The sequence below is a fragment of the Arachis hypogaea genome, chromosome 10 (assembly GCF_003086295.3).
Source record: "Arachis hypogaea cultivar Tifrunner chromosome 10, arahy.Tifrunner.gnm2.J5K5, whole genome shotgun sequence".
In the NCBI taxonomy this organism is placed as follows: Eukaryota; Viridiplantae; Streptophyta; class Magnoliopsida; order Fabales; family Fabaceae; genus Arachis; species Arachis hypogaea.
Genome location: NC_092045.1, coordinates 75,581,340 through 75,653,428, shown reverse-complemented (window position 1 = coordinate 75,653,428; position 72,089 = coordinate 75,581,340). Strand labels below are relative to the sequence as shown.

The 72,089-nt window shown below is 35.1% G+C and overlaps 4 protein-coding genes and 1 non-coding gene across 5 annotated transcripts; 1 reads left to right on the top strand and 4 right to left on the bottom strand.

Moving 5' to 3' along the window:
• Positions 1-3,006: 3,006 nt before the first annotated feature.
• On the bottom strand, positions 3,007-3,114 carry LOC112718799 (small nucleolar RNA R71). The gene has a single exon (XR_003161126.1). It is a non-coding gene; the product is annotated as a small nucleolar RNA R71 (small nucleolar RNA).
• Positions 3,115-27,378: 24,264 nt separating this feature from the next.
• Positions 27,379-29,090, bottom strand: LOC112715698 (uncharacterized). Its single transcript, XM_025767498.3, has 2 exons — positions 28,224-29,090; positions 27,379-28,135 (listed from the first exon to the last, which is right to left on the bottom strand). The coding sequence occupies exons 1-2, from the start codon at positions 28,987-28,989 to the stop codon at positions 27,564-27,566; spliced, it is 1,338 nt and encodes a 445-aa protein (XP_025623283.1). The 5' UTR covers positions 28,990-29,090; the 3' UTR covers positions 27,379-27,563.
• A 4,603-nt stretch (positions 29,091-33,693) lies between these two features.
• LOC112717644 (uncharacterized) lies at positions 33,694-36,020 on the bottom strand. Its single transcript, XM_025769619.1, has 4 exons — positions 35,666-36,020; positions 34,818-35,592; positions 34,601-34,668; positions 33,694-34,514 (listed from the first exon to the last, which is right to left on the bottom strand). The coding sequence occupies exons 1-4, from the start codon at positions 36,018-36,020 to the stop codon at positions 33,694-33,696; spliced, it is 2,019 nt and encodes a 672-aa protein (XP_025625404.1).
• Positions 36,021-49,935: 13,915 nt separating this feature from the next.
• Positions 49,936-52,047, bottom strand: LOC112715696 (uncharacterized). The gene is made up of 2 exons (XM_025767497.3): positions 51,076-52,047; positions 49,936-50,943 (listed from the first exon to the last, which is right to left on the bottom strand). Exons 1-2 carry the CDS (start codon positions 51,767-51,769, stop codon positions 50,096-50,098), a joined length of 1,542 nt encoding a protein of 513 aa, XP_025623282.1. The 5' UTR covers positions 51,770-52,047; the 3' UTR covers positions 49,936-50,095.
• Positions 52,048-55,636: 3,589 nt separating this feature from the next.
• Positions 55,637-57,558, top strand: LOC112717642 (uncharacterized). Its single transcript, XM_025769618.1, has 4 exons — positions 55,637-55,818; positions 56,053-56,389; positions 56,443-56,925; positions 56,989-57,558. Exons 1-4 carry the CDS (start codon positions 55,637-55,639, stop codon positions 57,556-57,558), a joined length of 1,572 nt encoding a protein of 523 aa, XP_025625403.1.
• Positions 57,559-72,089: the final 14,531 nt, after the last annotated feature.

Below are 72,089 nucleotides of genomic sequence, written 5' to 3'. Positions count from 1 at the left end.
TGTGATGATCCGTGACACTCATCATCATTCTCACCTATGAACGTGTGCCTGACAACCACCTCCGTTCTACCTTAGATTGGGTGAATATCTCTTGGATTCCTGATACACGATGCATGGTTGATCGCCTGACAACCGAGTGCTCGCCTGACAACCGAGCCAACCATTCTGTGAGATCAGAGTCTTCGTGGTATAGGCTAGAACTGATGGCGGCATTCAAGAGAATCCGGAAGGTCTAACCTTGTCTGTGGTATTCTGAGTAGGATTCAATGATTGAATGACTGTGATGAGCTTCAAACTCCTGAAGGCAGGGCGTTAGTGACAGACGTAAAAGAATCACTGGATTCTATTCCGGCCTGATTGAGAACCGACAGATGGATAGCCGTGCCGTGACAGGGTGCGTTGAACATTTCCACTGAGAGGATGGGAGGTAGCCACTGACAACGGTGAAACCCTTGCATAAGCTTGCCATGGAAAGGAGTAAGAAGGATTGGATGAAGACAGTAGGAAAGCAGAGAGACGGAAGGGACAAGCATCTTCATACGCTTATCTGAAATTCCTACCAATGAATTACATAAGTATCTCTATCTTTACCTTTATGTTTTATTCATCATTCATAATCATTTGAGTTTGCCTGACTAAGATTTACAAGGTGACCATAGCTTGCTTCATACCAACAATCTCTGTGGGATCGACCCTTACTCGCGTAAGGTTTATTACTTGGACGACCCAGTACACTTGCTGGTTAGTTGTGCGAAGTTGTGTTTATGCCATGGTATTGAACACCAAGTTTTTGGATTCATTACCGGGGATTATTTGATTTGTGAAAAGTATTGATCACAATTTCGCATACCAAGTTTTTGGCGCCGTTGCCGGGGATTGTTCGAGTATGGACAACTGACGGTTCATCTTGTTGCTTAGATTAGGTATTTTTTTTCAGAGTTCTTAAGAATGAATTCTAGTGTTTCATGATGATCTGTTGAAGTCTGGCTGGCTGTGAAGCCATGTCTAATTCTATTGGACCGAGGTTTCAACTTATCATCACAAGAGCTTGTTGATTTCTATCAATCTTGCTGTTGGAGCAGTGATCTGCTAAGGCTTGGCTGGCCATTGGCCATGTCTAGTGTTTTGGACCGAAGCTTTCTTTGAAAGCTTGGCTGGCTGTGAAGCCATGTCTAATTCCTGGACCGGAGTCTTAGACTAGCATTGCGCTGATTCCTGGAATTCTCATTAAGAATTTTGATATCTTTTTCCACTTAATTTTCGAAAAAGCACAAAAAAATTTACAAAATCATAAAAACCAAAAATATTTTTCCTGTTGAGACTCTATTCTCATTTTAAGTTTGGTGTCAATTGCATGTTTTGTTCTTTTTGCACTCATGCATATATCTTCGTTAATCTTCAAGTTGTTCTTGATGATTTCTTACTCTGATCTTTGAATTCTCTTGACTTGAGTGTTTATGTGTCTCATATGCATTCTCATTAGTGTCAGTAGTATACAAACTGCTAAGTTTGGTGTCTTGCATGCATTGTTATTTGATTTTAGTTGCATTTTGATTATTCCTCTCTATTAAAAATCCAAAAATATTTTTAATTTGTGTCTTTTCAAGTCAATAATACAGAGAATTGAAGATTCAGAATATACAGCAGAGGAATTATACAGAAAAAGCTGGGCGTTCAAAATGCCCAGTGAAGAAGGACAGACTGGTGTTTAAACGCCAGCCAGGGTGCCTGGTTGGGCGTTTAACGCCCAAAAGGGTAGAGTTTTGGGCGTTAAACGCCAGAATGTGCACCATTCTGGGCGTTTAACGTCAGGATGGCACAAGAGGGAAGATTTTGTTTTCAATGCAAATTTTTCAAGTTTTCAAAATCTTTTCAAAATCAAATCTTTTTCAAATTCAATTTCTTTCTATTTTCAAAGATACTTGCTATCAATTAATGATTTGATTCAACATTTCAAGTATGTTGCCTTTTCTGTTGAGAAAGGTTTAATGTTTGAATCATATCTTTTCTTGATAGCCAAGTCATTAATTTTCAAAATCAAATTTTTTTTAAATGTTTTTCAAATCATATCTTCTCAATCACATCTTTTTAAAACCAATCATATCTTCTTAACCACATCTTTTTCAAAATAACTTTCAATCAAATCTTTTTTATTTCTAATTTCAAATTCTTTTTCAAAAATCACTTGATTTCTTTCCCACTTTTATTTTCGAAAATCAATTAGTGTTTTTCAAAATGTTTTCAAAATCTTTTACTTGATTTTCGAAAATTACTTCCCCTCTTCTCACATCCTTCTATTTATGGACTAACACTATTCCTTAATGCAAAATTCGAACTCCATCTTCTTTGATAAGTTCGAATTTTCTACTTCTGCCTTCTATTTTTCTTTTCCTCTGACACCTCAAGGAATCTCTATGCTGTGACATAGAGGATTCCACATTTTCTTGTTCTCTTCTCTTTTTTATGAGCAGGAGCAAGGACAAAAGCATTCTTGTTGAGGCTGATCCTGAACCTGAAAGGACCTTGAAGCGAAAGCTAAGAGAAGCCAAGGCACAACTCTCTGTAGAGGACCTAACAGAAATCTTCAAAGAAGAAGAACCCATGGCAGCCGAAAACAACAACAATGCCAACGATGCAAGGAAGGTGCTGGGTGACTTTACTGCACCTACTCCCGACTTCTATGGGAGAAGCATCTCTATCCCTGCCATTGGAGCAAACAACTTTGAGCTTAAGCCTCAATTAGTTTCTCTAATGCAACAGAATTGCAAGTTCCATGGACTTCCATTGGAAGATCCTCATCAGTTTTTAGCTGAGTTCTTGTAAATCTGTGACACTGTCAAGACTAATGGGGTTAACCCTGAGGTCTACAGACTTATGCTAGTCCCTTTTGCTGTAAGAGACAGAGCTAGAATATGGTTGGACTCACAACCTAAAGAAAGCCTGAACTCTTGGGAAAAGCTAGTCAATGCCTTCTTGGCAAAGTTCTTTCCACCTCAAAAATTGAGTAAGCTTAGAGTGGAAGTCCAAACCTTCAGACAGAAGGAAGGAGAATCCCTCTATGAAGCTTGGGAAAGATACAAACAATTAATCAGAAAGTGTCCCACTGATATGCTTTCTGAATGGAGCATCATTGGAATTTTCTATGATGGTCTCTCTAAACTATCCAAGATGTCTTTGGATAGCTCTGCTGGAGGATCTCTTCATCTGAAGAAGACGCCTACAGAAGCTCAAGAGCTGATTGAAATGGTTGCAAATAACCAATTTATGTACACTTCTGAAAGGAATTCTGTGAACAATGGGACCAATCAGAAGAAAGGAGTTCTTGAGATTGACACTCTGAATGCCATACTGGCTCAGAATAAAATATTGACTCAACAAGTCAATATGATTTCTCAAAGTCTGTCTGGAATGCAAAATGCACCAAGCAGTACTAAGGAAGCTTCATCTGAAGAAGAAGCTTATGATCCTGAGAACCCTTCAATAGAAGAGGTGAATTACATGGGAGAACCCTATGGAAACACCTATAATCCTTCATGGAGAAATCATCCAAATATCTCATGGAAGGATCAACAGAGACCTCAACAAGGTTTCAACAATAATAATGGTGGAAGAAACAGGTTTAGCAATGGCAAGCCTTTTCCATCATCTTCTCAGCAACAGACAGAGAGTTCTAAGCAGAACACCTCTGACTTAGCAACCATGGTCTCTGATCTAATCAAGACCACTCAAAGTTTCATGACTGAAACAAGGTCCTCCATTAGAAATTTGGAGGCACAAGTGGGACAGCTGAGCAAGAAAATTACTGAACTCCCTCCTAGTACTCTTCCAAGCAATACAGAAGAAAATCCAAAAGGAGAGTGCAAAGCCATCAACATGGCCGAATTTGGAGAGGAGGAAGAGGCAGTGAACGCCACTGAGAAAGACCTCAATGGACGTCCATTGGCCTCCAATGAGTCCCCCGATGAGGAACCATGGGAATCTGAGGCTCAAAATGAGACCATAGAGGTTCCATTGGACTTACTTCTGCCATTCATGAGCTCTGATGAGTATTCTTCCTCTGAAGAGGATGAGTATGTCACTGAAGAGCAAGTTGCTAAATACCTTGGAGCAATCATGAAGCTAAATGACAAGTTATTTGGAAATGAGACTTGGGAAGATGAACCCCCTTTGCTCACCAAGGAACTGGATGACTTGTCTAGGCAGAAACTACCTCAAAAGAGACAGGATCCTGGGAAGTTTTCAATACCTTGTACCATAGGCACCATGACCTTCAAGAAGGCCTTGTGTGACTTAGGGTCAAGTGTAAACCTCATGCCTCTCTCTGTAATGGAGAAGTTAAGGATCTTTGAGGTGCAAGCTGCAAAAATCTCACTAGAGATGGCAGACAATTCAAGAAAACAAGCCTATGGACTTGTAGAGGATGTTCTGGTAAAAGTTGAAGACCATTACATCCCTGCTGATTTCATAGTCCTAGAGACTAGGAAGTGCATGGATGAATCCATCATCCTTGGCAGACCCTTCCTAGCCACAGCAAGGGCTGTGATTGATGTTGATAGAGGAGAATTGATCATTCAAGTGAATGTAGAATCCTTTGTGTTTAAGGCTCAAGGATATCCCTCTGTCATCATGGAGAGGAAGCATGAAGAGCTTCTCTCAAAACAGAGCCACACAGAGCCCCCACAGTCAAACTCTAAGTTTGGTGCTGGGAGGCCACAACCAACTTCTAAGTTTGGTCTTGAACCCCCACATTCAAACTCTAAGTTTGGTGTTGGGAGGTTCCAACATTGCTTTGAGTATTTCTGAGGCTCCATGAGAGCCCTCTGTCAAGCTACTGACATTAAAGAAGCGCTTGTTGGGAGGCAACCCAATGTTATATTTTATTTATTTTCCTTTGTTATTTTATGTTCTTTTGTAGGTTGATGATCATGAGAAGTCACAAAATCAATTGAAAAAGCAAAAACAGAATGAAAAACAGAAAGAAAAACAACACACCCTGGAGGAGAGCGTGGTGGCGTTTAAACGCCAGTAAGGCTAGCTGTTGGGCGTTTAACGCCCAGTCTGGCACCATTCTGGGCGTTTAACGCCAGAAAGGGGCACCAGACTGGCGTTAAACGCCAGAAAAGGGCAAGCATTCGGCGTTAAACGCCAGAAATGGGCACCAGCCCGGCGTTTAACGCCAGAATTGGCTCAAAACGCATTTTTGCTTGCCACTCGGTGCAGGGATGACTTTTCCTTGACACCTCAGGATCTGTGGACCCCACAGGATCCCCACCTACCCCACCACTCTCTCTTCTTTACCCATTCACCAATCACCTCAACACCTCTTCCCCAAAAACCCTTCACCTATCAAATCCCATCTTTCTCTTCACCACTCACATCCATCCTTCATAAAACCCCACCTACCTCACCCTTCAAATTAAAACCACTTTCCCTCCCAAACCCACCCATACATGACCGAACCATGAGCCCCCCCACTCCTATATAAACCCATCTTCACTCCTTAATTTTCACACAACCAAACCACCACTTCTCCCCTTTTTGGCCGAACACAAAGCCATTCCCTTCTTCCTCATTTCTTCTTCTTCTACTCTCTTCTTTCTTCTTTTGCTCGAGGACGAGCAAACCTTTTAAGTTTGGTGTGGTAAAAGCATTGCTTTTTGTTTTTCCATAACCATTTATGGCATCCAAGGCCGGAGAAACTTCTAGAAAGAGGAAAGGGAAGGCAAAAGCTTCCACCTCCGAGTCATGGGAGATGGAAAGATTCATCTCAAGGGTGCATCAAGACCACTTCTATGAAGTTGTGGCCTTGAAGAAGGTGATCCCCGAGGTCCCTTTTTCACTCAAAAAGAGTGAATATCCGGAGATCTGACATGAGATCCGAAGAAGAGGTTGGGAAGTTCTTACCAACCCCATTCAACAAGTCGGAATCTTAATGGTTCAAGAGTTCTATGCCAATGCATGGATCACCAAGAACCATGACCAAAGTGTGAACCCGGACCCAAAGAATTGGCTTACTATGGTTCGGGAGAAATACTTGGATTTTAGTCCGGAAAATGTAAGGGTGGCATTCAACTTGCCCATGATGCAAGGAGATGAACATCCTTACACTAGAAGGGTCAACTTTGATCAAAGGTTGGACCAAGTCCTCACAGTCATATGCGAAGAGGGCACCCAATGGAAGAGAGATTCAAGAGGGAAGCCGGTTCAACTGAGAAGGCATGACCTCAAACCCGTGGCTAGAGGATGGTTGGAGTTTATCCAACGCTCAATCATTCCCACTAGCAACCGGTCCGAAGTTACTATAGACCGGGCTATCATGATTCATAGCATCATGATTGGAGAAGAAATAGAAGTTCATGAGGTGATATCCCAAGAACTTTATAAGGTGGCGGACAAGTCCTCTACCTTGGCAAGGTTAGCCTTTCCTCATCTCATTTGTCACCTCTGTTATTCAGTTGGAGTTGACATAGAGGGAGACATCCCTATTGATGAGGACAAGCCCATCACTAAGAAGAGGATGGAGCAAACAAGAGACCCCTCTCATCATCAAATCCCTGAGATGCCTCAAGGGATGCACTTTCCTCCACAAAACTATTGGGAGCAACTAAACACCTCCCTAGGAGAATTGAGTTCCAACATGGGACAACTAAGGGTGGAGCACCAAGAACACTCTGTTCTCCTCCATGAAATTAGAGAAGATCAAAGAATCATAAGAGAGGAGCAACAAAGACAAGGAAGAGACATTGAGGAGCTCAAGCACTCCATAAGATCTTCAAGAGGAAGAACAAGCCGCCATCACTAAGGTGGACCCGTTCTTTAATTTCTTTGTTCTTTATTTTCCTGTTTTTCGAATTTTAGTGCTTATGTTTATCTATGTTTGTGTCTTGTGATCATTAGTGTCTTAGTGTCTATGCCTTAAAGTTATGAATGTCCTATGAATCCATCACCTCTCTTAAATAAAAAATGTTCTTAATTGAAAAAGAGTAGAATTGCATGAATTCTGAATTTTATAACAGTTTAATTATCTTGATGTGGTGGCAATACTTTTGTTTTCTGAATGTATGCTTAAACAAATATGTCTTTTGAATTTGTGGTTCATGAATATTGGCTCTTGAAAGAATGATGAAAAAGGAGACATGTTACTGAGAATCTGAAAAATCATAAAAATGATTCTTGAAGCAAGAAAAAAGCAGTGAATACAAAAATTTTCGAAAAAAAAGAGAGAAAAAGAAAAAGAAAGAGAAAAGAAAGAGAAAAAGAAAGAAAAAGAAAGAAATAAAGTTGTGATCCAAGGCAAAAAGAGTGTGCTTAAGAACCCTGGACACCTCTAGTTGGGGACTCTAGCAAAGCTGAGTCACAATCTGAAAGGGTTCACCCAATTATGTGTCTGTGGCATGTATGTATCCGGTGGTAATACTGGAAGACAGAGTGCTTTGGGCCACGGCCAAGACTCAATAAGTAGCTGTGTTCAAGAATCATCATACTTAACTAGGAGAATCAATGACACTATCTAGATTCTGAGTCCCTAAAGAAGCCAATCATTCTGAATTTCAAAGGATAGAGTGAGATGCCAAAACTGTTCAGAGGCAAAAAGCTAAAAGCCCCGCTCATCTAATTAATACTGATCTTCATAGATGTTTTTTGGAATTCATTGCATATTCTCTTCTTTTTATCTTGTTTGATTTTCAGTTGCTTGAGGACAAGCAACAATTTAAGTTTGGTGTTGTGATGAGCGGATAATTTGTACGCTTTTTGGCATTGTTTTTAGTATGTTTTTAGTATGATCTAGTTAGTTTTTAGTATATTTTTATTAGTTTTTAGTTAAAATTCACTTTTCTGGACTTTACTATGAGTTTGTGTGTTTTTCTGTGATTTCAGGTATTTTCTGGCTGAAATTGAGGGACCTGAGCAAAAATCTTATTCAGAGACTAAAAAGGACTGCAGATGCTGTTGGATTCTGACCTCCCTGCACTCGAAGCGGATTTTCGGGAGCTACAGAAGCCCAATTGGCGCGCTCTAAACGGCGTTGGAAAGTAGACATCCTGGGCTTTCCAGCAATATATGATAGTCCATACTTTGCCCAAGATTTGATGGCCCAAACCGGCGTTCAAATTCACCATCAGAATTCCCAGTGTTAAACGCCGGAACTGGCACAAGAATGGGAGTTAAACGCCCAAACTGGCATAAAAGCTGGCATTTAACTCCAAGAAGAGTCTCTACACGAAAATGCTTCAATGCTCAGCCCAAGCACACACCAAGTGGGCCCGGAAGTGGATTTTTATGTCATTTACTCATCTCTGTACACCCTAGGCTACTAGTTCTCTATATATAGGACCTTTTACTATTGTATTTGGAGTCTTTTGATCTTTGAGAGCTTTTGATCATGTTTTTATGATTGAACCCTCTTTGGGAGGCTGGCCATTCGGCCATGCCTAGACCTTGTTCTTATGTATTTTCAACGGTGGAGTTTCTACACACCATAGATTAAGGTGTGGAGCTCTGCTGTACCTCGAGTATTAATGCAATTACTATTGTTCTTCTATTCAATTCCGCTTGTTCTTGTTCCAAGATATCACTTGTTCTTCAACTTGATGAATGTGATGATCCGTGACACTCATCATCATTCTCACCTATGAACGTGTGCCTGACAACCACCTCCGTTCTACCTTAGATTGGGTGAATATCTCTTGGATTCCTGATACACGATGCATGGTTGATCGCCTGACAACCGAGTGCTCGCCTGACAACCGAGCCAGCCATTCCGTGAGATCAGAGTCTTCGTGGTATAGGCTAGAACTGATGGCAGCATTCAAGAGAATCCGGAAGGTCTAACCTTGTCTATGGTATTCTGAGTAGGATTCAATGACTGTGACGAGCTTCAAACTCCTGAAGGCAGGGCGTTAGTGACAGACGCAAAAGAATCACTGGATTCTATTCCGGCCTGATTGAGAACCGACAGATGGATAGCCGTGCCGTGACAGGGTGCGTTGAACATTTCCACTGAGAGGATGGGAGGTAGCCACTGACAACGGTGAAACCCTTGCATAAGCTTGCCATGGAAAGGAGTAAGAAGGATTGGATGAAGACAGTAGGAAAGCAGAGAGACGGAAGGGACAAGCATCTTCATACGCTTATCTAAAATTCCTACCAATGAATTACATAAGTATCTCTATCTTTACCTTTATGTTTTATTCATCATTCATAATCATTTGAGTTTGCCTGACTAAGATTTACAAGGTGACCATAGCTTGCTTCATACCAACAATCTCTGTGGGATCGACCCTTACTCGCGTAAGGTTTATTACTTGGACGACCCAGTACACTTGCTGGTTAGTTGTGCGAAGTTATGTTTATGCCATGGTATTGAACACCAAGTTTTTGGATTCATTACCGGGGATTATTTGATTTGTGAAAAGTATTGATCACAATTTCGCATACCAAGCTTCCACAAGGCCCAGCGTTCGACCTTGGTCGTGATCATTGCAAGAGGTTGACAGGAGCACAGAACCATGACTGGGGAGAGATTTACAGTCAATGGGTTAACAAGTGGAGATCTGACCGCTATAAGACATTGTAGTTAGGCGAGAAGATTATTAACTTTCATCCTCTCCCAGTGTACTACGTGTGGTACACACAGCAGTACGGGGTTCACCTATGACTGTCAGATAGAGTTGCAGGTGAAGAGGTTGGTGCGAATGAACCACAGAAAGAACCAGCTGGACCTCAACCGCAAGTCCCCCCTCATGAGCAGCAGTTTCATGTATTATTATTAATTATTATTATTATTTAGGATTATCAATTATCATTAATTACTATTAATTGTAATTAATTGTTAACTAGGTTCCGGCATATGAGCACCACTATCAGATGCCGGCATATGAGCAGCAGTTTCAGGATCCGGCATATGCCCAGCAGTTTTAGGCACCGGCCTACAACCAACAGCAACAGCAATGGCCGGCATATGAGTAGTAGGCACCATACATACCGGAACCACAGCCACATCAAGAACCTGTGCCTTACATACCACAGTTGGTAATTCCAGCCAATGGTCAGTTTAGTCCATTGGGTGGACGTGTGTTTGCCGTTGTATCTTCTGATCTCCCAACAATCCTTCTTTCAAATCAAACTCGCTCGGATAAGCCAATCACAGCCTGCACCATAAATGTCTACGGCTCAGACTCATACACGGTGTAATCAACTCCTCTAGAGATAGTGTAGCTCTTGATTGCAGATAACACCGACTCTTTAGAACTAAATTCCATTCCGACACTAAACTCACCATCTTTCGCTAGAACATTGCCTCCATCTGCGATGAACGAACCGTTGTTAGTACAATGCAAATAAAATTAATGGTAGTGGTAACTTTAATTAATAACTATAAAATAACATACCGATATTCACATACTCAGAAAATTCTGAGGCATGCATGTCTTTGAGATCCAGAGTCCGCATAAAAGACGGAACGCCAAAGGGGTGCTGACTTACAATCGCATCCGCCTCATTTTGTACCACTGGATTGCTTGCTAAGTCTTCGTCATCATTTTTGTCATCGACTTCATAGTTGGCTTCAAACTCCTCTTCACTGTCGTTGTTATCTTCTTCCCAATCTATATCCCCAAGCTCATCAACATTGACCTCCTCGCCAACCGTGCCCAACCCCGAATGCTGTTTGAACTCCAAATACAGCTCTATCATCGGTACGTGAAACCGGATTTATTGATAAATACATAACATCTGCTGCAAACTAGCATCTTCAGTGATGGACATTATTTGAAACTGTATTAGCCCACCAAATACTTGCATAGGATTCCTGTATAAAATGTTGCTCACCTTTTTTGAAATGTGGCTTTGTATATTAATACAAAGCCCATTTTACAACTCTACAAAACTCATGGTACATGAAATAGTAAATGATAACGGATATTCACAAACAAAAGTCACTCCTTCATGTGTGTTTGGTATAATCTCACCATTATAATACACTCGCAAATTTGCAATACTTCCCATAACTTCAACCTCACCTATTCCAACTTTTTTGACACACCAAAAAATATTTAGAACTATCACATATGTGCAAGAAAGAAGAATAGGAGGAGTAGAAGTGGAGTGAGCCATCCTGAAGAGTATTGCTTCGTATTTATAGGCAAGACTCTCGAATAAAATATTTTTTTTAACAAAACGCAACCTGCGTTTTATGTTTATCAAAAAAAATCTGACATTTCAAAAGCGAAACCTGCGTTTTGGGTCTTTCCAAAAAAAAAAAGTTGACACAACAACAAAAATGCACCCTGCGTTTTGTTACTTCAAAAAAATAAAAATATTGTCTATCACTAAACGCAGGTTACGTTTGGGCTTATACGAAATAAAAAAAATAAAACCTTCCAAAGGGACAAACACAGGCTGCGTTTGTCTAGTATGCTGAAAAAAAAAAGAAAAAAAGTAAAACGCAGGTTGCGTTTTGGACTGACACCATAATAGTGAAAATTTTTTTCATGTGTCCATTTCATTGCACTACACCAATATCTTTCCCATAACGAAAAAATGAGCCGACACTCCTCTTTACTTTATTTCTGAGATTGATTTTTTTAGATACGAATGTAATGCGCGTGTTATGCATTGTTATAGATAGGATGGGTATTTTTCTCTGTGATGGAGATTATTTTTTTTCTTAATTTGGCACTAACAAACATGTCCTCAAGGATATGAAAATTTAGATGTAAATTTGAGAGTCTGAAATTTTAATGTGCAGTTTTAAATTTTAGAATATATAAATTAAATGGTCAAATTTGCGACATAATTTTCTATTTTACTGTAAAATAAATTAGAGGGTTCAATTAATACAGTTAAAAAAATTTAAAAAACCAAAATGACAAATTTAAAGTTTAGATTTATATAAAAAATAATAAATTTAAGGATTAAATTTTATATATTTAAAATAAAAAAACAAATTTAATCCTCAAATTTGTGGATTTCATATCATAATAAAACACACTAAATTTTAACAATGTTGAAAAAGACTAATGGAAAGCAAATATCAAAATTAAAAAGTGTTTTTTTAAAACAAAAATATTATGTATATATTAAAGAGGTAAATATTAAATCAGTATTCGAAAGATCTTGATGCTGATAAAATGGTATTTGACTTTTATTATTGACAAAATAGCTCTCTTAAAAGATTTTTTAAATTTGACAAAATCACCCAACTATAAAAAAAATGACGTTACAGTGAATGAAAAACACTAATGTGGCCGTTGAAAAAAGAGGGCTCAAATGTTGGCAGAGACCCCCGACAATGTTTTCGGCTACCTTCTTCTACTTCGTGTTGGTTGCTTCTTCTTCTTCTTCTTCAATTATGGTTGGGTGATTTTGTCAAATTTTAAAATCTTTCAACGGCTATTTTGTCAATAACAAAAGTTAGGTACCATTTTATCAGCGCCAGAATTTTTTGAGTACTGATTTGGTATTTACATCTATATTAAAACAAGGATAAAGTATATTTTTTATTCTTAAAATTTGTTAAACATTTTAAAAATATGCACAAGTTTTATTTTATTTCAATTTTATCCTAAAAATTTTTTATTTATATCAAATATATTTTTGATGACTAATTTTTCAAAAATTTAAGATTAATTTAGTAAAAAAATTATAAAAATAACTATCAATATAAACAAACAGGAGATAGTTATCATAAATTATTTGAACTCAATATCACATTTTTTTTCTTTTTTTTATCTAAGTTAATATTTTATTCATTTCAAACAATTAAAATAAATACATGGTCCAAATAGGACAAAAAGAAAGAGAAAGGGGATCCCCCGATACTCAGGCAACGAGCTAATAAAGTGTGTGTTTGGATTGCAGTTTATAAATAAGAATTTGTATAAAATTGATTTTGCAAATTTAATTTTGATGAAAAGTAAGTTTGTGTTAAGGTGATTTATGTTTGTCAATTTTTATATCAAAATAGATTATAGTAAAATAAATACTATTTGGATTACACTACTCAAAATCACTTTTAGATAAAAAAATTACTAAAATAAACATCAACTTAAATAATTTTTGTATATTATCTTATTATTTTAATTTAGATATTTGAATAGATCTTATTAATTAATTTTATAATAAAATTAATATTTACTTACTAAAATAAAAATAACATAAAAATTGGTAAAATATATTTTTAATTAAAACTAAAAAAATATAAATTTTAGAGAGTACAAATAATAAAAAAATTATATATTTACTTTGATAGTGATTGAAATAAATCATAAAGTTTTTTATGATATTTTTTATATAGTATATTTTTAATATTTTTAGTATTTTTTTAGTATGTTATAATTTTTTACTATTATTATTATTATTATTTACGATTAATTTTTTTGTTTATTTTACTTTACATAATGGGATCAATAAATTATATTATAAAAAGATAATAAAAAATAATATACAAAAATTACAATTATAAAAGTGTATAATGTCAAACAAATAATTAATAAAAAATATAAATAATAAATAATAAAAAAAGAGAGTTTATATAATCAAAAATAAAAAATTCCATAAATAATACAATAACATATATAAAGGATAAAGTTGGTAGTAAAAGGTAAATAAAAGACTTTATAAATAAACAAAAAATCATATGAATAAAACCAAATAAAAAAAGACTTTATAAAAAATATACATATAAAAAATAGTGTAGTAAATGATAAAAAAAATTCATATAAAGAAGTAATATAAACTTTAAAAATATAACATCAGAACAATAAAAAATTAATATAAAAATATTTATTATATAAATAAAAAGTACAATAAAAACATAAAAATCAAAATATAAAAGAGAATACTAAAAGTAATAAAAAAATTAAAATATTTACCTTGACAATAATTGAAACAAATCTGAAAGATGTTGATGAAAAAAATTGGAACCAAGAACACAAAGAACTACTGTGAAAATTATACGGTTACTTGTATCCTTTCTATAGAAGAAAATGAAGGATAGGGTTGATAGAAAAGGAATAAATTTCTCACCTAATTTCTCAACGGTAATCAACCTTCTCCAACGTGAACGCAGAAGCTACTATTTTTAGCTTCACGCAAACGTACATTCAGAAGTAAAAGCACTTCTGTGTTCAAAGTTCTAAAAAGTTGCCAAACATAAAAAATGAACATTCAAGACATTTAAACGAGCTTCTTTCTTCCCCAATGTGAACCCCAAACACACCCAAAGAAGCTTTATTAAAAGAAAGGAAAACTTTACTAAAACAAAAGAGAACACCAAATCCCTAGCAATGATGCACGGAAACTATCCATCCGAAGCTGCCACACCCATATCTCGTAACCATTTCCTTGCAAATTCATCAACCTCCATTGATAACATGCTTACATGTTCAAAGATAAACACTATACACTACCCACTTTAAATCCACTTTTCTCACAAATCGGAGTTCTAATCGACAATTCGTTTGCGGTTATGTGTCTCTCTCATCTCCTTTTACATTTTTATGTAATTTTTGCAGTGAGTAATTGTTAAAAATTTCCTTTATTTCTTTATTTCTCACTGATTTCACATTTTGGGTAATGTGAGTATTGAAAATTGTGGTTATAATGCTTTAGGGAAAGGTTAAACTCAAATTCTAGTGGAGTTTTAACCCATGTTCATGTGGAATAAGGTAAGAGAACTCATTTCCTTTACTATCTTCTAATTTGTGTTAAACCCTAGTATGAACTTTGTGTAATTTGAATGAAATTAGATTGAATAGAACTGATTGAAGCTTGGATTAGTGAGGAATTGATTGGCCGAGGAGAAAGACTCAAGAGGTTGAGACCGTCGTCAACTAAGGTACAGATTTTGATTTTAGATAATGATTATGTAATGCTATATGAAACGCTAGGTTAGTTGACATTAAGATATTGTGAAATTGATGTTGTTGTTGATGATGGTTTAGTATGAATACGTGATTTTGGATGCTATTAAATGTTGATGAAAATGACTGGAGGCCTTAATTGATTGAGTTTATATTGCTTGGTAGATATTGATGAGTTGTGGTCTAATTGTTGAAATTGAAATTCTTATGAAAAATATGCGAAATTGAATTTGGGGTGGTTAATTGTTGATTGTTCGAAAAATTTTATGAAGATGAGTTTAAGAATGAGTGAGATTGTGATTTGGATAAGCTATGTAGTGAGGAGTTAGGTGAAGACAAGAGTGAAATAGATGAGTAGATATCTAAGCTTGGATTTGACTTGGTTGGTATATAATGGATGCCAATTTGGTATAAAATTGGGGATTTCTCAAGTGGTGCAAAAAATTTTGCACTATGGTAGATTTTTAGTCTAACTTTGGAGAGCCATAACTTGGCGCTTGAAACTTGAAAATTTATGAAACTTGTGTTGAAATAAAATTGGGATTGTCTAATTTATTTTCTTCAAAGAATGGAAGAAAAACGAATTGTGTACTAAAAGTTATGATCTTTTGAATTTTAGTGGTCGAAATTAAATTCTGCAGATTATGTAGCAGTGCCTAGTTCTGTGCGTACATACGATGCCTGTATATGCATGATGAAAGATTCGCACATACGTAGGACGCTTGTACATGCATTATTCATGGATCCTCAAAAACCCGTATTGGATTCTGCACGTACGCACGATGCCTGTATACGCACCATTCCCCTGAATTTTATGAAATGCTGATTTTGAACTGTTAAGCCTTTTCAGCAAGTATGTTTCCCTCTGTAACCTCCATATGGAGTCAAATGACCATTTTAAAGGCTATGAATATGTTGGGATGGGAATAATGAATTTTATTGAATCATTCTCCGATAAAGACTTGTTAAGTGATATATAAATATTGTAGGGGCGGTGGTTCGTCCTGCCCACGTTGAGGACAGTGATTTTGTCCTGTTTACGGATTGATGATGTTAATTGCATTAATAATAGATGGGGTTATGATGGATGATAATTATGATTATGGTTATGTTTGATTTTGATTATGATTATATAATTGCGATATACCAACTGAATTGGCAAGGACAGAGGTTTTGTCACACTTGCATCGTTGATGAGGCACTTGCACCTAGTAAGGATGGTGGTTTTGTCCCGCTTGCTCAATGTTGCGGTGTAGATGTGAAAAAAGTGGTAGGACACTCTCCCTTGATTTTATTCTCTCAAATTCTCTCTGGTTGTAAAGTAGAAATGCACTCTCCTTCGTTTTCTATGGCATGGCCTCATAGAAGAAGGTAATAGGGTCTCCCTCAATTTATTCTCTCTGGTAATACCTCCAAAAGAAGGTGGTGCCGCGGTGGGGCATACTCCCTCAATTATATTTCTCCTGGGGATGCGCAACAAAAAGATGATGTCCAGGTTAGCTACCGTATGTGTCGGGTCTAACAATATAACCGACATGTGAGTTCATAGCCAATAGAACAGATATGTATCATGTGCATTTGTTTGTAATTGTTTGGGCGTGCATAATTACTTAGTTTGCCTAATTGATAATATGTTTAACTGTTAATTGTGCTACTTGTCATAATTGTTCTCTATTTACGATTGCTTTGTAATAATTATTGTTTGTGTTTGAACCATTGAAAGAGTTGAGACTGAGAATAATGATGATAACTGTTGGAAATGGATGAGATTAGTGCTAATTAAATTACTCCTATCAAATCAAGTTAACCCTCTACGAATTAGTCAATACTCTAGGCTTGAATTTCTGTTGATGAGGAGATCAGAATTGCCTGAAGGGTTCATGTTTCCTTATGTAGTCATTATTTGGAACTGTTACCCTACTAAAAATTTTCAAGTTCTCACTCGTTATTATTGTCTTGTTTCTTTTCACATATGGGACACAATGCACCTCAGTGAGAATGCAGATTTCAAGTGATGAAGCGAAGATGATTATTTTTGGAGATTTTATTTTAATGTCTAGAAATTTTCTCTCCTTTTCCTTTAACTATTTATATATGACTATAATTTCTTTTAGAGGCTTTTTATTGGAGAGATATGTTTATTATTTTGTATTATTTTCTAGTGATGTAATATTTTAGCCGACTTTTTTCACGGGGCAAGACTGGTAACTATTATGTCTCTACTTTATTATATACCTTTGAACTTTTGATACTTCTGTTTTTATATACCACACCCTATTGCTTTAGTATGTCCGTGTGTATTTGTTGGCTGACAATGTTTAAATTTTTGTTACGGACTCCTAGTTTAATAGTATCCTTCTATATATATATGTGTGTATGTGTGTCTAAATGTAGTAATGTCTCGCCACAGTTGATTTATGACTTAAGCGTAAAGCTCTATGTAATAGAGTGTTACAAAAAAACATTTATATTAGAATCGTCGGTGGGTCGATTTTACTTACATATTGATATCGAATATTATTAACTTTTTAATATGCAAATTGTTCGTGTCAAATTTAATAGTAGAACAACACTAAACCATTTAAAATTTTGTATAATTACAATAGAATGTTTAAAATCTTAAGAACCAAATTATAATTTACTCTAAATATTAAAAATCAAAATAATACTTAACCGATCTTGTTAATACTAACTTATTTTTAATCAAAATTAAATTTATAAAATCAGGCTGATTTAAACTTATTATAATCTAAATTTCAAACACACACAAATTTGACGTTTTATAATATTCATAGTAAAAAACAATTCTTTTAACTAATACATTACTATCAGCAAAATTAAGATAACAAGAAAAAACACTATTACATAAATAATGTCTTCTTGTCTCAATCAATTCTTGAGTCTTTGAAATAGACCACTAATTCTATTTATATATGAAAATTGATAGTAAACATTCATCCAATATAAAATTTTTAAATTAACTATCAAATTTTAAAAATTTAGTAAAAAAATGTCCTTACAAATCCAAAATGCCAAAACGTTTGGAGAAATTTACATTGAACAAAAATTATCATCATATGAAAAAAAAATATTTAACAAAATAATATGATCTAAAAATAAAATTTAAAAGAATAGTTTTACTTTTAGTACATATCTATATAAATTACAAACTTTTTGTAAAATTTCACTAATGTCAAGTGTCACACCTATGCCGGGCTGTGAATCCATAATTCGGTAACTGAAGTCCTGAATATGGAAGAGTCCTGAATATGGAAGAGTTTATAAATAATATAACGGTAAAATATATTTTTTATTTTTGAGATTTGTTAGAAATTTTAAAAATATTTTTAAGTTTTTATTTTTTTTAATTTTGTTTCGAAAATTTTCGATTTGTATCAAATATATATTTCTGATAGCTAAATTTTTAGAAAATTTAAGACCAATATAATAAGAGTAAAACCTAACCCGACCTTTGTCTATTTTCACGAAAGATAAAGCATTTTTTGTCCAAAAAAATGGATACTTCAATTCTCAACTTTTTTATTTTAGAACAATACGACATCTCTGTTAAAAAATTCGTTAAATAGTAACAAAAATTAGTTTTATAGAGGGTTTTATTGTAATTTGTAAAAACTTTAAACTCTCACAAACTATTAATAAGTTTACTTTTAAAAAATTTCTTCACCAATTATAGTTAAGTGGAGAAAGACCATTGCTGAAAATGATATCACAAGAAAAATAATTACAGTACAAAGACCTTTAAAAAATAGCATTGAACAATAAATGAAATAAGATAACATTAATGTCGATGATATTTGTATTAGTGACGATGACAATAGAGGAGATAACGATAGTAATAAAATGTGGTTACACAAATAGTAGAGATAAAAGTGATAATGATAAAGATGAAGAAGGTGGTGATAATAGTGATCATAGTTAGTTTTATTGTTAAAAATAACTTTGTGGAGCTTTAAAACTCCCACAAATTACAAATAAAACTCCCACAAAACTAATTTTGGTTAATTACTATTTAATGGATTTTTTAATAAAGAGATCGTATTATTCTAAAATAAAAAGATTGAGGGCCGAAGTGTCCCTTTTTCTTGTGTTGAAGGATTATTCTTGTGAAATTATTGTTGAATCAGCCCTAAATTTTTTGAAAAATTAGCTGCCAAAGGTACATTTGATGCAAATCGAAAACTTCTAAGACAACATTGAAATAAAATAAAACTTAGGGCTATTTTTAAAATTTTTGACAAACTTTAAGAACAAAAGATACACTTTATCTATAATATAAATTGTAACACCCTCACTACCAGAATGTCACGCTTCCGGCTGCGCCACTCTGATAGCAAGAAGTATTACGACTACTTTCTATACTTAATATTAAAATAGGAGCCTATAACTCGACACCGTATCGCTGATTTTTTTTTTTTTTGAAAACCGGAAATAAATACTTTATCTTAAAAAAAAAACAAACAGGAATAGATTCATATACAAGACTCCTTACATAATAGCTTATAATGTAATATACATATAAAACATACAACTCATATCCCTCTTATAAAATTGTAATAGCAAAGACGAGGGAAGAAAAATTATCTAATTAATACAATATCATATAAACCAAAACGCAGTATAACTCTTCATAATACTCCTTCATCCGATTCCTGAAAAGATAAAGCTGTAGGGAGATGAGAACCTAACCATACGGTCTCACCACGGAGTTTTAGAATTGTCATAAGAAGATATTTAATAAAAAAATTGTTTTCAAGCTTAGTGATTATCATAGCCTTATGAATCTTTTAAAAACCAATAGCTAATTATTCAAAACCTTTTCAAAGAAACAATATTTAATCTTTCAGAAATCCAAAACCTTTCTTTTCTTATAAGAAAATCTTAATCATAAACCAACCACGCAATCAATCAACACAATCATTAATTCAGCACCAAAGCTCATTCTCAAAAGTAGCACACTAGGACAAACAGGCAAAACAGACAAGGAAAGCATATGTTTAGGTAGCAGTTACAACAAATAGTTCAGATAGCAGTTAAAAATATTTTAACAATTAGGCAAACCAAAACAAACTCAAACCCAAGCAAAGCATACAAATGCATATGATGCATGCCTATCCTATGGCTAATAAGCTCATCTGTCGGTTATACAGTGATGACTTGCATCATTTACCTCTTTTTCTTATTCAAAAAGACCATAAAAGGGGCATAATCTCATTGAATCAATGCAAATCCATGCATCAAAGGATATATATTATGGTACATGGTTTTGAAATGGGTTTGTGTTGAATTTCAAGTGAAAAGAGCACCAAAAGGGGAAGGAAACAACAAATAAGGCTGGGCGTGTGAAGCTGGGCATGCCACTTGGAACAAACGCCATGAAATTGTATGGGTGTGGCACGCCAGTTGCATTTCCAAAGAGGAGTGCTTAAAGCATTAACAAGGGCATGGCACGCCAAGGGTCGGGCGTGGCACGCCAGTTATATTTTCAAGAGAGTAAGATTTAAGCCCACAAAAGGGGCGTGACACGCCAGGCTGGGCATGGCACGCCAACCCCATCATACGCTAGTTCACCAATCCTGAAGGGGACGAACACTTGGGCGTGCCACTTGGTATCGAAGGCGTGGCACGCCAACTCTAACCCAACACTTGGGCGTGCCACTTGAGGACCTAGGTGTGGCACGCCAAGTTTGTTGGAGCACACCAATAAGGGGTGTGCCACTTGAACACCTAGACATGGCACGCCAGTTAAAGTTTCTAGAGAAGAAGGTGAAGGTCCAACACTATGGGTGTGCCACTTGGTATCGAAGGCTTGGCACGCCTACCATCATCCTCACTTAGGCGTGCCACTTGGGTCCCAAGCGTGGCTCGCCAATGCTAAGAAGGCCAAGTACCAAAGCTGGGCGTGCCACTTGAGGTCGAAGGCGTGGCACGCCAGCACCAATCACTAACTCGGGCGTGCCACTTGGGTTCGAAGGCATGGCACGCCAACTCAAGCAACCAAGAAGAAGAAGACTGGGCGTGCCACTTGAATGCTGGGCATGGCACGCCATCCACTGAAACAAGGAACCACACAAAGGGCGTGGCACACCACCTGCTGGGCGTGGCACGCTAGTTATGATTCCCAGAGACAAAGGTACAGCATACACCTAGGCGTGGCACGCCACATGCTGGGTGTGGCACGCCAGTATAAAATTTTAGAGAGGATGGATGAAGAGCACACAATGGGCGTGCCACGCCAGTTCAAAGTTCCAGAGAAAAGGAGCAAGAAAGAAGAGCCTAGGCGTGCCACTTGAGTTCAAAGGCGTGGCACGCCAGGCTAACCAAGGCTCTAAGAAGACCTTGGGCGTGCCACTTGGGCTCGAAGGCGTGGCACGCCAGGCTAACCAAGGCTCTAAGAAGACCCTAGGCATGTCACTTGGGCTCGAAGGTGTGGCACGCCAGGGATGCCAATACATGGGGCGTGCCACTTGAAGAGCTGGGCGTGCCGCGCCAAGCCAAATTCAATTGCTAGGCGTGGCACACCACTTAAACGCCAACCACACGCCAAGGCTGAGGGTCACGTTTATTGAGTTTTCTTTTTCCCTTCAAATCTAATTTTCTTTTCTCTTTTGTATTTTCTTAATTCTAGTGATAGGAGTAGTATAAATAACCCCTAGAAGTACTGCCAAGAGGATTTGGATTGGGTTGGCATTGGCAAGTTTAGTTTTAGTTTTACTTTACACTTCATCTCTTCTATCTCTTGTGCTTTTCTCTAAGCTATGAGTAGCTAAACTCCCTCTCATTGGGAGAGGGAGCTCTGTTGTACTTGATGGATTAATGATAGTGAATTTCTTCTTCTCTTCATCTTCTCTTTGATTTGCTAGAAAGAATTTCGTTCTTCATGCTAGTGTTCAATCATCTTGGGAAAGAGGTTGAATGCAAAATGGATTTCATGGGAACCTTGGAAAAGGAATCATGAAACCATGCTTGAAATCCGTTCTCACACTTGAGTAGAATTTGAGTTTTGGGATTGGATATGGTGACATATAATCTACCCATTATTTGGATCTATGATGATGTGTGGTATAATCAGGAACCAAGCATATCTCTCTTCACGAGCAACTAGACCAAGGAATTGGCTGATTATCAAGATTTGAGAGACTGAGTTACCAAGGGATTGGGACTCAATCAATCATGATTGCCAAGAGGGCAATGAGTTGCATGATTGAAGATGAGATGAGCTGAATTTAATCCAAAGAGAGCAACATCTCCCAATCCCAATGAATTTCCCCTATTCTTATCTTCCACATTCTTTATAGCTTTCTTTTACATTCTGTTAATTCCCTACTCCCATTTACAATTCAGTCATTTACATTTCTGTTCTTTACACTCTTGCCATCTATATTTCTGCATTTTATTGCTTCCCTTTACTTTCATGTCCTTTACAATTCTGAAATTTAATTTTCAGTAATCAATACTCTACTCTAATCAGCTTAACTAATTAACTCATTAACTAAAACTGCTCGATCAATCAATCTCTATGGATACGATCTCACTCCACTGTGGGTTATTACTTGACGACAATTTGGTGTGTTTTTCAAAGAATGGATTCATTATATTATGTGGGTAGTGAAATCCAGTAATCATACAGCCAACCCGACAAGTCCGGTTTGCTAAACCATTGGACTGTACCCCGACGCGCATCCTCATGAGTCTATGCATAGCTTTTTCTCACATATATATATATATATATATATATATATATATATATATATATATATATATATCAAATTGCTCAATGGGGGTACCATTTCCAGGAATTTATAAGTGCCCGATCACCCTTACGTCATAGGGTCAACAGAGTATCAAGTCTCAACTTGAAGTAAGTAGTGGCAAGCCACTGCGTCTACTCAGGGAAACTCGTGTCTCAGATAATTCAAATTTATAAGCCATATGAATAATTCATTCAACATTCATCAATATCTAAGTCATTCTCAATATCATCATTATTCGTCAATCCATATCTCATCTCCAAATTCATTTCAAAATCAAATCTCAAAGTCAATCCTCATAATCCTTCTTTCCTTTCTGTTAATCAACAACCCCAATTCAAAACATAATTCTTTCGTTGATGAATAAATCAATCTTAAAACATATAATGTTTAAAACCAAATATTTTTAAATAATTACTTCAAATGAAACTTCCAATTTTATAAAATTTCGGCAGCATCTCATCTAAAACTTGGATTCTGCCACCCTTTTTGGGTCCCAACCAAACCAAACCAAACGCCTGTTAATCATTCAAATCACTTCCAATTACCGTTATAACAACAACAACACTCAACCCAAGGAAATTACAAAATCCAAAATTCAATCAACCAATCCTATAAATCGCAATTTAAACCAACTTCAATCAACAGCATCAATCAATAATTAAGAATTCTCGGTCTTTTCAAACAGTTTCAAACTAAACCATTCCTCAAACCCTTTTCAAATCATTTCCAAAATAGAAAATCATTCTCAATAAACAAACCATTTTCAAATATCAAGCCCTTTCCAAATTTGTTTTAAAATCAAATCGTTTCCAAAATTAAACTAAATGCCAATATTAAATCTCTTCCAATAATTCAAAGAAAACCACTTTAACAACATCAGTCAACCAATCAGAATATTCAACTTTCTCAATCGATCAATCAATTAATCGAACTAATAATCTCATTCATCCAAAGCAACTCAATTCAATTCATAAGACTTACAAAATCACAAAAATGTATTTTACGCATTAATATCAATTTATAACAACTCTAGAAAGTAAAACAAGTTTAAGAAAAGCGCCCCTACCTCAGTTAGTCGAACCCGTTGAATTTAAACGTGATGATCCCTTCTTTGTTGTTTTCAGCAGTGGCAGCAACTCTAATAGCTTGTTAGTACCATTAATACTATCACCTATGATAATTCCATCAGCAAATAGGGAAGGCAGAGCAGCAGTGTTAAACAGAAACATAGGTTTTTCTTGCTCAGAACAGAAAAAGACTAAGAAACAAAATGGAAGTAGAGTAAGGATTAAAGCTTACAGGTTCAAGAATAAGAGAATCAAAACCAGAAGAAGAAGGTTGGTGCTATCTTCGACTCTGATGGCGGTGCATGACTCACCGGCGACCGTGGCAGCACGGCAAGGATGGTGGCTCCTTTGGCTCACCCGGCCTTGTCTCCCTCTCTCCTCGCGTCGTTCTTTTCTCTACGGTGGAATCTAGCAGGGACTGCCAACGGTGGAAACCCCTTCTCCGGCGTCACTCTCGCTTGCTTTCCCCTTTTCTAGCGATGGCGACGACCTTCAACAACAACAGCGGCAGCAAATCGACGGCGATTGAGGCATGACAGTAATGGCTCAACCCTTTTCCATGACGGTCCTGCCCTCCAACAGCAGCAACTGATACAAACTCCCTCTCTTTTCCCAATCCCCCTCTTTGTGGCAACCTAGCGACGGCGACCATGAAGGCTGGAAGACGAAGCAACTCGGCGATGGCGGTGCTGGCGCGGACCCTCGACGGCAGCGGCTTGGCGGCAAGCTGACGCGGCCTCCCCCTCTCTTCTGTTCTTGCTCGCGTCCTCCCCTCTCTTTGGCGCCGCTCTCTCTCGGCCTCCCTCCTGCGGCGACACGATGGCGCGGCGGCAATGACGCCCGCCAGCGCCGTCCTCCCTCTTTCCTTCTCCTCTTCGCAACCTCTCCTCTCTCTCTTCACCGTTTATGTGTATGTGTGGGTTTTCTTTTTTGTGTGATCAAGGGAGAAAGGGTAAAAGTGGGTGAATGGCGGCTGTGGTGAGTGGCGGTAAGGTGTGTGTGAGTGAGGATGAAGGTAATAAAGTTAGGGTTAGGTTAGCGCTAATGGGTTCTAATTTGGGGGTTTAGGGTTAATAGATTAGGGTAATTTTAATAAAATTAGGGATATAAAATATTAATTAAAAATTTAATTTAATCTATAAAAAATATTTTGAAAATGTTATTTGATTATTAATTTACTAATCAACTTTTAATCAAATATTTTAATTTAAAATCAAATATAATATAATTAATTTTTTTGTTTATAAAATTAAAGTATTAAATTTTAGAATCTCTATTATTTAACTAAATTATATAAAACTTTTATTCTTTTGCAACTGTTAAGCTGTATAATTTAAATATATAAAATTATTCAATAATTATAAAATTAAATAAAATTTTTAATTTAATTATCAAAATTCGATTTAATTACTTTTAATAAAATAATTTCTAAAAATAAAGTCTTTAATGAGTAAATAAATTAAAATTAAGTCATAATAATATTTTCGAAAATCATGGATCTTACATAAATTATAAAATTAATGATGATTTAAATTTTCATTTTCTTTAAATTATTTTGCCAATTACCTCAGTGAACTTGACTTTGATAAATAGCACAATAAGACGGACTTGTTTGGGTAAGCTTCTAAAAAAGATTTTTTTTCGAGTTATCTTTTTTTAAAAGATCTTATGAAAAAGTAAATGTAATTTTATGTTTAGATATCTCATGCAAAAAGATCTTTTTATCTATCAATTATGTTTGGATATAATAATATAAAAGTAGTTTTTGTTTATTTATTATATGAAAAACATATTTTTAAAAAAAAAGATCTTTTAAAAAAAATGTAAATTAGAGCTTCTCAAAAATATATTTTTTTAATTTTTCTAGTACTTTTAGTTGAAATTTGTCAAATACACTAAACAATAAAAAGATGTTTTTTTTCATTGAAAAAATATTTTTTTATCAAAATAATCGAAACAAATGAATAGTAAATATTTGGACAAATGCCATTTAGCTTGGAAACTTAGTGTGTGTTTGGATTAGAGTTTGCAAACAAAAATTTGTATAAAATTGATTTTACGAACTTGATTTTGATAAAAAATTAGTTGGTATTAATGTGATTTATGTTTGGTAATTTTGTATCAAAATAGATTATAATAAAATAAATGTTGTTTGGATTACATCATTCAAAAATATATTATTTTAACACTCTTTGACTATAATTTCTTTTGAAAAGAACTTAAATTTATGTGTTAAAATTTAAGTACTCTTTTAGTTATAATTTGTTAGTATTTTTCTTTAGTACTCTTTTTGTATTTAATTATATGTTTCTAATAAAATTTATATTATAAAAATTAACAATAATAAATAAAATATATACTAATTTAAGAACATATAGTAAAAAATATACAAAATCAAATAAAAAATAAAATTCCATAAAAAAATACATATTAATAAAAATAATTAAAAAAATTATACAAATAATGAATATTAAACATTCTATTAAAAAAATATAATAATATACATAAGTGAACATAAAAAAATATTTAAATAAAAATATTTATACTATTAACAAGAAAAATAAATAAAAAATTGTAAAAATTAAAACTTAACAAAGAGTACTGATAATAATATTAAAAAAATGTTTGTAAAGTATAGCCATCCAAAAAACATTCAACAATTCTGATGATTGTTTTGGTATCTTTTATTGAAAATGAGATTGTACGGCAAAATTGATAGAATATTAATTAATTTTTTAATTTACCAAGTGAACGCTAAACATAAAAGTTACAATTTGTTACTTTTGGTGAATAACAATTTAAACTTACAATCATGTTCCCATTTAGAAAAAAAAAAAAGGTTAGCCAAACAAAAATTACATAGTTCAAGAAGATTGAACGTGCTTCTTGTATTTTCAACGTGTTTACCATAAACACATCTTCCGTTGTTGACCAAAAGTTGACAAGTTTGGAACTTGATTTAACCAAGAACATGATCAACGACGGAACAAAAACTGCACAAAGTCATGGTACATACAGGCTCACACAAGTTTTTTACTAAAGGATTAGGCATATCCAAATCTTGCAAGTTTTCTATGTGCAGATATTGTACTGCAAACTTGACTGGGCAGGAGATGTTCAAATATGTTATCCCCTAACATAGCCAACTCTTTTTTCTCCTTCTTTGCGAATGAAATAATATAATATCAGCAAATGAAAATTTTAAAAAATTCACCTCACAAACAGATCACTTATTGAAGCCATAATTTGTCATCCATTAATTAGAACAAAGTGAACTGAAACACCTGAACTTCCCACATTTGACCAGTAATAATTTTTTCCCGATTTTTAATGAGTGACTACAAAGAAAGGAGGCATATCTATCTGAAGTGATAAGTTGCAAGAAAACACAAGACCTTATATTGACACAAACTTCAATTGCATCAGAGCATGTCAAAATTATCATAATTTGAAAACGAACTAGGGAATAAAACTCGACATATTAGGGAAATAAGCAAACTATATCATACCTTCTGTTCTCTATCTTAGGAGCGATCTGTCATCATTGTCCAAGGGAGATCCCCATGTCCAGCACGAGATGCCACAGATGATACAAATCCTCCATAGCAACAGCATTAGATGTCTCAACTAGAATGTAAGGTGCAATATGGCAATTAACATATTACATATTCAAAATGGTCAAGAAAAGTAGATATGTCAATTACTTGTATCAATTAGTAGTGTAACAAAATCAGACAGGCCATACTTGCCATCAAATCATTTTTGAACAATTCTTTCTTTCAAAAATAAATAAAGAGTACTGGTTAAGTAAAACCATGGTCTTTCTACAAAATAATGATATAAGGCTTTTCTTTAGGCCTCTAATCTCTTTGACTCATGGTAGTAGTAGTAGTAGTAGTAGTAGTAGTACTGATCCTTCTCAAGACTTGCTGGATTTCATGCAGTGCTTCACAATCTCTTCTTGTGGAGGCAAGCTCCCCTTCACACCGAGCAAGCTCCTTTTTCATTTCTGCTACCTTACCCTCAGCTTTCTTTCTGGCGCTTCTCTCCTCATTCAGCTCAGATTCAAGTTGGGAGACCCGTTTCTGAATCACTTCCATGCCTTGCAGAAATAGTCCCTGCAGAAAGCTACCAAGATCCACGTGTCCCATGCTGTGGCTGATGAGACCATTGGAATCCAATGCGTGACCCTGGACGCAGGAGGGAAGCCCTGCTCCATCCCCTTCAAAACCACACAAATGACCCGTCTCTTCCATATCTGAATTGACCACCGGCGGAGGCGGAGGCGGAGTAGAAGTAGGACTATTCTCCACCAACACCCTTTGATTTTTCCTCTGCTCAGGGGTAGATGTGACAAACTGCTTCCTCTTTTCAACTCCCCCTGTCACTTCAACTACCTGTTTTGATCTTCTTCCATTTGAGTTAGGGGCATCTGCAACAAACAGCACTTAGACCATATGGTAGCCAAGCAGATAAAGTTATAATCACAGTTCGAAACGGAAATATTTAAATGCGCTTACGCAAAGGGCTTATTTTGAGAGGCGCATTGGTGTTAAGGGGAAAGTAAAAGGCACATTGGAATGGTTCTTTCAATCTTTGGAGTTTATCAACCAAGTCTTTCTCCGAAGGAGACAAGCTTGAAGATTGAGGTGGTTTGGGAGACTGTATCATCCGAGTCCAGTACAGTGGAAACTTTGGCTTCTTGTTTTCACCCACGAAGAAGGGAAGTGCTGAGCCCCTTCTACCTTCAACTCGGAAGAACTGGTTCGAGAAGTTAGCGTACCACTTGTCGAAAACAAGGATTTTGGTTTGTCCTTCATGCGCACGAATGGAAACCCAACTCATCTTTTCCTTCTCTTTAACTACCTGAAAGAAGTAGAAGAAAGCGGCAACACTGGGAGCAAGACGAAAGGATTGACAGAGATTCTCGAAGCTTATGACAAAGGCCCAAGCTTCGGGGTGAAGTTGAGTGGGAGCGACATTGATGGCGTTTAGGATTTGAAGTTGGAAATCGGAGAAAGGAAGTCTGAGGCCGAAGTGGGTGAAGATGATCTCATAGAGGTAGAAGAAATCATCGTTATGATCATGGAGATGAAGGGTTGAGAAACAAACGCGCTCAGAGGGAGTGCAAGGTAGAAATGAAACAGTAGAGGAATCAAGTGTGGGTTGAAGGAAGTTGAAAGGGTTGAGGTTGGGAGGATTGGTGATGGAGGACTGTGTGTTTAAGACTTGAGGGTCCACCCAGTCCCAGTTAGTACCAAATTTTTCTGTGGAGTTTGATTTCATCTTCCAATTAATGAAACCCACTCTCACTCTCACTCTCACCTTAGGGTTAAAGAGAAGAGGAATAGCCAATACTCTTTATATCAATTACCTTAAAGAACACGCCTCTGAAGCAAACAGGAGGGAAATGCCTTTTCCACCTCTCATTAATGAATTTATTAGTTGAATCCCAGTAAAAATGCAAAGGTTTCACTCTATTAAAAAAATTGACTATAATAATTTTTATTGGGATTAAAAAAATCAGAAAAAACATTTATTATGCAAACTAAAAATAAACAATGACACATATTTTTGCTATTTTCAATCCTTTTTCCTTTGCATATTTGGCATGCTATTTGGTAGAAAAGAGTGATAAGTTGTATTCCAAGAGTTGTATAATTAACTTTTTGGAGAAAGAAAAAGTGGGACCAAATGAGGAGTTTTTTAATTTTGATATGGGGATGGCGTTGGTGATGTGCGGCGTTATGGGGTTTGGGGTGTTTGACGGAGTTGTGACGGCGCATGTAAAGAAATCGGTGGCACCGATTGGGGGGAAGGAAAACGGTGGCACCGATTTGTGGGAGAGGGAGGTGCCGAAATCGGTGGCACCGATTGGTGGCCCGTTGCCACATGTCCCGCATGCAGGTGGCTCCCGCGGTGCACCCCGTGACCTTATCCCCCTATACCCCCCTCTCTCTCTTTCACTCTCCAACACTCTCTCTTTCACTCTCAACTTTCCCTTTCTTCTTCCTCTCAACCCCACACAACCCCCATTGTTGGACCACCACCAGATCAGCGAAAGAGGAAAAAAAATGCCAAAAAAAAGGAAAACTAAGGAAGTAAATCAACCGGAGCTTCATATTGTTAATTATCTTGGAGATCCAAATCATGTAAGTTTTTTTTTCATAATTTTATTTAATGATAATGATAGTGATAATTTTAGATTTTATTATAAGTAGAAATTAGAAATTAAACATATATGTATGTATTTTATTATTAGGTGGTTAGAAATAGAAATAAAAATAGGAATAAACCTTGTATGTATGTATGTATGTATGGAGATGAGATGAATGTTTGTTTGTTGAGATGAATGTTTGTGGCTGTTTTGTTTGTAATGGTGATGAAGATGAAGGTCTCTGGATCTCTGGGTAGTGTATTTTAATGTAAGAAAAAGGAAAAAAATATTTGAAAAAATAGTACAGTAAAAAAAAAAAAGAAAAGAAAATCTGTACCTAATAAATTGAAATAGGGAGATATTAATATATTGTTGTTGTTACTGTCAGTATTAGTAATCGAATTTAATTAACTGTAACGATTAATAATGAAAATTTTATTAGTTAATTTATTTATGATCGTTAATTATTATGATTAATAATAGAATTAGTATATATACTGTTAGAATAATAGTAATAATAATAAAAAACTAGTATGTTGTTTGGTTTGGTTTATATAAATGATAATAATAATAATAATAATAATAATAATAATAATAATAATAATAATAATAATAATAATAATAATAATAATAATAATAATAATAGAGAAAAATTAGTGTGAATAATATAGTTGTGTTATTGAATAATATAGTTTTAATGGACATGTTAAAGTATACTTGTGTTATTGAATAATATAGTTGTGTTATATTTGTTCTTATACTGGAAAATGTGGTATTGTAGGCTTCAAGGATGTTGGAGTGTGATCATTTACACCCGCCGGATCCATATAACCAAATTGTTGAGGCACAGTTACGCGAGACTGGATTTTATTATGTATCCCAAATTGGAGTTATTAAAGGCCAGTCAGCAATGATTACTGCTCTGATTGAGAGATGGCGGCCCGAGACTCATACATTCCATTTTCCGGTTGGTGAGTGTGCAGTGACCTTGGAGGATGTGGCGGTAATTCTCGGTCTGCCAACAAATGGTCTTCCGGTTACAGGTCCGACCATGAGTAGCTTTGAGGCATTGGAAGCCGAGTGCTTGCACCACTTTGGAGTTGCACCCAGAAAAAATGAATGTAGAGGGAGCTTTATAAAATTAACGTGGTTTAGGGGTGTGAGAGATCGTATAGTGTTGAATGATGTTGTTAGCATGCAGATGTATGTAAAGTGTCACATAATGTTGTTATTTGGGAAAGTTATATTTACAGATAAGTCGGGTGCAGGGGTGCACTGGAAATTTTTACCCTTGCTCCGCAACTTCGGCCAAATCATACAGTTTAGTTGGGGTTCGGCATGCCTGGCACACTTGTATAGATCATTGTGCAGGGCAACTCGTGTCGACTGCAAGGAGATGGACGGTCCACTGACACTGTTGGTAAGTTGGGCTTGGATCCGGCTACCATTTCTAGCGCCGATTCCTGGCAATCCCCGAGCTTTTCCAATTGCAAACATGTAATCTTGATTAAAGTATGCGTTGAAGTAATTGATTTAAATTGTATTTTGTTTATGGTAATTTAAGTTAGGAAATGGATTGTCCGTCTGCAGGTGGCATAACTGGGACCGTCAAAACTATGCCTACCGATATAAAACGCTTGCCCAATACAGGAGGTTGTTGGATGATCTAGAAGAAGGACAGGTATTGTGTAAAATACAAGTACCTTATGTAAATTCTTAAGTGAAGTAATTGTTGTGTAATCATCTTACTGGGAGAAGTGTCTAGTTTCTTTGGCAGGCTTATGGCATTGGATACATCGAGCCAGACGTAATTCCCTTAGCCATCCATCATAATTCTGTGGTGTGGAGTGCCACAGTGCCACTTATATCTTTTGAATGCATCGAGTGGCATGCTACTGATAGAGTCAGGAGGCAATTTGGATTGACACAGGGTGTTCCTAGTGAAGTGCAGGATCTAGGTGCATCACATGGGGAAGTTCTAACAGGGCCTAAGAATCAAGACTGGGCCAATACCCACTCGCGTTGGGTGATGCAATGGACCAATCGATATAGTCACATTCTATCTGAAGACTTGGAGCATTTACATTATCCGTTAGAAATTTACATGCAGTGGTACCGAGAGGCATATGGTGACCACTTGCAATTGTCAAACCTTGTTTTTGAAGAGAATCCAGAAGGTCCTCCACCACCACCACCACCACCGGCACCAGAACCGGAACCGGAACCGGTGGCCGTACCTCCACCACCACCGCCACCGGTGCCGCCACATCAGGGGGTTGAGTATTTTGCACCATATGTTCCTTACACGCATCCGTCTGATTATTACTCAGCGTCAGTCCCGTCACACCATCAGTTTTGGGGTGGTCCACATTCTGAGTATGGAGAGCAACCTTCATTCAGTCAGCTACTTGGTTTGATGGCATCGGGGTCGCACCAGTCACATTCAGGTAATTATATTGACATCCCCACCGACCATCAAGCACATTTTGGTGGAGTTACTCCAGCTAGGAGGTCATTGGATTTGGGATATCTAGGTCGCACTTCATCTGATAATTCTGGTGCCAGAATGTCTGTTGACTCGAGCAGAAGTAATGAAGCCACGGGAGGGATCATACAAAGTGGAAATCCTAGACGTATTCCGATGACTATGATTCATGAGAGTCATAGAGCAGTTCATCAGGATGAGGTTGAGGATGAGTCTGAGGATGAGTCTGAGGATGAGGGTGATGATGAGGATGAGTCTGAGGATGAGGGGAATGACGCTGATGAGTCTGAGGATGAGGGTGGTGATGAGGATGACGACCCTGCTGACGAGGATACAGCACCTAGTGCAGGTAAAACATAATGTTAGTCATTATTTGTATTTATATTTGTAATTGTATTTGTATTTATATTTGTATTTGTTTTTGTATTCATATTTGTATTTGTTTTTATATTTGTATGCATCGTGAACTTGTACTTATATTTACATTTATATTTATGTTTGTATTTGTATTTGTTGTGTTTACATAGGTACGGCCACAAGTGAAAAAGGTAAAGGTTACAACCTTCGAGCTGATCCTCCACGTCGGAGTGCAAATCGGTATACACCATCCGCTTTTAAAAGGATTGCAAAGAAGTGCAGAAAGATATACAAAGATATCAAGTGGGCACCGAGGAAGTGAAGTTGTAACTAGTTAATTATTGACAATGTTACCTACGTTCTTACTACTATTTAAGAGATAATGTGTACTATTGACTCGTTGAGTATGTTAACTAGGTTAATATTGTTAAGTAGCTTGTTATTGTTGACTATGTTTATTTGGTTATTGGTATCTACTTATTGGATTTGTGGACTACATTGTTATTGTTATTGTATTTTAAATTTTATTTTGTAGAAATAATTATTTTTTTTATATTTTATATTTTGAAACTTGACAATATAATGAAAATGTCTTTTTTTTATATGTTGTTAAACAATAATTTAAAACTCAGCTTTTATAAAATTAGCTCTAGAAGATATTTATAGTTAAAAATGTTCATTCAATTAGTTTAGTTATTATGAAAAAAACTAAAACTAATTTTAAAAGAAGAAACAGAATTAAATAAATAATATGGTAATTATAGTTAAATATGTTCTTTTTAATACTTCAACGAATTAAATTATCAATAATAATAATAATAATAATAATAATAATAATAATAATAATAATAATAATAATAACAACGTTCAATAAAATTGTCAGAAATAATTCTACAAGAAATTCAAAATTAAAATTATTTTTGTATTTAATATAGCTTAACTTAGTGTGATAACTAGAAATTAAGTATAATTATTTTTTATTCTTCTACTACTAGTCGGTTGGACCTGCACTCGGTCTACCACTTTGACGACATCTACTGCGACTATGGCCCTCTGCACCGCATTGCTTGCATCGCCTCGGGCGACGCAACATACGGGTGTCCATCTCATTCAAGAAGCGGGTCATCTTCGGCCGGCCCTTGGCAACCCGTCTTAGGAACGGGTTTCCAACGAATCTAGGTCCATGATAAGCAGGCCACGTTGCCGGATTTCCCAGTGGTCGAAACCTAGCCCTGTATACTCTTCGAATTTGGTCCATCTTGTAAACGTCATTAACGAACACTTTCCAATCCAACCTCTGATTTGCACAACACGCAAACACGTGCCTACACGGAATTCGGTCAATCTGGAATTCACCACAATCACACCGATAGTGGCGCAGGTCAACTGCATACTCAACCCCACTAGGCATCTCGCGTACTTCGAAGACTTCATTTTCTCTATCAAAACAGCTAACCTGTATGTTACCTGAAGCACGTTGATTTGCATTCAGCTTGGTTGTCACCATCTCAGAGAACATAAGTCCAGCACTGATTCGGGCTTCAGCCTCAGCTCTTTTCCTAGTGAACAACTCATTCAGCCTGTAAAATGTCGCCTTAACAAGTGTAGTGACTGGGAGATTGCGTGCACCCTTTAGGACGGAGTTGATACATTCCACAAGATTGGTGGTCATGTGACCCCATCGGTAACCACCATCAAATGCCAAAGCATATTGCTCACGAGGGATCCGATCAAGCCAATTGGTGTAAGCCTCACCCCGTTCCTTTAATCGTTCATAACGCATCTGGTACTCCCTGGTCGTCCTTGAATATCCTATGAAAAACATTCAGTCAGCTATGAACACCAGTCTATTTGATCATGCTTACAATAAATTAAAAGTTCATTGTATACAAACTTACCAATGTTGACGATAAGCTTCTGCAGGTAAGGTGCTTTGAACTTCCTCAAGAAGTTGGACTCAATATGCCTGATGCAAAACATATGGAAAGCTCTTGGAGGAGACCACGCCCCATTACTTCGTTCAATAGCTGACCTAATCGAATCATGTCGATCGGAGATTAGTCCGACACCATCACGGGTCACCACATGTTGACGCAGGTTGCTCAGAAAAAGTGCCATGCATCAGAAGTCTCTCCCTCCACTATGGCAAATGCAATAGGCATGATGTTGTTATTACCATCTTGTGACACTGCAACCAATAAACAACCCTTGTATTTTCCATACAAATGAGTCCCGTCCACCTGCACCACTGGCTTGCAGTGTCTGAAGGCCCTTATACAGGGGTAATAACTCCAGAAGACTCTATGTAGAACACGTATATCAGGAACCAAATCATCCCCCTGGTAAGCTGGCATTGTTTCAAAGTGAACCACTGCTGACGGCTCTTTGTGGCACATGGCCTCAAACCATATCGGCAAAGCTTCATACGATGCTTCCCAACTTCCGAAAATTGATTTGACCGCCTGCTGCTTTGCTAACCAAGCCTTGCGATAACTGATGGTGTAGTTAAACTTTGACTGGATATCAGCAATTACAGATTTTACCTTTATAGACGGGTCAACCTCTACCAACGGCTTTATTGCTTCCGCAACTGTCTTGGAATCCAGCTTCGAATGGTCTTGAGAAATAGTAGACCTGGTACAAGTATGACTTCCATTGTACCTCCTTATCTCCCAACAGTACTTCTTCTGCATTTTGGTTACCCGGATCAACCAGTCACAACCATTCCCATATTCTATACATTTGGCATAGAATGTCGTCGGTTCCGACTCATATACCCGATAGTCCACACCTCTCCGGATGGTATAATCTTTCATTGCCTTGATTACTGCCTCCCTTGAGCTGAATTCCATCCCCACTGTGAATTCACCATCCGCCACAACAGGAGGGGCTACATACATCAAAAGTAACAAATGCTTCATTATGTACTCAGTAAGAAGTCCTTCATTACAACTCAATGTTACGGTCTGCTTCAGATTGCTCAAACTCAATATATAACTCGATGCACGATATTCGGTGGCGATTTTCCATGTACATTGAAAACATTTCCTGCATACTCGCTTCGTCCATCACATACTTGGTTTGAAATTGAACAAACCCGCCAAACACAGGTAAAGGATACCTGTACAAAATACACGATATTCTCCTACATCTTTGCGTGCCTATCTTCTCACAAATCACACCTTTCAACTCCTCAAATGACAATGTGAATGGAATAACAACATCTAATGGATTTTCACACACGAATTGAACTCCCTCATATGTTTGTAATAAGATCTGCCCGTAGTAATAAATCTTCAATACAACTCTATCATCCATATCACTATCTATTCCCAGCCTCACAGAAATTTTTTTTACCCAAATGAAAGACAAGAATCAGAGAAGAGAAGAGAAGAGAAGAGAGGAGAAGAGTGCAAACGAGGAAGAAATGGGGCTTCTGTGATACCAACATCCGTTTTTGTGTTGGCTAATGGCAAATCGGAGGGACCGACCGCTCCACACCCAAATCGGTGGGACCGATTTCTGATCCCGGATTAAAAAAAATTTAGACCACACACAAATCGGTGGCACCGATTTCATACCCAACATCCTCCCCTTCCACAAATCGGTCCCACCGATTTTCTTCATCTCTCACACAAATCGGTACCACCGATTTCCCCTACCTCAAATCGGTGCCACCGATTTCTTCCCCCTAAATGCCAAAAACTCACCGCCGCCATACCAGTGTAAATAACCTATAATCATCATATTTCCGCATTACACACACCCTAACATCATATCTAAAAAAATTAGCCCCAAATGAGAGTGTTGTGCCAAAATTTATTATTAAGTTTTGTCGTCATTTATTCGGAAATTAATTTAGTTATGGAGTCAAAGTAGGTGCTGGACGGTGTTATGGAGGGGAGGAGAGCTTTACATGCGTATGATGTCAGTTCACATACAAATCGGACCGAGGGATTTGCCATAAACAAATCGGACCGAGAGACTTGCAGAAACCATGCGAACCGTCCAATTTGTGCAAGAGTTCTCCACGCGTCGCACGCCCATAGCTCCCCAGGACGGTACCCACTTTAACCCCACAAGTCTCCTTCGTGAACTCACTTTCCCCTTTCTTTCCCACCCACCGAGTTGCATGCCATCTTCCTCCTCCCTGAAACCTGAAAGCTTGCTGCTTCTCATCCATGGACTAGTGGAAAAAATTTGAAAATGTCCCATAAATCAAAACTAAGAAAGATTGATCGACCAAAGCTTCACATTGTAAAATATCTCAACTATTCTGATTATGTAAGTTAATTTGTTAATTTTTTTAATATTTCATAGTTCTAATTATTAGATGTAAAATTTAGTTAAAATTATTGTTGTTACAACTTGCACTGAGAATGACTGAGTTTATAATTTTATTGATAGAAATTTAGAAATAAATATATAAGAAAAATGTATATGCAGTTGATTGTTGTTTAAAATGATTTATAATATAATAGGTTAAAAATAAAACAGGCATTTTTTAAAAATTTTTGGAGTAATATTAGAAGTTATAGTTAAGTAGTTATGTGGTTGGTAAATATATTGGATTAGAAATAAAAAAATAGTTTTTTAGAATTTTTTTTTTAACAATAGTAGAAATTATAGTTAACTAGTTAAGAATAATAATTAATTTTAAAAATTTAGGAAGAAGAATTTGAATGATATTTAGATAAGTGTGTTTAAGTATAATTAATTCTTGTTTACAATTTTGTTCTAATATAATAGATCAGTGTTAAAAATGACTTGTTTATAAATTTTTGTAATAATATTATAAATTAGAGTTAAGTAGTTACTTGTTATAATTAGTTTTAACAATGTAGGATTATATATTTAAATAATAGTTAGGAATACATGTGCTTAAATATAATTAATGGAGTGTTGTGGAGAATTTTTTCAATATAGTAGATTAGTAATAAGAATGACTTGTTTTTAATTCTGTGTAATAATATTAGTAATAAAAATTAATTAATTAACTGTAATAATTTCATTCTTTAATTTTTGTGGAATCATTTTTTTGGAATAATGTTGATAGAAATATGTTATTTTAGGGGAGGTTTTAGTAATATAGTAAAATTATATGTTTTAATTAGATATTTTTATATTGTGTATGATAGTTGTGTAATAACAATCGTGATTTTGCTATGCGTGTGCAGGGTAAACGGATGTTAACATGTGATCACCCTGTCCCGCCGGATCGGTACAATGAGAGGGTGGAGGAGCATTTACGATCTACTGATTTTTACCATGTCGCCCAAATTGGGGTTGTTCAATGTCAGAAAGCACTGGTAAACGCTTTAGTGGAAAGGTGGCACCCGGACACACATACCTTTCACCTTCCGGTTGGTGAATGTGCCGTGACACGGGAAGACATGGCTATGATATTCGGTCTTCCAACCAACGGTCTTCCAGTTACAGGGATGACTTTGAGTAGTTTCGAAACCTTAGAGGCGGAGTGTCTAAACCAATTTGGGGTCGCACTCTTAAAGTCGCAGTGTTGAAGAAGCGGCATAAGACATACGTGGCTACGGGATTTAAAAGAACGGTTACAGTTGAGTGATGAAAATAGTATACAGGTGTACATCAAGTGCCACATCATGTTGTTGATTGGTACGATCTTGTTTGGAGACAAGACTAGGGCATCTGTGCACTGGAAGTTTCTACCTCTGCTCAGTGATTTTGCTAGTATTAGACAGTACAGCTGGGGATCAGCATGCCTGGCACACCTGTACAGGAGTTTATGCAGGGCATCACGTTTTGATTGTAAGGAAATAGATGGACCACTAACACTTCTACTATGTTGGGCTTGGATGCGGCTACCGTATCTAGCGCCAGTTCCTAGAGAACCTCGCAGTTTTCCGCTTGCAAACAGGTAACACTATCTTACATTTACATTTTATTTTCATATTTAGAATCCAATGGTGTTAATGAGATGCGTTATATTAGGTGGCGTAACTGGGAGCGTGGAGACCGAGTCTATAGATATCTTAAGCTTGCTCATTTTAGGAAGGCCTTCGATGATCTTCAGGAAGGCCAGGTGTGTTTGCACTACCGTTGTATTTGGGCCACGTCTAGTGATTTAGTTGTTTAGATTTTAATTATTTCTTTGCTTTATTGTTACCAGTTTTTGTGGGTTGCATATTCTGTTGATCGTGTTGATCCGAACATAATTCCCGCGGACGTCTACATGCACTCGGTGATTTGGAGTGCAACGGTCCCTTTGGTATCTTTTGAGTGTATTGAATGGCATGCCACCGACAGATTTAGACGACAGTTTGGTTTCGTTCAGGGAGTTCCTCATCAGGAATGGAGTCTAGACCGGGCACACGGGAAAGTGTTAATTGGTCCTAAGAATCAGAACTGGGCCACAGCCACGACTCATTCATTTTGGGTTATGCAGTAGACAAACAGGTACAATCACATTCTTACTGAGGACCCCATAGCTCCGCAGCAGCCATTAGACACTTATATGTACTGGTATCGTTCAAAGTATGGCCATCACTTGAATTTGTCGGATCTTGTGGTCCAAGAGGACGTTGAGGGTGACCAGGTTATGGATGATGAAAATGAAGAGCAACACCCACAGTCACCGGCCCCTCCACCTCTACCTCCACCTTCACCGCCAGAAGTGCAACCTCAAGAGACAAGCCAATATGTACCTCAGATACAGTTTCCTACGTCATTCCCGATACATCAGCCACAGTATGGCTCAAGAGAGGGAGGTTCTTTTAGCCAGTTGCTTGGGTTCATGGCCTCAGATGCCGGCCAAGCACAATATAGCCATCAGCCTGGGTTCATGTCGGGTAGGCATTCGTTAGACGTGAGGTATCCATTTTATACCTACTCGGGTGCTTCTGGAGGGTTTGTATCTGGTGATTCTAGTAGGAGTGAGGGCGGTCGAGGAGTCCTAAATAGTCAAAATTCGGAGCATGTTTCGATGACTCTGATTGATGAAAATGCTAACACTTTTGAGCATGAGACTGATGATTACTTAGTGGATGAGTCAGATGACGAGGAAGACGAGGAAGACGAGGAGGATGAGGAACAAGATGACGACATGGACCAAGATGAAGAATCTCGTAATGATGCAGGTACAACAACGCTTTACTTTCTTGTATGCTATGTTGGTTACGGTTGATTATACTATGTACTTCTTTGGTTTGATTGTTTTATGTTCATGTATGGCCTAGTGGGTACGATTGATCATACTATATACTTCCTTATTTTTTATTGTTTTATGTTCATGTATGGCCTGCCTGTTCCGGTTGATCATACTATATACTTCCTTGTTTTTGATTGTTTTATGTTCATGTATGGCCTGTTAGTTACGGTTGATCATACTATATACTTCTTTGGTTTGATTTTTTTACGTAGGTGGCACCTGTACTCCAGATGAGACAAGAAAGGGCTACAACCTCAGGATTAATCCACCGCGTCGTAGTGCGAGTCGATTTACTCCGTCCGTGTTCAAAAAGGCCGCAAAGAAATGCAAGAACATAGTCACCTTTGGAAAGTGGAAAGCGAGAAAGTAGTTGTGGTGTAGTTAGATTTATGTATGTATCAGTTATCTTTTGTCATGGACACAATGTAATATTTATGTATGACTGAAGTTTCCTAAATACCAACTAAGTATTGTATGTTTCAGTTGATGTTCCTGAATTTCATTGACTATTATATGTATGATGACTTTCCATGTGATGCTTTACTTGGACATAGTTCACAATGATTCTATTATCATAAAGTACATTGAGGTAGGTAACGGTTGATTCGATTATCATAAAGTGCATTGACATAGGTTACAATGATTCTATTATCATAAAGTACATGCCCTATGCGTACGATGATTAAATTATCATAAAGTGCATTGAAACAGGTTATAGTAAGTCTATTATGAGAAAGTACATTGACATAAGTTACATTGTTTCAAATATCATATAAATCTACTGCGTGTTAGGGGCAGTACTAGGACCTCCGCCCTGACGACATCTACTACGACTGTGTCCCTCAGCCCCACATTGCCTATATCGCCTCGGACGCCGTAACATTCGTGTGTCCATATCATTCAAGAAGTGGGTCATCCTGGGCCAACCTTTGGCAACGCGTCTCATGTACGGGTTTGGTACGAAGCGAGGACCAGTGTAAGAAGACCACATAATTGGATTCTCGAGTGGCCTAAACCTAGCCCGATAAACACATCTAACTTGGTCCATCTTATAAACATCATGCACATATACCTGCCAATCTAGTCGTTGATTTGCACAACAAGCAAACACATGCCGGCAAGGAATCTGATCCACCTAGAACTCACCACAGTCACATCTTTGATTACGGAGGTCAATAGCATACTCCACTCCATTTGGCATCTCACGCACTTCGAAGACCTCATTCTGCCTGTCGAAGTAATTAACCTGAATGTTTTCTGATGCAAGTTGATTTGCATGAAGTTTGGAGGTCACATGCTCAGAAAAAACAAGGCCAGCATTAATCCAAGCCTCCGCCTCAGCTCTTTTACGTGTGAACAACTCATTAAGTTTGTAGAATGTTGCCTTCACAAGTGCAATGATGGGGAGATTGCGTGCACCCTTCAAGATTGAGTTTATGCATTCCACTATATTAATCGTCATGTGACCCCATCGGTAACCACCATCAAATGCCAACGCATACTGTTCACGGAAATACGGTTTAACCAGTTAGTGTACGCCTGACCCCACTCTCGTAAACGCTGGTAACGCAATTCATACTCCCGAACCGTCCTCGAATATCCTACACAATATCATATACCATTCAAAGTGAGTGTGATTCACGATGTTTAGATTAATTGCAGTTTCATTAGTAACAAATGTTGAAGTAATCAATGTTACCTATATTGACTACAAGCTTTTGCAGGTACCGTGCCTTGAATTTCCTCAGAAAGTTCGACTCTATATGCCTGATGCAAAATATGTGGAAAGCTCTAGGAGGTGACCAAGCTCCGTGACTGCGCTCAACAGCTGCATTTATCGACTCATCTCGGTCTGATATAAACCCCACACCATCCCGAGTTACAACATGTTGACGCAGGTTACTAAGAAAAAAGTGTCACGCATCAGAAGTTTCTCCCTTGACAATAGCAAATACAATCGGGACGATATTGTTGTTACCATCCTGCGAAACGGCCACTAACAAGCAACCCTTATACTTTCCGTACAAGTGAATCCCGTCCACCTGGACAACTGGCTTACAATGTCTGAATGCTCTAATGCAAGGGTAATAGCTTCAAAAGACTCGATGCAATACACAGATATCACTTACCAGGTCATCCCCTTGATATGCTAGCATAGTCTCAAAATGCACGACAGCTGATGGCTCCTTATGACACATGGCCTCGAACCATATGGGCAATGCTTCATAGGATGCCTCCCAACCTCCAAATATTTTCTCAACTGACTTCTGCTTAGCCAACCATTCTTTTCGATATCTAACGGTGTAGTTAAACTTCGACTGCACTTTCTGCAATAACTGATTTCACCTTTAAAGATGGGTCGGCCTCAACCAACGGCTTAATGGCTTCTGCAATTGTATTTGAATCCAGCTTTGAATGATCCTGGGAGATGGTTGCTCTGGTACAAGTGTGACTGCCGTTGTACCTCCTAATAACCCGACAGTACTTTCTGCTGATCATGCTGACTCTTATAAGCCAATCACACCCTGACCCGTACTGTGTACACTTCGCATAAAATGTCAACGGCTCTGACTCATACACACGGTAGTTTACAAATCTTCGGAGGGTATACTCCTTCATCGCCTTAATAACAGCTTCCGTGAAACTGAATTCCATCCCTACAGCGAATTCACCATCTACGACAAAAGGAACTTCTGCCAGGACGACAGCCATACCATAAGTTTTTTAACACACGACTGTTTAATGACCAAAATAAAATATTAAATCAATACTCACAACATCAACAATGATATAAGTAAGCTATACATTACGTTATTATCTCAGTCTCAACTAAACAAAAATACAAACACATTAATACATACTGTTAATTAATAAAAATTAACTAAATATCTAAAAAAAACTACTAATCTTCCAAATAACTTCATAAATACTATAATAAAACTAATTAACTAAATAACCAAATAAATACAAATTAACTAACTAACTAAAAATAAATAATAATCACCTAAACAACTAAAAGTAAATACTATAACAAATGCTCAATAATAAACCCTAATTAGCTAAATCACGAAATAAATACAAATTAACTAAATAACTTAAAATAATTACTAATCGCCTAAATACTCTCATAAATACTATAATAATTACTCATTTATAAATAAACCATAATTAACTATTTTAGCTTAAACTTGACTAAATAAACTATTTTACACATGCTAAACGAGTACCTGCACTCATATAGTCCAGAAACTCCGGAGCATTCATGGCTTCCAAATCCAAAACTCACATGAAAGATGGCTCCTCAAATGGCACTTCGTTTGCGAGTGCATTTGCAACATTTGTCACATTCGGAGCCACATCGTCGTCATCTTGATCTTCAACTCCGTCTGGACTAACAAATTCGTAATTACTTTCGAACTCTTCTTCACTGTCACTGTTGTAGTCTTCCCGTAAAATATTTCGGTCGGCCTCAGATTATTCGAATTCAATGTACAACTCGATGAATGAGATTTGAGCACGAATTTCAATATACATTGAAAATATCTCATGCATGCTCGCTTCGTCCGTTATATATTTCGTCTGAAATTGAACGAATCCACCAAACACTAGTACAGGATATCTGTATAAAATACATGATATTTTTCTTGACATCTCCGAATCAATCTTCTCACAAATCATACCTTTAAGCTCTTCAAATGAAATTGTAAATGGAATAACAACATTCAACAGATCTTCACAAACAAATTTTACTCCTTCAGGCGTCTGCAACAAAATCTGACTAAAATAATACACTTTCAAAAGGACTCTATCATCCATTCTTCTCACTCAACTAAATAAACACAAATACTTCACTATCAATTTTTTCTCTCCAACCCAACCAGCTCAGTGACAAACCATGAGAAAGAAGAAGAGAAGTCGAAGAAGATGAATAATGTTAGAACTGGTCGGCGGACTAAGATTTGCAAACCTTCGCAAGTGTATATATACACACACAAATCGGACCAAGGGACTTCTCAACCCTAATTCAAATAAACTATATAATAATGAAAAAGGACCATCCGATTTCGTTAAGTGAAAATAAAAAAAATTTTTCTCCACAACTCGGACCCAGCGAGTTGCTCACCCCAACTCCAAGTTTTCGTTAACAAAGAAAATGGACCTTGCGATTACCTTCAAGGAATATAAAAATAAACTTTCTGCATGTACAAGTCGTAGGGACCGATTTCCTTCATGTTAATTTCGTCTCTCCTCTCCATGCAAAACGAACCCTCCGATTTGCTCAAGGAAAGCCAAAAAAGGAAATCGTTGGGTCCGATTTCTTATCAACAACTCCGACCAAAAAAGCTGTCCCACATAATGGTATAGCTCCTCCTCATCCCATAACCCAGGACAACACACCCACCACTTCCATAACCAAATTAATCAGCCTCATTTATTAAGTTTCGTGGTCAAATATTTTAATATTTGGTGTTCAAATCTGTTTAAGGATCTTGACTATTTAAAATATAGGATAAAATATACTTTTTATTTTTAAAGTTTGGTAAAAGTTTTAAAAATATTTCTAAAAGTTTTCAATTTTAGTAAAAGTATACTTTTTATTTTGTTTTAATTTTGTTCCAAAAGTTTTTTATTTGTATTAAATATATCATCGATGGTTAAATTTTCAAAAAATTTAATACAAATCTAATAATAATGCATGAAAATTATGTTTAATTTGCTTGTATTGAGGGTTATTCATATGAAATTGTTGTTGAATTGATCTTAAATTTTTTGAAAAATTAGCCGTCAGAGATATATTTGATGCAAATCGAAAATTTTTGGGACAAAATTGAAACAAAATAAAACTTAAGAATATTTTTAAAATTTTTGTCAAACTTCAAGAACAAAAAATATATTTTACCCTAAAATATAAATTTGTTTGAGATCTAAGATTATTCGAAGTGTAAGTTTATTTAAATTTTAACGTTATACTAATTAGGTTAGGATTTTTTTTTCAATAAATATAATTAGTTTCAATAAATTAAAAAATTTTCATGCTTTCACACACTCATTCACTCTAATAATTTTTAGTCAGACTAACATACAAAAACATGAGTAATAAGTCTATATAAATATTGAGAGACTATTTTTCTTTTAATCATTTTAATTTTGTCTTTTTTTCTGTTATTTAAATTTAGTCATTTTTATTTAAATACTTGTCAATTTTTATAATTTTAATATATATTTTTACAATTTTTAAGTTTTTATCTTTTATACTTATTCTTTCTTATTTTTAATTTTTTATAATTATTATTTTTTACATTTTTATTGGATATAATCTATAAATTTTAAGAGTAATTCACAACAAAAAATATATTTTTTTCATGAAATTGAGATCATTAATATACGTTTGATTAATATTTTCTGTCAAAATCGAAAAATTAAAATCCAAACGAAATATGAAGAAAAATACACATCTTTTTTAAGAAGGAAAAAGAAAAAATATCAATATTCATATAAGTGAATTTACAGGGAAAGATTCCAACAAAAAAAAAAAACAATATTTGAACACACTACACTTTTTGAAAGAATGGAGAGAGAAATATCCAAATAGGTGAAATAACTAATAAGTACCAAAACTGAAAAGTGAACAAAAAGAAAAAGAAGAAATTATGAAGCCATGTACTTTCTATGTTCAAACTACTTCAAATTTCAAAGTTTAACACTTTTTACTCTTATTAAAATGATGTATTTGGTATACTCATACAATTATTTTAAATTATATTTATTTATAAAAGTTATTGTATAAGTAATTATAACAAATTAATGATACTTTTAATAGTTGTGAAAATAGAATATACTAGGACTAAATAATACTTTCTCTGGCCAGGTTCAGAGGCGGCCAAAAGGGTTGGCAAATGATTGGCAAATGACCGGGTTGAAGAGATATTGAAAAATACATTCTCTCCAGTTTTTTTTTTAACATTTGAGAAAATATAATGTAATTTTTTATCGTCAATTTTATAAGTGGGATCAAAATTAAATATAAAAAAATAATAAAAAATGAAAGATCATAATTAATACCATCTAATTTTTTTATTGAAAAAAATCCACTCGCAAAGTATTGTATGGAGTACTTTAATTTGTTTTCTATTTATGCTAAGTACTTTAATTTGTTTTTTTTTTAATTTGTAATAAACTTCACTTTTTTTTTCATTATCCCCTTCTACAAAAATAATTTATATATTCTTAAATTTTTTATTATATTAAAGTAAAGATGTATTATTATGCAAATATTTTAAAATTATTAAATATATGAAGTTCATTATTTTGGTCATATTCAAATTCAGCATAATAAAATAGTGTAAAATTAAAACAAAATTTATTCATTTAAAATTATGTTTGATTGGAAGAAAAACAATAGAGAAAAAAATAGAAAAAAAAGAAAGAAAAAAATTGAGAGTGAATTTTTATTTTTTTTAGATGTATTTGGATAGAAAGAAAATAAAAAAAGAAATGTTATAAAAAGATAATTTTATTCTTATATTATAAAATATATTAAAAAAAGTAAAAGGGGTAATATTAGAAGTAAAGAGAGAGAAATAGTTTTCTCTTATTTTTTTTAATATTGAAGAGAAAAAAAAGTAATGGATTCTACTGCTTTTTTTCCATCTCTTTTTCTTTCTCTCTTATTTCTCTCTTCAAGATCTCAACCAAACAATAAAAAATAATAATTTTTCTTTTCATTTTCTTTTTTCTTTTTTCTTTCTTTTCATTTTCTTTTTAAACAATAAATTGATAAAGTGTCAAAAAAGCACGTTTACGGGAAGCAAAAAATTATTGCTTCTGCGTTCACTTCAACGTGAGTTCACCTTTAATGATCATTATTGATTTTTTCCAAAAGAATTTTTCATATTTATTTCAAGTCATTTCAAATATTTTAATTTTTTTTTCAATTTTTAGTACTTTTTATTATATTTTGATTCTTTTATTAAATTTGTTATTGTAATTCTATTATAATATAAATGATTGATCTTATTAAAAATGATATTAATAGAAAATTATAGAATATTTTTTTTGTTTGACATTGTAAAATTTATTATTATAATTATTGTTCATTGTTTATTATTCTAATTTGTTATAATATGTATTATTGTTCTTATTGAAAATGATAAATTAAATAAAAAATTAATCATAAATAATAATAAAAACATAATTAGTAAAAAGTTAGAATCCAAAACAGTAAACAAAATAAGATTATTAAGGATACTCATAAAAAGTAATAAAATATATTATTTTATATGTTATTTTTAATTTAATAAATAAATATTAATTTTTATTAAAAAATTTATAACAAACTAAAATAGAATTTTATAAAAAATATACTAAAAGAAGTATAAAAAAAGGATTAAATATATTAAAAAAATAATATTATAATTTAATATTATATTTTTTAATAATTAACTAATTATCTATCTAAAAGTGATTTTAATTAATATTATCCAAATAAATTTATTTTATCAAAATCAATTTTAGTATAGAATTGCCAAACATAAATCATGTTGGCATAAATTCACTTCTATCCAAAATTAATTTTACAAAATCACTTTTATTCAAACTCAAGTTTGACCAACTCTAATTTGAACACACACGAAGTCTTATTCGAATTTACATATTCTACCATTATTCATTGGCAATTTGTTGCGAAGATTTTTGGGTTTTATTTAATTCTAAAAATAGTATAACATAAGATACTGAAATTAAGATATAATTATATAAAAAATAAATATACAAATATTAATATTTTTATATTTTTATTTAATAATAAATTAAACTAGAATAAAATATTAAAGTTTAGTTTATTTTTTGTCATTTAAAAAATTAAAAAATATATAATAATAGAAAATAAATAAAAAATAAAAATAAATTATATTTTTTATTAGTATCTTTATATTCTTTCTATTAAAATTTAATATTTCTAAATATAATGTCTCTATTTATATCTCATTTATTAAATAAATAATTTTGCGACCTTATCTCATTTGTCAAGAATAATTTTGCAAGCTTGTGTCCCTATCTAAGAAGGTGAATTCTATAATGCCTATGGTATGGTGCCTAACTTTTGCCTAACTTGATATGGTAAATTTTGAATATTTAATAATTTTTTATTTTTATACTTTTAAAATTAAATATTGATTTTTAACCCTTCTAAGAAATTAGACAAATATTTGTAGACACCATAACAATCACCATCTAAGAATGAAATAGTCAAAAATAATCTTGAGACTGTGTCCCTATCTAAGAATCAAGTATAATAATACTACAGTTAAGCAAGCAGGCTAAGCTAACTATGTTAGAAAATTATTTTTTATTCTATTTAAGGACAATACATATATTAATTATAATTATAAATTAAACTATTAATTTATATATTACGGTAATTTTATTTATTATTATAAATATTGAATTAAATAAATTATTATTTTTAATTTAAAATTAAATAAAATTAAAATTAAAAATATTTTTTATTTAAAATTTAGAGTTTAATAAATACTATACTCATATATAAATAATATTTTTAGAATTTTGATCTTTAATACATCAAAATTGTCTTCATAACTTTTTTTCATAAAAAAATTACAATTCAACAATACTAGTAATACAAAATTTTGGTTGAAAAAAATCCCAAATGTAAAATTCTCTCAAATTAAGATATATTTTCACACTTTTAAGTATTTTCTTTTTAATGATTTAAAATAGACTTGAAATCATAAAATTTTTAGTAATTATCCAAATCAATCTCTAAATATTTTAAAATCAGATATTTTAGTCCAAAAAAAATTAATACACAAATCAATCTTTAAGGTTTTATTTCGACGAACCAATCAGTTCCCAGTTTATTTTTTGGCAAAGTGATTACCCATATTAGTTTCCAAAGATTTTAAAAACAGACATTTTAGCCTCCAAAAAAATTAATGTACAAATCAATTTCCAACGTTTTTTTTCATTAGACATAACAGTCCTCCATCTAAGAATAAAATAAAATATAATAATAATAATATTATTATCATTATTAATTATATAATAATATTGAATTATAATTTTTTTATTTTTTAGACAAAAATAATGATAAATTTATTCATTAAATTCTTATATATATATATAGTCACTCAATAATAATAATAATAATAATAATAATAATAATAATAATAATAATAATAATAATAAAAGATTATTTTATAAAAAATTTACAATTAAAATTATTTGATATTGAATTTAATATAAACAAAAATGTCATATTTTAAAAAATATGTTTGTATTAAAAAAATATATATTTAATATAAATTTAAATTAAAATATTTTTTTATATATATTTTAATTTTTAATACAAACATTTTTTTAAATAGGATATCTTTTCATTATATTGAATAAAAAATAGCAAATGATTTTAATTTTTAATTTATTATAAAATAATTTTTAATAATTTTATTAATTATCATTATTATTATTATTATTATGGAATGACTATATATATATATATATATATATATATATATATATATATATATAAAAGAATCTAATAAAAAATTTATTATTATTTTTGTCCAAAAAATAAAAAAAAATTATAATACAATTTTATTGTGTAACTAATAATAATAATAATAATAATAATTTTATTTTATTTTGGACAGTCAAAAAAAATATTGAAGATTGATTTGTACATTAATATTTTTTTGGAACTAAAATATCCATTTTTAAAATTCTTAGAGACTGATATGATAATCATTCTGCCGAAAAATAAATTGAAAACTAATTTATCTGCCGGAATAAAACTTTAGGAATTGATCTGTGTATTAATTTTTTTTGAGACTAAAATGTCTAATTTTAAAATGTTTTGGAGACTGAATTGAATAATTACTCTAAAATTTTTAACAAGCCAAAACAAAAAAGAAGCATGACATGTTATCTGCCTGTCATGTTTAGATTTATATCTTAACAATAAAAATTGAACATATAAAGAACGTCTTATGAGCAACAAGATTAGGATTATATTACGAATGCACATGAAAATGGGATTGCAAAAGCTATTTACCTTATGAGAAGCTCTAACATTGTCTTTCTTAGTTCTTAAAATACACCAACATAGATACATAGCAGTAACAAGTGCACAAAATTAGCATTAGCATAATAAACAAGACAAAGAAAAGTTCTTTCATTCATTCATTCATGGTTATGCTGAGTGAGGTTCCACCAATTGACCTTCCTTTACAACTTTGCGATGATTCAACTCAACAGAATCGAGATTCAGATCTGGGAAAAAGTACCGAACTTGATCAACAGCGTTCTGAAACGATACCTTCATCGATTTGTTCCATTTCTGAAGAAGAAATGCTTCTGTGCAATCAGCATCTTTCTTTGATCTTACAAGCTCCCTCTCCGCCTTCTCGCGAGCAGCCTTTGCTTCCTGCAACTGCTCCTCTGCTCTAAGTCTTGCATTCTTCTCCTCCGCCAGCTCCAATAAGAGACGATGCACCTCATTGCGACTCTTTTCAATCTCTGATTCCATGAAATCAGCCGCTGTCGCGATTCGGAAGGCGTTGGCCTTCACAAACTGGGCAACGGAGGAGTCACCGGCGCGGCGGAGCTGGTCCTGGTCGCTGTAAAAGAATAAGTGTTGGCGCAGATGACCGTCGAAATTGAATCGATCATCCCACAGTGAAGCAACTGCTCCCTTGCCTTGAAAACTACGCAATCCCTCTCTTTTGTTCTCCTCCTCGCTCTCCATCAACACTTGCTCTATACTCCTTTCCCGGTGCGGAGAAGCACCACTGCTTTCCACCGAAACCTTTTGCTTCTTCTTTTCCACGTCCCTATCGGCACCGGGTTCGAATAGCGCTTCCCTCTTCAGTTTCATCTTTCTAGAAGACGATACTTGATCTTCTTCTTCTTCTTCCTTTTCTTCCTCCACCTCTTCCTCTTCTTCTTCGTCATCCTCAAGGCACTCCTTGTTTTCTTCTTCTTCATCTATGCATTCATCATGCCCCGCTTGCACTGAATAGTTATCTAATCTTGGCTCAGCTGCAACAAAAATCACTCTCACTCTCAGCTAAAATACCACCAGAGCATCAAACAAAACAGGACAGAGAAACCAGCATAGTTATTATCAACAGAGTAAAGAAAAAATAAAAAATAAAAAAAAAGAGTACTTACGGCTACGGGGTGTGGCAACAGTACTTCTAATCATAGCACCACACATCTTAGGCGATTTGAGCAGAGAGAGTTGTTTTACCAATTTCGCCTCGGAGGGTCTCAAATATTTGGGGGAACTTGGAGATTTAAGGTGCTGTTGCCAATGCAGAGGGAAGATCTCCTTGCCGGTGTTCTCATCGAGGAAGAAGGGAACTGAACCCTCAATTTTGCTTCCCTCAACCCGGAAGAAACGGCTTCTGAAGATATCGCCGATGTGCCACTGACCTAACTCAAGGATTCTTGGACGACGCCCGCGCTTGACAACGTGAACCCATTCTCTATTCCTTATCTTCACCTCAAAAAAGTAGAAGAAAACGGAGACGATAGGATCCATACCGTGAGATTGACAGAGAAGCTCGAAGCTTCTGACGAATATCCAAGCGTGAGGATGGAGTTGTGTGGGTGCTGCATTGATCTTCTTGAGAATAGCAACTTGAAAAGGGGTGAAAGGTAAGCGTAGCCTTAGTTTTGTGAAGAGTGCTTCATAGACGTAGAAGAAGTTGTGTCCGACGCCGTCGACCATTGAGTGGTAAAGACGTTCCTGTTGATTACATGCTTGGAATGTTACGGTTTTGGGGTCAACGTTGGAGTGGAGGAGGTTGGAAGGGGTAAGAATAGTGTGGTTGAGTTTTGTGATGGTGGACGGCAACGCCATGGTCAATCCCACTGGCAACTTGAAAGGATTCTGTGAAGACAAACAAGAAAAGTGTACTATCCCATGAGAGCACCCTCAAGAGTAGAAATAGAGAGTTCCTATTTTAACACAAGTGAAATGGAATTTATTTTATGCGTCGGAAAGAAGGTGAGTTTTAGAATGGGGCTGGAAATTGAGGATCTCATTATTCTTGTCCTTTTTAGTTTGTTGGCACTCAAACCATTGGACGCATGGAGGGTTAGTGACAAGGTGGCAAAAAGATGTCTGATTTTTGACATGCAAATGGGTACATCAGGTTTGCATTTAATTATAAGTATAACTGTGGCCTCGGTTGACGGACAATTTGAAAATGAGTGGAAATTTACATGCATACACAAATATTAGATTAATTTAATTGAATTTGATTTTATAAAAAAAATTTAAGTCGGTAGAAATTTTTGAAAAAATTATGTCAAGTAAATCATCTAAAACCGTTGTGACAACAGCTTTATTATACATATGTTTTTTTATATATAAGTTTATATAAATGGGTCCAAATTTAATATAAATAATTTTTAGTTTAAATTATATATAAATATATATTTTTTTAATTCTTAAATAGCACAAAACTATTATGACAAAGTTTTTTTTTTCTTTTAATCAAAACTGCAATTCTCAAAATTCAAATAAAAATTAAAATTCTAAAAAATCTCTCAAAATCGTCGCGAAAAGTGAAGGAAGTTTAGAAATTGAATTTAAAAAAAATATGAGAAAATAAAATAAAAAGATAAAGAATAAAAAGCAGTAAAAGATGAAAAAGAAGAAGAGAAAGAGTTTTAAATTATGTAGAACTTATTTCAGTACAAAAATACTGAAAATTCTTAAATAACAAGTGTAATTACCCGTGCCATGCACGTGATAAGATTGAAATTATAATTTTAAATTATTTTTTAAAATTAATTTAAATTATAATAATTTGATTAATAAAAAATTAATATGTTGTGCATTATTTGTTTTTTTTTTTAAATTTAGTATTAATTGGATTAACTCTAAAATAGTTATTAATCGATTTTAATAATCTATTTTCTTCAATAAATCAGACATATATACTGAATGTGATCATAAATAATATAGTAATAATTAAATCTACCCACAAACATATTGGCTATTATCACACTCTAAAACAAATTAAATATAAAGGCTATTAGCACGCACTTATAAATCTATAAAATCGCACTGTCTTTAATTCATACAAGGGTTTATTTATCAAATAAACTTAAAATATAAACAAAAAATATTTATAAAATGGGCCTAGCATCACTTGAAAGAATCATGAAAAATAATCAACTTACCTAATCATCCATAAAAACTATTTCTATGTAAGTCGTGTTGTTCTTGTCAATTTGGATGAGACTTTTTATAACCTTATAATTATTGCCTTTATTTTTCAAATTTTTTCATTACATAATCTATCATAGGTAATACTGTTGATAGAATCCTAACTAGTATCCTTTAGGTATGAAAAATAATAAACAGAAGAAGTTCAATGTCTGAGGTACGAATTTTTTAGATGATAAATAATTGTAACAATTCACTATTAATCCTTATATATATACTAATTATACACGGTAATAGTTAACAAATATTTTCAATGGAGATACTTACTCAATATATATGTTATCGACGTTAATTGTATGTCAATATTTTTAGGAAAGAGCTAAAAGAGGAGATATATAAATATATATAATATTATTGCTATATAGGAAGTATACATAAATTGCTACATTTTTTTATTATGTTATACAACTTAAAATTATACTATCATGTTATTATTAATCCTAGATACGTGCTATAATTATATCAAAATTAATTATGAATCTAAATAAATAAAATAGATAACATTCAATATTATTTTTTTCTTTTTTACATTCAATATTACTGTAAATATAAAAAGTAAAATAATTAATGAAAAATATGAGCAAAAAATAAAACATATTAATTAAAATTCAATTTGTTATCTAATTAATCTTATGTCCATGTGATATAATTTTACAAAAATGTTATGAATCACCTTTTTTATTCTACAAAAAAGAACAATACTATATGTAGCCTTTAGTAGTACAAAAAATAATTATAAAAATTAATTATTGATATTAATATTAATCATAATTGATTATTAATACTCTAATTTTTTAAAATATATTTTACCATTTTAAAATATAATGCATGTATCGTGTAGACTTTATTATTATTATTATTATTATTATTATTATTATTATTATTATTATTATCCACTAATTGATATCAAATTAAATGGGTCACTATTAATGTGTGCATCAATTATCTCCTAATAAAATTATTGCACCTGAATGAAAATTAGAACTATATCAATTGATATAATTAGAATGATTAAAAATATCGATGATTTATAAGTAGTTTAATAACGTATTAAATATTAATTTGATATAATTATAATGAAGATATTTTTTTAAAATTAATATAATCATGTATTATTCATGAGCTAATTGTAATATAATTAAAATAAATTTATTTGAGAAAAAAATTCATGTATAATTTTTAAAAATTATAATAATTTTTTTATTTATATATACGTATATATTAATTTTGTTAAATAATTCTATATATATATATATATATAATTATATACATATACATAAATAAAAAATATATGAATTATATTTTGTTAAACTCCATGTTACCGGCTATTAAAAATATTTAAATCACATGTATTAATTTTTTTGTTATAATTATTTGGGCAATTTACCCAAATAAATAAATCTCAAGAAATGTTTACCCAAATACACAAAATGAAATCCTCTTACGTGTATATGCAGAAACCATTTTATATGTAAACCGTGGTAAGCAACCACGGTTTCAAATTCGAACATAAACCGTGGCAGCTAGGGACGGTTTATGAATGTTTGTCCGTTGTGTGTAAACCGTGGAAGGTTCCCACGGTTTACGAAGGGAGCTGACAAAGCATAAACCGTGGTAGGTTACCACGGTTTATGAAGAAGGCGACATGAAGAGAAACCTTTGTGGCCTACCACGGTTTATGAAGGAGGAGTGATGTGCATAAAACCCTGAAGGTTCCCACGGTTTACAATCACGGAAACTCTATATATATGTGAGTGATTCAAGCTCCATAAGAGATCATTTTCACAATGACAAGTGAGGGAGAGAGTTTTCTAGCCTTAGTGCATTGCTCTGGTAAAATTAAAAAAAAAAAGCAAAAGCGAGGGTGTGAAGTTCACTGACAGAGAACCACTGAGTGTTTTCATCAGTTCGTCAAGCACCTTGTCAGATTTGAAGAACAGCATCTTGCAGAAGCTTAGCGTGTTTGGTAGCAAGTGGGTGAAGAAACTATACTACAAGATCCCCATCGCAGTTGTCTCGACCGGTGTTAAGTATGATACCTTTGTGGTTAAGGCTGATGAAGATCTTAGGGTTTTGTTCCATTGCGTAAGGAGTTTTCTGGAGATCAGAATCCATGAGTTGTTCGCGAAGTTGGAGGACGATGTTGAAAGTTCTGGGGCATCCGCTCCAGTTCCTGGCTCGACTGCCGCCGGAGGTGCATCTAGTTCGATGCCTACGGTCAGACTGTATCTTCCACCAGTAGCATCCCCTTCATTCGCGGCTGATTTAGACCGAACAGAGGTTGTTAGTTCTGTACCTTTGGAGAATGCAGCAGTCTTTGAGCCTCCTCACGATGTCGGCACTGGGGGTGGCCTGTTAACTTATATGGAAGGCTTTGGTGGACCCGATCGAGTAGAGAATGCAATGTGTGACGATGACTCTGACCAGGAGCCTGTTGATATCGTAGGGGACAGCGACGATGACACAGGTGCAAATCCACATACGTAGCATATGCCTTCAAGTTCTGCTTCTCAGCAGTACCCTCCACACTTTTCCACACTAAACTTGGATGCTCTGGCTCAACAGGAAGACGGTGGTAACACAGTCGGGGGCTCTTCTACAGAATTTCAGATCGGGCAATCATTCCAGAACAAAGATGAAGCTGTGCTGAGTGTGAAGGACTATAGCATCCGGTGAGGTGTTGAGTACAGAGTCATCGAATCAGATCATCTGAAGTATCATGGAAAATGCAAAGAATTCGGGAAGGGTTGTAGTTGGTTGATTCGAGTAGCCCTGCGTGCACGTAAGGGCACTTGGGAGGTTAGGAGGTACAACGGGTCACACACATGCTTGGCAACCTCTATTTCGAGTGATCACTGTCAGCTGGATTACCACGTCATCTGTGCGAGGATTCTTCCGTTGGTTAGGGCAGACGCTGCGGTTACGGTAAAGGTATTGCAACAAGCTATAGAAGCTGATTACGGGTTCCGGCCTAGCTACAGGAAGGTTTGGATGGCCAAGCAGAAGGCAGTGGCACAAATATATGGCGATTGGGAAGAGTCGTACGCGGACCTGCCACGTTGGATCTTAGGGGTCCAGTCAACAATGCCCGGAACAATCACGGTGTTGAAGACCTCTCCCGTTCGGCTTCGTGGTGAGGTTGACGAGTCGACGGTGTACTTTCACCGACTTTTCTGGACATTTCCACCGTGCATTGAGGCATTCCGGCATTCCGGCATTGCAAGCCCCTTGTCAGTATTGATGGTACCCACCTATATGGCAAGTATGGAGGGACGCTGCTATTGGCGATAGCGCAGGATGGGAACTCGAACATCCTACCGATAGCATTTGCCCTTGTGGAGGGAGAGAATATAGAGTCGTGGTCATTCTTCTTGTCCAACCTACGAGAGCATGTAACTCCTCAGGAGGGTATCCTTGTTATCTACGACAGGCATAATGGGATCAAGGCAGCGCTTGAGGCACCGGAGAATGGGTGGCTCCCTCCCTGTGCTTTCCGAGCGTACTGTATTCGGCATGTGGCGGCCAATTTTGCCCTTACGTTCAAAGGTAAGGACTTAAGGAGGATGCTGGTGAATGATGCCTACGCAAAGACTAAAGCAGAGTTCTATTACTGGTTTGACATCATACGGACTGAGAATCCAACAATGTGTGACTGGGCCAACCGGATGGAGTACGACAAATGGACCCAACATGAGGATAGTGGTCGACGGTTCGGGCACATGACAACCAACATTAGTGAATGTGTGAACTCCGTGTTAAAGGGAACTCGCAACCTCCCGGTCACATCTTTGGCTAAGTCAACTTACGGGAGGCTTGCTTAGCTATTTGTGGTTCGCGGACAGACAGCAGAGGCACAAGTCAGATCTGGGCATGAGTTTTGTCAGGCCTTGGTCAAGGCTATTGATCGGAATATAAGAGACTCTAGGTGCTTCACGGTGACGTTGTATGACAGGCATCAATCCGAGTACACGGTCGCCGAGACAACACCAATCGGGAGCTTCTCGCTGGGTAGCTATAGAGTTTCCCTTAAAGATAACACATGCGACTGTGGCCACTTTCAGGCGCTGCATTATCCTTGTTGCCATGCCATTGCGTGTTGCACATACTCCCGCCTTAATTTGGCGTCATATGTTCACGAGGTATATCGTATGAGTGAGGTGTTCAACGTTTACAAGCAGGGTTTTTTTCCACCTATCCCTGAAGGACTGTGGCCTCCATATGCTGGGCCAACTATCATTCCTGACCCTGATTTGAGGCGTGCAAAGGAAGGTCGTCCAAGGGCAACCAGGATCCGTGGTAGTATGGATCAATCTCAGGAGAACCTACCGAAGCGCTGTGGGCTATGCCGTCAGCCTGGGCATACGCGGAGGAACTGTGACCAGCGAAGACAGACTGGTGGAGGGTCAGCCTAGATATCATGCCGTTTATGATGTCGTCTATGTGGTTTTAGTTTTTTTTAGCCATGTATGGTTGGTTAAGTCTATGACTGCCAACATGTTAATTTAATGCGCTAATTTTGTATTAATAAATTGCGTTTATTTAAGATGTTTGATTGATTTACTTTGGTATCATTCAGAATGCGCATGATAATTCTGACTGAAACGTTGGTTATAATAGAAGACCAAACCGGTTTATCTACCAAGTACAAATAAAAATAACATTATACAAAACCATAAAGATAAACGTATAACTAAGATGCTAAGTACATAAACTGACATAGTTCCTACTGGACATGAAAATATGACATAACTAATCAGAATCCTCAATGGTGTCACTATCATCATCGTCAAACTGACCAAGCAGGTGACCTCCGGTGCCACACAATGGAGGACGCCTAACCCGCCTCGGTCTCTAATCTGTCGCTGGTGCTGATGGCTGTGCGGGAACAACGCTAAATGCGGATGCAGGTGTCCCTTCTAACGTGAACCAGGGGTCAGACGGAGATGCTGCAGGCTGGTTGAGGTCAACAGCCAGCTGAGGCTGAACGTCGTCAATCCGTGGCTGCTGATCAGTGAACTGGGCAGGGTCCTCAGGCATCTGTGGCCTATAATGAGTTCCATCGTCATCCCTGAGCATGTCTGCTATATCCCTGTAGAACTCTAACTCAGTAATGGGATCATCGATCTTCATCCTGACAGCCGCCGTAGTAAACTCAGCAAATGCATGTGGGGCCACGTTCGCAAAGAGCTGAGAGCTACTACCCACATCGAAGGTCGGCTGATCCATAGCTGAGGCTGAACCAACTACATCATCACCAACAACATGCTGAGTGCCATCATCCTCAACGGATGGTCCTCGACCTCGAGCCCCTGCACGACCATCCCCTACACTAGTTGGTACAAGCGATCCTCACACTCCATTGGCTCCACCGGACTCCTCCTTCAAACCTTCAAAGCTTTTCCAAATTCCTCTCAACACAACAAGCTTCAAAATTTTTTGGGTCAGACAAATGATCCATGACAGCCTTCAGCGGATTATGTATTTATAGGCCACAACGCATAAACCGTGGGAGATTACAGGGGTTTATGCTTATTGAAACTTGTTCATAAACCGCGGTAGGTTACCGGGTTTTATATTCATAGCGTCTTCTTCATAAACCGTGGTAACCTACCACGGTTTATGCATGCCATGCCATGTTCCTAAACCGTTGGAACCTCCCACGGTTTACGTATAAATCCAAAACCGTGTTAACTTGCTACGGATTACATAGAATTCGTTTTGCACATTCACGTAGGAGGATTCCATTTTATGTATTTGGGTAAACATTTCAAGTAGTTTATTTATTTGAATAAATTGCCCTAATTATTTCGTTTTATATATATGATTATTTTTTATTCTACAATCATGCAATAATATTTTTTATAATATTATTGCTATATATGAAGCAGCCTTATATTACTATAATTATATATCAAATTTAATTATGATTGTAAATAAATAAAATAGGAAACAATCAAAACTAATTTTTTTATAGTCAAAATTTATTGTAAATATAAAAAATAAAATCACTAATGATTAAAAATTTGAATAGAAAATAAAAATTCATAAGCTAAATTCAATTTGTTAACTAATTAATTTTATGTCCATATAATATTATTATTATTATTATGTATTGATTAAAACTGTGAATACATACTAATAAAATTATTACATACAAATGAGAATTAGAACTATATCAATTATATTAATTATATAAATTTAAAATTATTATTATTATTATTATTATTATTATTATTATTATTATTATTATTATTATTATTATTGAGTAATGATGATAATTCATGTGATAATGAATATTACCTATAAAACATCTAAAATTAAATAATATTTAAGTATAATTATGTGACAATTATAATTCAAAAATTACTGTATATGAAGTCACGTGAATTATTATTATAATTGATATAATAATTGCTATAATTGCTACATATTCTTAATTTTATCGGTTGTATCAATTTAACTATATCAATTATATTCAAATTAGTAGTCAATTATTTTTATAAAAATTCTGGCTAATTAGGTTATACTTATGAGATTATCTTATATTAATCGTTATAATTAATTTAATAAAGATATTTATTAAGTATTATATGCCAATATTTATAAGAATGAGTTTAAAAAAGTGATATATAAATATATAATATTATTGTTATATAAAAATAGATTTAAATAATATATTAAATATTAATTTGATATAATTATAATAAAAATATTTTTCTAAAATAATATAATCATACATTATTCATGAGCTAATTATAATGCAATTAAATGTATAATATTATTCTATATTATTTATTTACCGTCATGATTTGATTTGATTATTTTCTAGTTTATTTACTTACATAAATAATTAAAATATATAACATAACTATCGTAATTATTATAATTTTATGAAATAATTATAATTAACATATTTTATCATAATTAAATATTGATTTGATATAATTATAATGAAAAAAGTTTCCTAAAATCATATAATCATACATTATATATGAGCTAATTATAATACAATTAAAGATATTATTATATCATAATATCTACTTACTATATTAATATAATATCAAAAAATACATGTTTCATTATTTTTTATAGATAAAATTGGTTTTTATTGGCAACTAAATTGTGTTTAGGTCAACGAAAACTATATGTTTAGGTAGAGATTCTTTTGTAAAAAATAATGAAAATACAAATAAAGAAAAAAAAGAAAAAAAACTTAAATAATATATCTGGCACCACTTCATTTTATTAATTATTAAATTATTTAAAAATAGTACATCCACGAAAAATACTCATAATATATAAATTGAGGCAATAATTTAAATTTTTCTAATTATAATTTAATCAAATACTAATATTAAAACCAAATTACTTAAACAATATTGAATATATTCTTGTTCTTAGTTACGTATAATATAGAGTCATTCTCGTAACGATAACCAACTGAAATAACATTGTAAATATCCACATTTAGAATTTGTGCAAATTCAAACCATCCTCTTGTTAAATAAGTTTCATCATCCGCTATCCATGCAATGCGACAAGGTATAGAATTGCCACACCGAGAAACCAAACTAACTCTTATTCCTCTCAATGGCATTGCATGCATGCAAAAGAAAGCCGGTAATTTCTGAAAAAATTTACAATATGTTATAAAATTATTCTAATAATGAACAACTTAAAATAAGAAAATTTAAATATATTACCAATCATTGAAATTGCATATCCGAGTTTGTCACGAATTTAGCAAAACTGAACTTAAACTGAGAGGATTCAATCTCATTATGTGCTCCACTTTGAAGATTTTCGGCAGACGTAAAAAGTATGGAGGGGATGGAACTTGAACTTGCCCTATAAAATTCCGTGGATGCAATTCCTCAATAAAAAAACGAGCTCCTCCCAAGAAAGCTAACTTTAACCACATTCCATTAAGTTGGCCATAATAGGTGAGTAGATCCAACCATTATTCGGTAAAGTAGAGATTATTGCCCCTTCTTTGAATGCTTACATCTATGTAGTTGGAACCTGAATCATTGAAGACAACTCGATGAGGTATTTCATGGATGTGATGTATTGTAAACGATTGTGGTAAAAGACAATCGAACTGGAACATTAGACGATAAGAATAACTTAGAGTAACAACAATTAATAAATTATTAAAAGAATAATATAATAGAATGAGTATATGAAAAATATTATAAAAAATTATAAATTGTATCTTAAAAGGATCAACTTCAATAAAAAACGAAGAATACATTCTTATTCTATGAAGTAGTAAAAAAAATATTAAATATAAAATTGTGAGCTGACTCTCAAATTTAGATTCATGTACCACAGAAAAACACTATTTATAGACCTTAGTAAAACAAAAATAAATATGTAAATTACTTATTATTAAGGCAATTTTTTATTATGTACAGTAATTACGTATTATAATTGATAAGTAGTTTAATAGTGCATTAAATATTGATTTGATATAATTATAACGAAGATATGTTCCTAAATTAGTATAATTATATATTATTCATTAAATATTAATTATAATATAATAATATAATTATAATAAAGGTATTTTTTATAAAATAATTTAGAATAGATGAAAAGTTTCATTTGTTTTAGAGGAAAAACGGACTCACAAGAGATCGACACGTCACTCTTATTAGCTGGGAGAAAATCCAGTTTTAGTATATTAAGTAGATACACATAAATATCTTAGTTTTACACTAAAATTTACTGTAAATACACAAAAATATTTTCTTTAATGTTGCATTTTTTCTTCTTTTTTCCTTATTTATTTATTTCTTTTAGTTGAATGAATGTAAATTCATCATCTTCCAAGTAATTTTGCAGCATTATGTGTTTCTTCTTCTTCTTTGTCTATTTTCTTTGTTTTTGTTCTTGTTAAGAGAATAAAACAAGAAGAATCTTGAGAAGGTAAAATACGAAGAAAAAGATGAATAAGAAAAAAGAAGAAGAAGATAGTGATGATGAAAAAGAAGAAGAAGAAGAAGCAGCAAAAAATGAGAGGAAGAAGAGGAGGAGGAATAGTTTTGAATTATGTAAAACTTATCAGTATAAAAACACTGAAATTCTTAAATAAAACACATAAATATCTTAGTTTTACACCAAAATTGGCTGCAAATACACAAAAATATTTTTTTAATGTTGTATTTTTTCTTTTTTTCTTTTAGTTGAATGAATGTAAGTTCATCATCTTCTAAATAATTTTGTAGCATTATATGTTTCTTTTTCTTCTTCTGTGTTTAATTTTTTTTTTTGTTCTTATTAAAAGAGTAAAACAAGAAAAAACTTGAGAAAGTAAAACAACAAAAAAAAAGATGAATAAGAAAAAAACGAAGAAGAAGATGGTGATGATAATGAAAAAGAAGAAGAAGAAGTAGCACAAGATAAGAAGGAGGAAGAGGAAGAAATTTAAATGATGCAGAATTGATCAGTATATATACACCAAAAATTCTTAAACAATACACATAAATATCTTAGTTTTATACTGAAATTGGCTGCAAATATACAAAAATATTTTCTTTAATGCTATATTTTCTTCTTCTTATTTTTTTCTTTTAGTTGAATGAATGTAGGTTCATCATTTTTCAAGTAATTTTGTAGTATTATGTGTTTCTTCTTCTTTTTTATTTGATTTTTCTTGTTTTTATTCTTGTTAAAAGAGTAAAACAACAAGAAGAAGAAGCAGCAAAAGATGAGGAGAAGGGAGAAGAAGAGTTTTGAATTATACAGAATTTATCAGTATGCATACACCAAAAATTCTTAAACAATACACATAAATATCTTAGTTTTATACTGAAATTTGCTGCAAATACACAAAAATATTTTCTTTAATACAGAACTCCTACATTACATTCAATTCAAACCATCAACGATGAACATCAATTTTTACAAATAAAAACAACATTATTCACCTACAGAATCATAAACTACTAACGAGAACATTAACTAGAATCGAACCACACCTCAACCACTTAATTGGATTCAAAACTATAATCTACTTTGCTCTGATTCAATTAACAATCTGAACTCTAATCATTCATTATTTTCAACAACGAGATAACTGCGTTGGAAAGTAGACATCCTGGGCTTTCCAACAATTTATAATAGTCCATACTTTGCCCGAGATTTGATGGCCCAAATAGGCATTCCAAGTCAACTCAAGAATTCTGGCGTAAAACGCCGGAACTGGCACAAGAATGGGAGTTAAACGCCTAAACTGGCACAAAAGCTGGCGTTTAACTCCAAGAAGAGTCTCTACACGAAAATGCTTCAATGCTCAGCCCAAGCACACACCAAGTGGGCCCGGAAGTGGATTTTTATGTCATTTACTCATATTTGTAAACCCTAAGCTACTAGTTCTCTATAAGTAGGACCTTTTGCTATTGTATTTTCATCTTTTGATCACTTTAGATCTTAGATCAGATCTTGGTTCTTCTGGTTCCCTCTCTGGGGCCGAAGCCAATTATCACCTTTATCACTTATGTATTTTCAACGGTGGAGTTTCTACACACCATAGATTAAGGTGTGGAGCTCTGCTGTACCTCGAGTATTAATGCAATTACTATTGTTCTTCTATTCAATTCAGCTTATTCTTGTTCTAAGATATCACTTGTTCCTCAACTTGATGAATGTGATGATCCGTGACACTCATCATCATTCTCACCTATGAACATGTGCCTGACAACCACCTCCGTTCTACATTAGATTGAGTGGATATTTCTTGGATCCCTTAATCGGAATCTTCGTGGTATAAGCTAGAATTGATGGCGGCATTCAAGAGAATCCGGAAGGTCTAAACCTTGTCTGTGGTATTCTGAGTAGGATTCAAGGATTGAATGACTGTGACGAGCTTCAAACTCATGATTGTGGGGCATTAGTGACAGACGCAAAAGAATCACTGGATTCTATTCCGACATGATCAAGAACCGACAGCTGAATAGCCGTGCTGTGACAGAGCGCGTTGAACATTTTCACTAAGAGGATGGGAGGTAGCCATTGACAACGGTGAAACCCTACATACAGCTTGCCATGGAAAGGAGTAAGAAGGATTGGATGAAGACAGTATGAAAGCAGAGAGACGGAAGGGACAAAGCATCTCCATACGCTTATCTGAAATTCTCACCAATGAATTACATAAGTATCTCTATCTTTGTTTTATGCTTTATTCATAAATCATCTATAACCATTTGAATCTGCCTGACTGAGATTTACAAGATGACCATAGCTTGCTTCATTCCAACAATCTCCGTGGGATCGACCCTTACTCGCGTAAGGTTTATTACTTGGACGACCCAGTGCACTTGTTGGTTAGTTGTGCGAAGTTGTGATAAAGAGTTGAGATTGCAATTGTGCGTACCATGTTGATGGCGCCATTGATGATCACAATTTCGTGCACCAAGTTTTTTGCACCGTTGCTGGGGATTGTTTGAGTTTGGACAACTGACGGTTCATCTTGTTGCTTAGATTAGGTATTTTTCAGAATTTTTAAGAATGAATTCTATTGTTTCAAGGTGATGTTCTTATCATCACCAAAGCTGATTGATCTTCATCAATTTAGCTCTTGAATGCAATGTCCTGCTGAAGCTTGGCTAACCATGTCTAATTCCTTTAGGCTGAAGCTTTAGACTAACATTGCATGATTCTTGGAATTCTTATTAAAAGTTTTGATCCTCTTTATTTTCTTCTCCATATAATTTTCGAAAAAAAAACCAAAAAAATTACAAAATCATGAAAATAAAAAATATTTCTTGTTTGAGTCTAGTGTCTCATTTTAAGTTTGGTGTCAATTGCATGTTTCTGTTCTTCTTGCATTTATCATGTGTCTTCATTGATCTTCAAGTTGTTCTTGATGATTTACTTGCTCTGATCTTTAAATTCTCTTGTTTTGTGTGTTTTGTTGTTTCTCATATGCATTCTCAATTTGTTAGTGTCAGTAGTATACAAACTTCTAAGTTTGGTGTCTTGCATGCATTGTTTATTTGATTTTAGTTGCATTTTGATTTTTTCTCATCATTAAAAATCCAAAAAAATTTTTAATTTGTGTCTTTTCAAGTCAATAATACAGAGAATTGAAGATTCAGAACGTACAACAGAGGAATTACACAGAAAAAGCTGGGCATTCAAAACGCCCAGTGAAGAAGGAAAACTGGCATTTAAACGCCAGTCAGGGTACTTGGTTGGGCGTTTAACGCCCAAAAGGGTAGCATTTTGGGCGTTAAACGCCAGAATGTATACCATTCTGGCGGTTTAACGCCAAGATGGCACAAGAGGGAAGATTTTGTTTTTAATTCAAATTTTTTTCAAGTTTTCAAAAATTTTCAAAATCAAATCTTTTTCAAATCATATCTTTTCAATCATATATTTTCAAAATCAATTTCTTTCCATTTTCAAAAATACTTGCTAACAATTAATGATTTGATTCAACATTTCAAGTATGTTGCCTTTTCTGTTGAGAAAGGTTTAATGTTTGAATCATATCTTTTCTTGTTAGCCAAGTCATTGATTTTAAAAATCAAATCTCTTTAAATTGTTTTTCCAAATCATATCTTCTCAATCATATCTTTTTAAAACTATATCTTTTCAATCATATCTTTTTAATCACATCTTTTTCAAAATAAGTTTTCAATCATATCTTTTTGATTTCTAATTTCAAAATCTTTTTCAAAAAAACACCTTATCTCTTTCCCAATCATATTTTTTGAAAATCATTCTTCAATTTTTCAAAATGTTTTTAAAATCTTTTTAATTTATTTTCAAAAATTTCTTCGCTCCTTCTCACATCCTAATTCTTCTACCTCCTCCTTCTATTCCTCTGACACCTCAAGGAATCTCTATACTGTGACATAGAGGATTCCATATTTTCTTGTTCTCTTCTCTTTCATATGAGCAGGAGCAAAGACAAAAGCATTCTTGTTGAGGCTGACCCTGAACCTGAAAGGACCTTGAATCGAAAGCTAAGAGAAGCTAAAGCACAACTCTCTGTAGAGGACCTAGCAGAATTCTTCAAAGAAGAAGACATGGCAGCCAAAAACAACAACAATGCAAGGAAGGTGCTGGGTGACTTTATGCACCTACTCCCGACTTCTATGGGCGAAGCATCTCTATCCCTGTCATTGGAGCAAACAAATTTGAGATTAAGCCTCAATTAGTTTATCTAATGCAACAAAATTGCAAGTTCCATGGACTTCCATTGGAAGATCCTCATCAGTTTTTAGCTGAATTCTTGCAAATTTGTGACACTGTCAAGACCAATGGGGTTGACCCTGAGGTCTACAGACTTATGCTATTCCCTTTTGCTGTAAGAGACAGAGCTAGGATATGGTTGGACTCACAACCTAAAGAAAGCCTGAACTCTTGGGAAAAGCTAGTCAATGCCTTCTTGGCAAAGTTCTTTCCACCTCAAAAATTGAGTAAGCTTAGAGTGGAAGTCCAAACCTTCAGACAGAAGGAAGGTGAATCCCTCTATGAAGCTTGGGAAAGATACAAACAATTGATCAGAAAGTGTCCGTCTGACATGCTTTCTGAATGGAGCATCATAGGTATCTTCTATGATGGTCTGTCTGAATTGTCCAAGATGTCATTGGACAGCTCTGCTGGAGGATCTCTTCATCTGAAGAAGACGCTTGCAGAAGCTCAAGAACTCATTGAAATGGTTGCAAATAACCAATTCATGTACACTTTTGAAAGGAATCCTGTGAACAATGGGACGAATCAGAAGAAAGGAGTTCTTGAGATTGATACTCTGAATGCCATATTGGCTCAGAACAAAATATTGACTCAGCAAGTCAATATGATTTCTCAAAGTCTGTCTGGAATGCAAGCTGCACCAGGCAGTACTAAGGATGCTTCATCTGAAGAAGAAGCTTATGATCCTGAGAACCCTTCAATGGAAGAGGTGAATTATATGGGAGAACCCTATGGAAACACCTATAATCCTTCATGGGGTAATCATCCAAATCTCTCATGAAAGGATCAACAGAGACCTCAACAAGGTTTCAACAACAATAATGGTGGAAGAAACAGGTTTAGCAATGGCAAGCCTTTTCTATCATCTTCTCAGCAACAGACAGAGAATTCTAAGCAGAGCCACTCTGACTTAGCAACCATGGTCTCTGATCTAATCAAAACCACTCAAAGTTTCATAACTGAAACAAGTTCCTCCATTAGAAACTTGGAGGCACAAGTGGGTCAGCTGAGTAAGAAAATTACTGAACTCCCTCCTAGTACTCTTCCAAGCAATACAGAAGAAAATCCAAAAGGAGAGTGTAAGGCCATCAACATGGCCGAACTTAGAGAGGAGAAAGAGGCAGTGAACGCCACTGAGGAAGACCTCAATGGACGTCCACTGGCCACCAATGAGTTCCCTAATGAGGAACCATGGGAATCTGAGGCTCACACTGAGACCATAGAGATTCCATTGGATTTACTTCTGCCATTCATGAGCTCTGATGAGTATTCTTCCTCTGAAGAGGACGAAGAAGTCACTGAAGAGAAAGTTGCTAAATACCTTGGAGCAATCATGAAGTTAAATGACAAGTTATTTGGTAATGAGACTTGGGAGGATGAACCCCCTTTGCTCACCAAAGAACTGGATGACTTGACTAGGCAGAGGTTACCTCAAAAGAGACAGGACCTTGGGAAGTTCTCAATACCTTGTATAGTAGGCACCATGACCTTCAAGAAGGCTCTGTGTGACCTAGGGTCAAGCATAAACCTTATGCCTCTCTCTGTAATGGAGAAGCTAAGGATCTTTGAGGTACAAGCAGCAAGAATCTCACCAGAGATGCCAGACAATTCAAGAAAACAAGCTTATGGACTTGTAGAGGATGTTCTGGTAAAAGTTGAAGACCATTACATCCCTGCTGATTTCATAGTCCTAGAGACTGGGGAGTGCATGGATGAATCTATCATCCTTGGCAGACCCTTCCTAGCCACAACAAAGGCTGTGATTGATGTTGACAGAGGAGAATTGATCATTCAAGTGAATGAAGAATCCTTTGTGTTTAAGGCTCAAGGATATCCCTCTGTAACCATGGAGAGGAAGCATGAAGAGCTTCTCTCAAAACAGAGTCAAACAGAGCCCCTACAGTCAAACTCTAAGTTTGGTGTTGGGAGGCCACAACCAACTTTTAAGTTTGGTGTTGAACCCCCACAGTCAAACTCTAAGTTTGGTGTTGGGAGGTTCCAACATTGCTCTGAGTATCTGTGAGGCTCCATGAGAGCCCACTGTCAAGCTAATGACATTAAAGATGCGCTTGTTGGGAGGCAACCCAATGTTATATTTATCTATTTTCATTTTGTTATTTTATGTTTTCTGTAAGTTGATGATCATGGGAAGTCACAAAATCAATTAAAAAAGCAAAAAACAGAATGAAAAATAGAAAGAAAAATAGCACACCCTGGAGGAAAGCTTGCTGGCGTTTAAACGCCAGTAAGGGCAGCAAATGGGCGTTTAACGCCCAGTCTGGCACCATTCTGGGCATTTAACGCCAGAAAGGGGCACCAGACTGGCGTTAAACGCCAGGAAAAGGCAAGAAGTTGGCGTTAATTGCCAGAAATGGGCACCAGCCTGGCGTTTAATGCCAGAATTGGCATAAAGAGCAATTTTGCTCGCCACTTGGTGCAGGGATGAATTTTTCTTGACACCTCAGGATCTGTGGACCCCACAGGATCCCCACCTATGCCACCACTCTCTCTCTTCTTCACCCATTCACCAATCACCTCAACACCTCTTCCCCCAAAACCCCTCACCTATCAAATCCCACTATTCTCCTCACCACTCACATCCATCCTTCATAAAACCTCACCTACCTCACCATTCAAATTCAAACCACTTTCCCTCTCAACCCACCCTCACATGACCGAACCCTACCCCTCTCTCCACCCCTATATAAACCCATCTTTCCTCCTTCATTTTTACACAACCAAAACACTACTTCTCCCCCTTGGCCAAACCACAAAGCCACCTCCATCTCCTCTATTTCTTCTTCTTCTTCTACTGTCTTCTTTCTTCTTTTGCTCGAGAACGAGCAAACCTTCTAAGTTTGGTGTGGTAAAAGCATTGCTTTTTGTTTTTCCATAACCATTTATGGAATCTAAGGCCGGAGAAACCTCTAGAAAGAGGAAAGGGAAGGCAAAAGCTTCCACCTCTGAGTCATGGGAGATGGAGATATTCATCTCAAGGGTGCATCAAGACCACTTCTATGAAGTTGTGGCCATGAAGAAGGTGATCCCCGAGGTCCCTTTCAAACTCAAAAAGGGTCAACTTTGATCAAAGGTTGGACCAAGTCCTCATAGACATTTGTGAAGAGGGCGCTCAATGGAAGAGAGATTCATGAGGGAAGCCGGTTCAACTAAGAAGGTATGACCTCAAGCCCATCACCAAGAAAAGGGTGGAGCAAATAAGAGAACCTCATCAAGAGCATGAGGAAATTCCTCATGATGAAATCCCTGAGATTCCTCAAGGGATGCACTTTCCTCCACAAAACTATTGGGAGCAAATCAACACCTCTCTAGGAGAATTGAGTTCCAACATGGGACAACTAAGGGTGGAGCACCAAGAACATTCCATTCTCCTCCATGAAATTAGAGAAGATCAAAGAGTCATGAGAGAGGAGCAACAAAGGCAAGGAAGAGACATTGAGGAGCTCAAGCACTCCATAAGATCTTCAAGAGGAAGAACAAGCCGCCATCACTAAGGTGGACCCGTTCTTTAATCTCCTTGTTCTTTATTTTCCTGTTTTTCGAATTTTTATGCTTATGTTCATCTATGTTTGTGTCTTATGATCATTAGTGTCTTAGTGTCTATGCCTTAAAGTTATGAATGTCCTATGAATCCATCACCTTTCTTAAATGAAAAATGTTCTTAATTAGAAAAGAGAAGAATTGCGTGAATTTTGAATTTTATAATAGATTAATTATTTTGATGTGGTAGCAATACTTTGACTTCTGAATGTATGCTTGAACAATGCATATGTCTTTTGAATTTGTTGTTCATGAATGTTGGCTCTTGAAAGAATGATGAAAAAGGAGACATGTTACTGAGGATCTGAAAAATCATAAAAATGATTCTTGAACCAAGAAAAAGCATTGAATTAAAAAAAAACGAAAAAAAGGGAAAAGAAAAAAGAAAAAAAATAAAGTTGTGATCTAAGGCAAAAAGAGTGTGCTTAAGAACCCTGGACACCTCTAATTGGGGACTCTAGCAAAGCTGAGTCACAATCTGAAAAGGTTCACCCAGTTATGTGTCTGTGGCATGTATGTATCGGGTGGTAATACTGGAAGACAGAGTGCTTTGGACCACGGCCAAGACTCATAAAGTAGCTATGTTCAAGAATCATCATACTTAACTAGGAGAATCAATAACACTATCTGGATTCTGAGTTCCTAGAGAAGCCAATCATTTTGAATTTCAAAGGATAAAGTGAGATGCCAAAACTGTTCAGAGGCAAAAAGCTAAAGCCCCGCTCATCTAATTAATACTGATCTTCATAGATGTTTTTGGAATTCATTGCATATTCTCTTCTTTTTATCTTATTTTATTTTCAGTTGCTTGGGGACAAGCAACAATTTAAGTTTGGTGTTGTGATGAGCGGATAATTTATACGCTTTTTGGCATTATTTTTAGTATGTTTTTAGTATGTTTTAGTTAGTTTTTATTATATTTTTATTAGTTTTTAGTTAAAATTCAATTTTCTGGACTTTACTATGAGTTTGTGTGTTTTTCTGTGATTTCAGGTATTTTCTTGCTGAAATTGAGGGACCTGAGCAAAAATCTGATTCAGAGGCTGAAAAGGACTGCAGATGCTGTTCGATTCTGACCTTCCTACACTCGAAGTGGATTTTCTGGAGCTACAGAAACCCAATTGGCACGCTCTCAACTGCGTTGGAAAGTAGACATCCTGGGCTTTCCAGCAATGTATAATAGTCCATACTTTGCCCGAGATTTGATGGCCCAAACAGGCGTTCTAGGTCAGCTCAAGAATTCTGGCGTAAAACGCCGGAACTGGCACAAGAATGGGAGTTAAACACCCAAACTGGCACAAAGGCTGGCGTTTAACTCCAAGAAGAGTCTCTACACGAAAATGCTTCAATGCTCAGCCCAAGCACACACCAAGTGGGCCCAGAAGTGGATTTTTATGTCATTTACTCATATTTGTAAACCCTAAGCTACTAGTTCTCTATAAGTAGGACCTTTTGCTATTGTATTTTCATCTTTTGATCACTTTAGATCTTAGATCAGATCTTGGTTCTTCTGGTTCCCTCTCTGGGGCCGAAGCCAATGATCACCTTTATCACTTATGTATTTTCAATGGTGGAGTTTTTAGACACCATAGATTAAGGTGTGGAGCTCTGCTGTACCTCGAGTATTAATGCAATTACTATTGTTCTTCTATTCAATTCAGCTTATTCTTGTTCTAAGATATCACTTGTTCCTCAACTTGATGAATGTGATGATCCGTGACACTCATCATCATTCTCACCTATGAACGTGTGCCTGACAACCACCTCCGTTCTACCTTAGATTGAGTGGATATTTCTTGGATCCCTTAATCGGAATCTTCGTGGTATAAGCTAGAATTGATGGCGGCATTCAAGAGAATCCGGAAGGTCTAAACCTTGTCTGTGGTATTCTGAGTAGGATTCAAGGATTGAATGACTGTGATGAGCTTTAAACTCGCGATTGTGGGGCGTTAGTGACAGACGCAAAAGAATCACTGGATTCTATTCCGACATGATCGAGAACCGACAGCTGAATAGCCGTGCTGTGACAGAGCGCGTTGAACATTTTCACTGAGAGGATGGGAGGTAGCCATTGACAACGGTGAAACCCTACATACAGCTTGCCATGGAAAGGAGTAAGAAGGATTGGATGAAGACAGTAGGAAAGCAGAGAGACGGAAGGGACAATGCATCTCCATAC

Coding starts and splice junctions, on each gene's coding strand:
- LOC112717644 (XM_025769619.1), bottom strand. CDS start 36,020: ATGGATGATAGAGTTGTATTGAAGATTTATTACTACGGGCAGATCTTA. Junction 35,593..35,665: donor TGAGCAATCTGAAGCAGACC/GTAACATTGAGT, acceptor TGATGTATGTAG/CCCCTCCTGTTGTGGCGGAT. Junction 34,515..34,600: donor GAAGCTTATCGTCAACATTG/GTAAGTTTGTAT, acceptor TGTTTTTCATAG/GATATTCAAGGACGACCAGG.
- LOC112717642 (XM_025769618.1), top strand. CDS start 55,637: ATGCCTTCAAGTTCTGCTTCTCAGCAGTACCCTCCACACTTTTCCACA. Junction 55,819..56,052: donor GTGAAGGACTATAGCATCCG/GTGAGGTGTTGA, acceptor TCCGTTGGTTAG/GGCAGACGCTGCGGTTACGG. Junction 56,926..56,988: donor AGGGAACTCGCAACCTCCCG/GTCACATCTTTG, acceptor GTTCGCGGACAG/ACAGCAGAGGCACAAGTCAG.
- LOC112715696 (XM_025767497.3), bottom strand. CDS start 51,769: ATGGCGTTGCCGTCCACCATCACAAAACTCAACCACACTATTCTTACC. Junction 50,944..51,075: donor TGTTGCCACACCCCGTAGCC/GTAAGTACTCTT, acceptor TTTTTGTTGCAG/CTGAGCCAAGATTAGATAAC.
- LOC112715698 (XM_025767498.3), bottom strand. CDS start 28,989: ATGAAATCAAACTCCACAGAAAAATTTGGTACTAACTGGGACTGGGTG. Junction 28,136..28,223: donor TCTCAAAATAAGCCCTTTGC/GTAAGCGCATTT, acceptor TGTTTGTTGCAG/ATGCCCCTAACTCAAATGGA.